The sequence below is a fragment of the Panthera leo genome, chromosome C1 (genome assembly GCF_018350215.1).
Source record: "Panthera leo isolate Ple1 chromosome C1, P.leo_Ple1_pat1.1, whole genome shotgun sequence".
Classification (NCBI taxonomy): Eukaryota; Metazoa; Chordata; class Mammalia; order Carnivora; family Felidae; genus Panthera; species Panthera leo.
The window spans coordinates 74,943,377-75,007,204 of NC_056686.1; the positions used below are offsets into that span (position 1 = coordinate 74,943,377).

Sequence of the window (63,828 nt, forward strand, 5' to 3'; positions counted from 1 at the left end):
CATAGAGACCTCATCACAGTGCTGTTGAACACCTGCTAAGTGACATCTCTATCACCTACACACAGAAACTTCCTGTTTGATTCTCCTCTCCTCCAGTTTTCTGGTGCTCCTCCTCTGCTGAGTAGTGATTCCTATACCTAACTCTCTAGGCAGATTTCTTCTGTGAGGCAATTTTCTTGCTGTAAACCTGTCAAGGCATTGCCCTTATGGAGATGATAGATAGATAGATAGATAGATGATACAGATAGATAGCTCTATCTAGGTAATCTGTCTATCTATCTATCCATCTACAGATGATGCAAGGGGAGGGCATTTAACCCAAGTTGGGTTAATCACAGATCACTCAGCTTTCTTAGAAGAACAGAGACTGATTCAGGAGGAGAAATAAACATATGACCCAAATCAGAGTTATCAGAATTCATCCTCTGATCAGAGAGCCTTCTTTTTTGTCCTCTTTAATCATGAGGATGCAAGCATGTGAATCTTGAAATGAAACAGAAGAAGAAAAAAAATAAATCAAGAAACTTTCTTCCAGCTCCCATGATGTGTCATTGCATGGAATGTAATGTTTTTAAGTACAACATTCAATAAGTCTTATTACAGAAGAGTCCATTGGTAAGAGAAGAGTTACAATCAAAATGTCTTCCTAGACTGACAGCACAAACTCCACAACTAAAGGGAGAGAAGAGACCACAATGAAGAATGTAGGAAGTGTGGAGACGTGGTTTAGGGGAGAAATGGATTGCAGGTGCTGCAGAAGGGAAGGAGCTGTGATTATGGAGAAGTGCAAGAAAGAGACAGAAGCACACAGGGGAACTCACAATTTCCCCAAAGCCATTGGCCTGGAAAATGAAAAGGGCTGAATTATGTGAGTTCTTGTAACCAGTGGGGATTAAAGTCTACAGTTTTAAAGGTCAGAGAGCATGGCTGGGATGGAGCCCAGAGGGCATTGTGCTGCTCCTGGAGAAAAGACAGGCAAACAACCCAAGGGCAGACAGTATGGAAGTGGCTATTTGGGGAATGCCTTGGGCTCACAGTGGTGAGACTGTTCACTCTTCTCTGAGTATGTCCCTGAAAGGCAGAGTTTGCAGAGATGTGTCTTTAGAACAAAGGAACTGACTGGTATCATTTACCTCCCCCATCTCTCAGCATAAACACAGAAGCAGTGCACTGACACTGGCTGCCTAACTTGCTTACACCAAGCCCCACCCCCATATATTATGGTAGGATGGCCCTTCTCAGTCAAGCTTGCTTCAGTTCCCAATGCGGTCAGGCCCCTCCCCCAGAAGGCCAGCACAAACCCCTGTCCACACCATGTCTTCCAACCAGAGAGTTCTGCAGGGCATCAGTTCTGGTGGAGTTGGTGTTAGGTTTCATTTTCACAAGCAGACCAGAGTACATCTAGTTAAAAATTGGAACATTCAGAAAGGGACCAAACACTGCTCACAGCAGGCAAGGAGAACTTCTGCATGTGACTGGCCTAATCAATACAGCAGCCAAAACGCAACAGCACAGTGCACGTAGCACACACCAGAGATACACCCAGGTCCTGGGCACTACTTGATCTCTTAACTGACATTTCTAACATAGAGAAGAAGTCAGAGACTTAGATAAAATCCCAAGATGAAGGGATTTGTCCCAAATGAAAGAACAAGATAATGCTATGGCCAGATATCTAAGAAAAATAGATACAAGTAACATACCTGAGGGAGAATTTAAAGCAACAATCATAAGGATACTCACTGGGTTTGAGAAAAGAATAGAAGACATCCGTGAGACCTTTACCACAAAGAAAAAAGAATTTAAAAGAATCAATCAAAGATAAAGAGTGCAATAACGGAGATTGAAAATAGGCTTGATGCAATGAACGGCAGGCTGAAAAAAGCAGAGGAACAAATCAGTGGCCTAGAAGACAAAATAATAGAAAATAATGAAGCTGAACAAAAGAGAGAAAAAAGAATTATTCAATACAAGAATGGACTTGGGGAACTCAGTGACTCCATCAAAAGTAATAACATTCATATTATAGAGTCCTAGAAGAAGAGAGAAAAAAGGGGGAAGAAAATTTATTTCAAGAAATTATAGCAGGAAGTTTCCCTGATCCGAGGAAGAAAAGAGATATCCAGATCCAGGAGGCACAGAGAACTCCCATCAAAATCAACAAATGCAGGGGTGCCTGGGTGGCTCAGTTGCTTAAGCGTCTGACTTTGGCTCAGGTCATGATCTCACTGCTCATGAGTTCAAGCCCCACATCAGGCTCTGTGCTGACAGCTGACAGCTTGCAGCTCAGAGCCTGGAGCCTGCTTCAGATTCTGTCTCTGTCTCTCTGCCCCTCCCCAACTAGTGCTCTGTCTCTCTCTGTCCCTCAAATATGAATAAACATTAAAAAAAATTTAAAAAATCAACAAAAGCAGACCAACAGCAAGACACATTGAAATTAAATTTGCAAAATATAGTGATAAAGAAAAAAAATCTTAAAAGGAGCAAGACAAAAGAAGTCCTGGGAACTTATAAGGGAAAACCCATAAGGCTAGCAGGAGATTTCTCAACAGAAACTTGGCAAGCCAGAAGGGAGAGGCATGATATATTCAAAGTGCTAACTGGGAAAAATCTGTAGCCAAGAGTACTCTATCCAGTAAGGCTATCATTCAGATAGAAGGGGAGATAAAGAGTTTCCCAGACAAACAAAAACTAAAAGAGTTTGTGACCATTAAACCAGCCCTGTAAGAAATATTAAAGGGGATTCTTTGTATGCAAAGGAGAGACCAAAAGTGTCAAAGATAAGAAATGATCAGAGAAAATCTCCAGAAACAATGACAAAACAATTACTTAAATGACAATACATATCTATCAATAATTACTTTGAATTAAATGGACTAAATGTTCCAATCAAAAGACATAGGGTGTTTGAATGGATAAAAAAACAATACCCATCTATGTGTTGCTTACTAGAGACTTATTTTAGACTCAAAGACACCTGCAGGTCAGAAGTGAGGGGGTGGAGAAACATTTATCACACAAATGGATGTCGAAAGAAAGCCACAGTAGCAATACTTATATAAAACAAACTAGACTTTAAAACAAAGTCTGTAACCGGAGACAAAGGTCATTATATAATCATAAAGGGGACAATACAACAAGAAGATATAACAATTGTAAATATTTATGCACCCAACATGAAAGAACCCAAATATATAAAGCAACTAATAACAAACATAAATGAACTAATTGATAATAACACAATAATAACAGGGGACCCCACTTACATCAATGGACAGAGCATCTAAGCAGAAAATCCACAAGGAAACAATGGCTTTGAATGACATACTGGAACAGACTGATTTAACAGATATATACAAAATATTCCATCCTAAAACAGCAGCATACACATTCTTTCTAAGAGCACATGGAACATTCTCTAGAATAGATCACATATTAGGTCAAAAAACAGGCCTCAACAATACAAAAAGATTAAAATCATACCATGTACCTTTTGTGACCACAACGCTATGAAACTAGATGTCAACCACAAGAGGAAATACAGAAAGACCACAAATACATGGAGGTTAAACAATATGCTACTAAAGAATGAATGCATCAACCAGGAAATCAAAGAAGAAATAAAAAAAACACATGGAAACAAATGAAAATGAAAACACAATGGTCCAAAACCCTTGGGATGCAGCAAAAGAGGTCATAAGAAGGAAGTATATAGCAATACAGGCCGACTTCAAGAAGCAAGAAAAATCTAAAACAATCTAACCTTATGCTTAATGGAGCTAGAAAAAGAACAACAAATGAAGCCTAAAGTCAGCAGAAGGAAGGAAATAATAAAGATTAGAGCAGAAATAAATGACAGAGACACTAAAAAAAAAAAAAAAAAAAAACCCAATAGAACAGATCAATGAAACCAGGAGCTGGATCTTTGAAAAAATTATTAAAATTGATAATTCTCTAGTTAGACTTACCAAGACAGGGAGAGAGAGAGAACCCAAATAAATTCACAAATGTGAGAGGGGAGATAACAAGGTATACCACAGAAATATACACAATTACAAGAGAATATTTTGAAAAACTATATGCCAACCTGGAAGAAATTATTAAATTCCTAGAAACATAAAAGCCACCAAAATTGAAATAGGAAGAAATAGAAACTTTGAACAGACTGATAATAGGAAAGAAACTGAATCAGTAATCAAAAAACTCCCAACAAACAAAAGCCCAGGACCAAATGGCTTCATAGGTGAATTCTACCAAACATTTAAAGAAGAGTTAAAGGGCGCCTGGGTGGCTCAGTTGGTTAAGTGGACGGCTTTGGCTCAGGTCATGATCTCGCGGTCTGTGGGTTCGAGCCCTGCGTCGGGCTCTGTGCTGACAGCTCAGAGCCTGAAGCCTGTTTCGGATTCTGTGTCTCCCTCTCTCTGACCCTCCCCTGTTCATGCTCTGTCTGTCCCTGTCTCAAAAATAAATAAAACGTTAAAAAAAAAAAAAAAAAAAGAAGAGTTAATACGTATTCTTTTCAAACTACTCCAGAAAATTGAAAAGGAAAACTTCCAAACTCATTTTATGAGGTCAGGATTACCTTCATTCATTCCAAAAGCAGACAAAGCCTCTGCTAAAAAAGAAAACTACAGGCCAATATTCCTGATTAACATGGATGCAAAAATTCTCAATAAAATACTAGCAAACCGAATCCAACAATACATTTAAACAATCATTCACCACAATCAAGTGGGGTTTATTCCTGGGTTGCAAGGGTGGTTCAATATTTGCAAATCAATCAACATGATGCACCATATTAATAAAAGAAGGGATAAGAGCCACTAGATAATTTGAGTAGATGCAGAAGAAGCATTTGACAAAGTTCAACATACATTCATGATAAAAACTCTAACAAAGTAGGTTTAGAGGGAACATACCTCAATGTAATAAAGGCTATATACGAAAAACAGCTAATATCATACCTCAACATAATAAAGGCCATATATGAAAAACAGTGAATATCATCCTCAATGGCCAAAAACTGAGAGCTTTTCCTCTACAGTCAGGGACAAGACAGGGATGTCCACTCTCACCACTGTTATTTAACCTAGTACTGGAAGTCCTAGCCTCAGCAATTAGACAATAAAAAGAAATAAAAGGCACCCAAAATCAGCAAGAAAGAAGTAAGATGTTTGCAGATGACATGATACTTTATATAGAAAACCTGAAAGACTCCATCAAAAATCTGCTAAAACTGACGCCCAAATTCAGGAAAGTAGCAGGATAGAAAATCAATGTACAGAAATCTGTTGCATTTCTATACACCAATAATGAAGCAGCAAAAAGAGAAATTAAGGAATCTATCCCATTTACAACTACACTGAAAACAATAAGATACCTAGGAATAAACCTAACCAAAGAGGTGAAAGACCTATACTGTGAAAACTAAAAAACACTGATGAAAGAAACTGAAGATGACATGATAATATGGAAAGACATTCCATGCTCACAGATTGGAAGAGCATATATTGTTAAAATGTCTATGCTACCCAAAGCAATTTATACATTTTATAAAATCCCTACTGAAATACCAACAGCATTTTTCGCTGAACTAGAACAAAGAATCCTAAAATTTGTATGGAACCACAAAAGACTCAGAATACCAAAGCAACCTTGAAAAGTAAAAGCAAAGTTGGAGGCATCACAATTCTGGACTTCAAGTTACATTACAAACCTGTAGTAATCAAAACTGCCACAAAACAGACACACAGATCAATAGAACAGAATAGAAAATCCGAAAATGAACCTACAACTATATTGTCAGTTAATATTCAACAAAGCAGAAGGAATATCCAATGGGAAAAAGACCATCTCTTCAACAAATGGTGCTGGGAAAACTGGAAACCTACATGCAAAAGAAGGAAACTGGACCACTTTCTTAGGCCAATCAGAAAAATAAGTTCAAAATAGATTAAAGACTTAAATGTGAGACTTGAAACCTTAAAAATCCTAGTAGAGAACACAAGCGGCAACCTTTCTGACATCAGTTGTAGCACCTTCTTTCTAGGTATGTATACTAAGGCAAGGAAAACAAACACAAAAATAAACTATTGGGACTTCATCAAAATAAGAAGCTTCTGCACAGTGAAGGAAACAGTCAACAAAATTAAAAGGTAGCCTATGGAATGGGAGAAGATATTTGCAAAAGACATATCTGATAAACTATCCAAAATATATAAAGAACTTATCAAACTGAACACCTAAAAAACAAATTATCCAGTTAAGAAGTGGACAGAAGATATGAATAGACATTTTCCAAAGAAGACATCCTGATGACTAACAGACAAATGAAAAGATGCTCAACATCACTCATCAGGGAAATTCAAATAAAAACTAAAATGAGATATCACCTCACACCTGTCAGAATGGCTAAAATCAACAACACATGAAACAAGTGTTGGCAAGGATGTGGAGAAAGGGGAATTCTCTTGCACTGCTGGTATGAATGCAAACTGGTACAGCCACTGTGCAAAACAGTATGGAGTTTCTTTGAAAAGTTAAAAATAGAACAACCCTACAACTGAGCAATTGCACTACTAGGTATTTACCCAAAGGATATAAAAATACTAACTCAAAGAGATACATAGCAGCATTTATACAATATTTATAGTTTCTATAGCAGCATTACCTACAATAGCCAAACTATGGAAATAGCCCAAGTGTCCATCAACTGATGAATGGATAAAGAAGATATGGGATGTATGTATGTCTACACACACACACACTGGAATATTACTCAGCCATAAAAAAGAATGAAATATTGAGAGAGAGAGAAACCATAAGAGACTCTTTACAACAGAGAACAAACTGAGGGTTGATGGAGGGAAGTGGTTAAATGGGGGACGGGTTAAATGGGTGATGGGTATTAAGAAGGGCACTTGTCATGTTGAGCACTAGGTGATATATATAAGTGATAAATCACTAAATTCTACTCCTGAAAACAAACAAAATACAATGAAATCTTGCCATTTAAAATGATATGGATGGAACTAAGTGAATGCTAAGTGAAATAAGTTAGATAAAGACATATAGTGTATGATTTCACTCATATGTGGAATTTAAGAAACAAATGAGCAAAGGGATTAAAAGAGAAAGAGAGAGAGAGAGAGAGAGAGACAAACCAAGAAACAGACCCTTAACCATAGAGAACAAACTGATGGTTACCAGAGAGGAGGTGGGTGTGGGGATGGGTTAAATAGATGACAGGGATTAAGGAGTGCAATTGCTGTGATGAGCACAGGGTGATACATGGAAGTGTTATATTACTATATTTTACACTTGAAACAAATACAATACTGTATGTTAATTAGCTGGAATTAAAATAAAACTTAAAAAATTCTTACCTAATGTAATATAGTGTCAAATTGATTGAATTGAAACTACATTGTTTGTTTTTTAAGATTATGCATTTATTTTGAGAGAGAGAGAGAGAAAGAGAGAGAGAGACAGAGAGACAGAGAGAATGCATGAGCAGGGGAGAAGCAGAGAGGAAGAAAGAGAATCCCAAGCAGGCTCCATGCTGTCAGTGCAGCACCCAACGTGGGGCTGGATCTCACAAACTGTGAGATCATGACCTGAGCCAAGATCAAGGGTTGGATGTTTAACCGATTGAGCCACCCAGATGCCTGAAATTACATTCTTTGATGCCCTATGCATTATGTTAAATTAAGACTTTATTTTGTTTAGATCAGTTTTAGGTTTACATAAATAAAGCAAAAAGTAAGAGTTTCCATATATCCCTTAGCCCACTCCACCCCCCAGTTTTCCCCAGTTATTTCCATCTTACATTAGCATGTACATTTGTTATGAATGCTGAATCAATGTTGAAAGATTATTAACTAAATTCCATATTAGAGTTCACTTAGTGTGGTACATTTTGTATGTTTTATATGTATGTACATACAGAATAGTTTCATTTCCCAAAAGACCTCCAGCTATTCATACCACGCTTCCTCCCTTTGAGCCTCTAGCAACCACTGGTATTTTTACTGTTTTACCTTTTCAGAATGTCATATAGTTGGATGACAATATGTAGCCTCTCAGATGGGCTTCTGAAATTTTCACTTAGCAAATCGTACTGAAGTCTGCTTACGTCTTTTCATGCCTTGAGAGCCCATTTCTTTTTAGGATTGAATTAACATTCCATTGACCAGATATATCACAATTTGTTTATCTATTCACCTGCTGAAGCATATGTTGGTTGCTTCTAAGTTTTGGCAATTATATATAAAGCTACTTTCAACATCTGTATGCAGGTTTTTTGTAAATTAAGTTTTCAACTCATTTTGGTAAATACTGGAGCACAATCCCTGGATCGGATGGTAAGTGTTAAGCACTGGGAGAAACTACAAAAATGTCTTCCAAAATGGCCAAACCATTTCGCAGTCCCACAGCAATGAATGGGAGTTATTATCACTTCATATCTTCTACTAGTATTTGGTGTCATCAGCATTCTAGGTTTTAGCCATTTTGGTTTGTGTTTAGTGGTATCTTTTGTGGTTTTATTTTTGTAAAATTATTTTTACAATTTTTCTTTTTTTTGACATATGTAAATATCTATTTTTTTATTTTTTAATTTTTATTTATTTTTTAATATATGAAATTTATTGTCAAATTGGTTTCCATACAACACCCAGTGCACATCCCAAAAGATAGAATTTTTCCTTTTTAATGTTTATTTATTTTTGAAAGAGAGCAGGGGAGGGGCAGAGAGATGGGGGGACATAGAATCCAAAGCAGTCTCCAGGCTCTGAGCTGTCACCACAGAGCCCAAAGCGGGTCTTGAACTCACGAACTGCCAAGATCATGATCTGAGCCAAATTCGGAAGCTTAACTGACTATGCCACCCAGGTGCCCCTCTTATTGTGGTTTTAATGTAGGGTTCTCTAAAGACATATGATGTGGGGCATCCTTTCAGATGCTTGCTTGACATCTGTGAATCTTTGTGAGGTGTCTGTTCAGATCTTTTGCCCATTTTTAAATTGGGTTGTTTTCTTATTCTTGAGTCTTAAGAGTTGTTTGTGTATTTTGGACATCAGTTCTTTATCAGACATGTTTTCTGTAAATATTTTCTCTTAATGTGTACGTTGTCATTTCACTCTTTGAATACTGTGTTTTGAACATCAAAAGTTTTCAATTTCAATGAAGTACAACTTACCAATTTTCTTTTCATTGATTGTGATTTTTGGTAGTGTATCTAAAAAGTTATCAATAAACCAAAGGTCGCCTAGGTTTTTCCTCTATCTTATCTTCTAGGAGTTTTATGTTTTACATTTAGATCTATGATCCAACTTGAATTCATTTTTATCAAAATTGTAGGATCTGTGTCTAGATTCTTTTTCTTTTCCTTCCTTTTTTTTTTGTATATGAATGTGCAGTTGTTCCAGCAGCATTTATTGAAAAGATTATGCTTTATCCACTGATTTGCTCTTCTTCCTTTGTCAGAGATCAGTTAACTATAGTTGTGTGAGTCTATTCCTGGACCCTCTATTCTGTTCCATTGATCTACTTGTCTATTCTTTTTCCAGTGCCACACAGTCTTGATTACTATAATTTTATAGTAAGTCTTAAAGCTGGGTAGTTTCAGTTTCTGACATTTTCTTCTCCGTCAGTATTTGCTGTATATTCTGGGTCTTTTGCGTCTCCATATGAACTTCAGAATTAGTTTGTCAATATCCACAAAATAACTTGCTGGCATTTTTACTGGGATTATATTGAATCTATAGAACTGACATCTTGACAATACTGAGTGTTCCCATTTATTTAGATTTTTCTTTGTTTTCTTTCAACAGAGTTGTTATTTTCTTCATTAGACCTTACACATATTTTTTTTCAGATGTATAACCTAAGTATTTCTTTCTCAGGAGTGCTAACATAAATGATACTGTGTTATTAATTTCAAATTCCACGTGTTCATTGCCGATGTATAAGCAAGCAATTGATTTTTGTATGTAAACCTTGTATCCTGCAACCTTGCTATAATCACTTATTAGTGCCAGGAATTTTTTGTTGTTGTTGATGATGTTTTGAGACTTTCTACATAAAAAAATCTATATATCTTTTCTTTTCTTTGTCTTATTTCATTAGGACTTCCATGATGTTCAATAGAAGTGAAAGCAGACATCACTGCCTTGTTCCTAATCTTACGGGAAAGCATCTAGCTTTTCACCATTAAGTATGCTTGTAGGTTTTTTTCAGCTATTCTTTATCAAGTTGAGGAAATACCCCACTATTCCTAATTTGTGAAAGGTTTCATCACGAGTGAGTGTTAGACTTTTGTCAAATGCTTTTTCTTCATTAATTGATATAATCATATTATTTTTCTTCTACTGTCTTGAGTTTAACCTAACTGTAAAAGCTGATGTGGCACCTTGCTTGGGAATTAGTTATTTGGCACCTAGTGTTCTCAGTCCAGGACACTTAGTGGACCCCTAACAGAAGAGTCCCATTTAGCATCCTGAAGCATAAGAAGAAGGAGCCCCAAACTGATGATATCCTAAACCACATCGAGTTCCTGGAAATGCAGACTTTAAGCAGTTTCAGGCCATCAATCTATTTGATGCAATTCTTCAGCTGATAAAAATCTGGGGATAAAAGAATAAATAGTTTTAGAGTCAAGATCTATAGCCTTGCAATATTCTTGAATGAGAGCAAGAGGCACTAGCTACTGTGACAGAAAGCTAAACACCACAAAACAAATACTCTGATATTGGTGGGACTGAGGAAATCTATATATATAAAAAAAAAGAAATAAGAAGAAACTGTTACTGCACAAATCTGAGTCAGTGAATCAGCTTAGTGAGATAGCTGTAATAAATATGTCATCTTGTTCATAATCACAGTGTGGGCTGAGCCAGTGGAAACAAGAGCTGCCCTTAGTTCAGCAGTTAGTATTTTTGAGCGTGGGGAAAAAGAATGTAAAATTTAGGAGGTTTTTATATTTGTCTGATGGATATCAGAAGGAGAAGCTTCCTCTGTGACCTGGGTTCTAGATGCTAGCATTAAATATTTGCGAATGTGGAAAAGACAAAAGGCTTGCTAATGCCACTCTCTGAGAGGTCAGGGTGTCCCTCTGTTCATTTCCCTCAGCCCAGGTTCAGGTGACTGTGACTTTTCCTTCACTCCACCCTGAATTTAGTATAATTTGTTTCATGATACATCTTTGATGGTGACTATAGGTACTATCGGCATCTCCCATCCTAGTTTCTTGGCCACACCTCAGTTTGCTCTGACCCTATTACTCCAGGAACAGATTCGATGTCTTGCAGTGAGGCTAACTGGAAAGACCATATTCACCCTTGACCCAAAGATCCAATCTGTGAAATGAAAATAATAGATAGCCAGTTTGGTCTACCTTTATTGTTTGTGATACCTGGTTCAAGATAGTGAACAAGTAAATTTTTTTAATCTCCACTCTATTTTTATTTTTTAGAGAGAAAGAGAGAGCACAAGCAGGGAAGAGGGGGAGGGGGAGGGAGGGAAGGGGAGAGAGAGAGAGAGAGAGAAAGAGGGAGAGGGAGGGAGAGAGAGAGGAAAAGGGAGAGGGAGAGAGAGAGGGAGAGGGAGAGGGAGAGGGAGAGGGAGAGAGGGAGAGAGAGAGAGAGAGAGAGAGAGAGAGAGAGAGAGAGAGAATTCCAAGCAGGTGTGGAGTCTGATGCGGAGCTCCATCCCATGATCCTGGGATCATGACCTGAGCTGAAATCAAGAATCAGATGCTTAACTGACCGAGCCACGCAGGCGCCCTTTAATCTCCACTTTTAAAGTATCTTTAGACATGTCATCAAACCTTGCCAGGATAGTTTATTTAAAGTTAAGGAATTTTCAAAATTGAGACTTTGTCATCAGCCCAACTAAAGGCTGCTGATAAAAGCTATTACTTTACGTTTTGCCTATTTGTCATCATTATATACCTCTCAGGCCTTCAAAACTAGCATTTCCACGGTTTTTGTGTATTTAAAAACAAAGAAAAGTTCTTTGGCTAACCTGTATCTTGATGAACATGAATATTTTACCATTAAATGAGAAGTAATAACTGCTAACATAATGTTAAAAATAAAGTGCTTGGTTGTCTAAAAAAGCAACAATTAATTATATTCAGGATTTTAGATGGCTACAAGAAGAGGTGCCATTACTGCTGGATCTCAAAAGATAACTCAGATTGCATCAAAGAAAAATGAGAGGAAATGTATTTTAGACCAAAAGAATGAAATGAGCAAATAAACAATGGTAGTGAGCAAATGCTAGGAATCCACTGGAGTTCACCATAGCCACAGGCTCATTAAGGATGAGGCTGAAAGATCAGGTGGGACCTGAGTAATGGGATTTATTCCAAAGGCGTATAGAGTTCCACATTCTGATGGCAGGAGGAGAAAGAGTACAGGGAGGACACTGGAGATAGAGATCCCTTTAGAGGGTGCTGTCACAGCACCTCTGCTTCTACCACTCCAGGCTTGTGTGGAAGCATTCCTCCACAGGGTTCTGCAGGGATTCAGGTTCCTTCCATCTAGTTGTTCTGTACCCACTAAGAAAGCCTATTTATCTGCAAGGTCAAAGCTCCACTGCTGTCAAAGTTGAACCAGTGGGAGGGAAAAGATGGAACTGGTGGAGTACAGGAGCAAATTTCTGTGGCCTAGACTCTCAAGTGACATACACATACTTCTGTTTCTATCTCCTGAGCAAACATAATCACATTGACCACTGCTAGCTTTAAGAGCAGCTAGAAAAATCTAACATCTAGCAAGGTTGTCAGGAGCTCATTTTGATAACAGAACTTTATAATAATTAGAGCTGACATTTCTTTTATTATTGTAAAAAGATACGCAACAATATCTGAGACAGATAATTTTAATAGTCCTGAAATTAAACTTGGACATTTTAAGGGATGGACCCAAGCTGCACTAAGTACAGAGGTCCTGTCCTTTCTGAGACACAGATATTGATGTAGGAGAGGGTGGGCACATGACTATCATCCAAATAAAAAGAGTCCTTCCTCACCAACTGGATCAAGGAATCCCCCTCTGTCTCTCTCATTTTTTGTTGCTATTATTTTTCACTTTATTTATGAAGCTAAAAAGATATGATTCTAGAGATGATGAATCTAAGGCTAGTTATATTTGGATGTATAGCAGGATGTTTTTACTATTTAGCAATGAAAAAAAATAAATTTGGCGTCTCTCTTCCAGATTCCATTATTTGGAAGAAAATTTGCTGGCAAGGAAAATAACTTTTTTAAAGGTTTATTTATTTTGAAAGAGAGTGTGCATGTGTGAGCAGGGGAGGAGCAGAGAGAAAGAGAGAGAGTGAGAGAGAGAGAGAGAGGATATCCCAAGCAGGTTCTGTGCTGTCAGCATGGAGCCCAACATTGGGCTTGATCTCACACAACATGAGATCATGACCCAAGCCCAAATCAAGAGTCACATGTTTAACCAACTGGGCCACCCAGGTACCCCAGGAGAAATAACTTTTTATATTTTGCAAGTCTAAGTACCAAGAGTATACTCCTGGTAAAAGAAGAATTGTTAAAATATTCTTAAACTGATGGAAGCTAATGAGATTTAATTTAATAGAAATGACTTTTTTCATGTTTTATCAATTTAACTCCTCCCAAATGCGGTAGCATGTTGTTTTAGAAATTGTGGTTCTAAAATTGGCACCTCGTGCACTCATCTTTAGAGAATGGTGGAAATTCTCAGACAGGAAGAGTCTCGTTTAACATCCTGTTACACAAAGTTTGGTGAAAAACCACAAAGCTGCAAATGTACCAGCCCTTCCAGAAAAGCACAGACATGAGACAATTTCAGTTCAGAAATGTGGTGAGTGCAACTGACCAGTTAAAAAATTAAATGTCTTAAAAAATAATAGCCTTTTAGGGACATAATTCACATGCTTAGGGAATTTTAGAACTGGAGAGTTTAGCAACTGTGATGTAAGAGTAAAAACAATCCAAAACCAAAATCACCTTGCATTTGCTGGATTTTGAAAAACACAGACTAAGCGAAGAGAAATCCAGAACTACATAAAATGTAAGGCAATGGAACTTGCCTAGTGGTTTGGCTGTGATAAATATGGCAACTTGCCTACATGTTGGATTGAAAAATGCATCAGTTCACTTAACTGAACTTAAGTTCAATCTTATTGCACCGAAAATATAGGTCTTAAAGGGAAAACTGAAATCACAGAGGATTTTAATTTGCAGGATGGATATTCAGGAAAGAGTCTCTAATAAGACTTGGACAGTAAAGTGCTAGTATAACATATTTATGAGTTCACAAAAGCGTCTTTCAAGCTACTCTCTGTGTCTTTTTTTAAAAAAATTTTTTAATATTTGTTTATTTTTGAGAGACAGACAGAGACAGAGCACGAGTGGGGAAGGAGCAGAGACAGGGAAACACAGAATCTGAAGCAGGCTCCAGGCTCCGAGCTGTCAGCACAGAGCCCAACGTGGGGCTCGAACCCACGAACCATGAGATCATGACCTGAGCCGAAGTCAGTGTTTAACCGATGGAGTCACCCAGGCACCCCTCTAAGTGTGTCTTTGTGCCCATTCTCCAAAGAGGTTGAGGCCATGTGCCCCGTTTCTTTCATCCACCCTTACACATGCAAGACAGCTTGTGCCATATCTCCTATGGTGACCATAGGTGGAGTCTTACACTTTGCTCATTCTTTTTTCAGGAGGACCCTTCACAGATGCAGATTGCTCTGATTCCCCTATAAAAGGTTAAACTAAATGTACTAATGTACTAATATGAAAACCCCCCCACCCTTCTTCCAGAAACCGAATCAGAAGAACATCTTAACAAAAGTCAACTGGTGTGACCCCTCTGCAGCCTATGGTTTCCGCTGTGGTATACTGAAGGCATACGTAAGTGCACCCTACCTCAAGTATAGTCCTTTTACACATTTCCAACACTTGTCAGGAATGATCCATTTTAAGTCTAGGAATTGTTAAATTTGTGACTTAAATGTGTGGTCTCATTATTAAGGAGTACACATTCAAAGCCTCTTCAAGTCTGATTTATAAAGGGGAAATCATTATTTTTCTGGCTTAATATTTCCTTTTTACCATTTTTGGGGGGCATCAGAAAGCTCACACAATTAAAGAGGACAGATTTTAATATTTGGGGGCATTAATTATCCATATAAGCTACCCTACAGAAGAAAGGAAGACCTAACATAATATGTGAATTTCTAAGTGTCTCTGCTTTGGTCAGTACACATACACCTTAAACCTATAGCCTTTATATAGTGTTGTGCCCCAAAAGGTTAAAACATAGGTTTTAGGAACAAAAGCTGGAAGGATGAGTGGACTTACTCACCATCACACACAATGATATCCTCAGGGAATCTGTGCTTTTTGTCGCTGGAAACCGGAAGCTTCTAGTATCTATTAAAGAAATTGAAATCAGTGTGAATTCTTTACAATAAACCTCAAGACTCAGATGATTTAACTGTGATTTCTACAAACAAACATTTAACAATATTTTCTATATAAATTCTTGCCAGAGGTCGCCTGGGTGGCTCAGTCGGTTAAGCGTCCAACTTCAGCTCCGGTCCTGATTTAATAGTTCATGGGTTCAAGCCTCGTGACGGGTTCTGTGCTGACAGCTCAGAGCTTGGAGCCTGCTTCAGATTCTGTGTCTCCCTCTCTCTCCCTGCCCCTTTCCTGCTCATGCTCTCTTTCTGCCTCTCCCCTGGTCACACTCTATCTCTGTCTCAAGAATAAACATATATAAAAAATTTTTTTTTAATAAAAAACAAAAAAAAGAAATTCTTGTTGGGCATCAAAAATAAGGCATGTTGGGGTGCCTGGGTGGCTCAATCAGTTAGGTGTGTGACTCTTAGTTTCAAGTCAAGTCATGATCTCATGGTTTGTGAGTTCAAGCTCTACAGTGGGCTCTAGGCTGTCAGTGCAGAGCCTGCTTGGGATTCTCTGTCTCCCTCTCTGTCTGCCCTTCCTGCACTCTCTCTCAAAAATAATATAAATAAACAAAAAAATAAGGTATGCTATCTAACTCATTATTCAAGAATGTCCTTAATACCAAATATGACCACAGTTGTATAGAAAAAGTTTATGACAACTATAAGGAGGCAAAAATTCTAAATCAGATATTAGCAAACAATACAATCCCCATCAAAATTCCAATGATATTTTTCACAGAAATAGAAAAAATAATCCTAAAATTTATATGGAATCACAAAAGATCCCAAATAAAAAAAGTCATCCTAAGAAAGCAGAACAAAACTAGAGGTATCACATTTCCTGATTTCAAACTTTATCATGAAACTACAGTAATCAAAACAGTTATCAAAAAATTAATAATAGAATTACCATATGAGCCAGCAATCCCACTGTGGGTATACTTCTGAATGAAATGGAAGCACTATCTCGAAGAGATATATGAACCCCATGTTCACTGCAGCATGATTCACAGTAGCCCAAATGTGGAAACAACCTAATTTTTATCAATGGATTAATAGACAAAGACGATGCGTGCGTGTGTGCGTGTGTGTGTGTACACTATTGTATAGACAATGGAATGGAATATTACTGAGTCATGAAAAAGAAGGGAATCCTGTCATTTGCAACCACATGGATGAACACTGAGGGCATTTTGTTAAGTGAAATAAGTCAGACAGAGAAAGATGAATAGTGTATGTTCCCACTTGCATATGGAATCTTAAAAAGGTAAGGTCATAGAAATAGAGTATAATGGTGGTTGCCAGGGACTAAGGGGTAGGGGAAATGGAGAGATGTTGGTCAAAGAGTACAAATTCTCAGATATAAGATAAGTAAGATATGGGATCTAATTAATGCACAACATGGTGACTATAATTAAAATGCTGTATTACATACTTTAAGTTGTTAAGAGAATAGATCTTAAGTGTTATCACCACACACACAAAAGTAATCACAATTATGTAAAAGGATGGAGGTGTTAACTAATCTTATTGTGGAAATAATTTTACAAAGTATACATGTATCTAGTCATCACATTGCACACATTAAACTTACATATGTTATATGTCAAAAAGATTTCAATAAATCTGGAGAAAAAAAGATAATGTTATCTGCAAAGAGAGATAATTTTACTTCTTCCTTTCTAGTTTGGATGACTTCTATTTCTTTTTCTTGCTAATTGCTCTGGCTAGGACTTCCAGTACAATGCTGAACAGAATTGGTGAAGGAGTGCATCCTTGTCTTGTTCCCAATCTTAGCAGAAAAGCTTTCAACCTTTCACCATTGAGTGTGAAATTAGCTGTGAGTTTTTATTTATGGCCTTTGTTTCGTGGAGGTAGTTTCCTTCTACTTCTACTTTGTCGAGGGTTGTTAACATGAAAAGGTGTTGAATTTTGTCAGATGTTTCTTCCTTAGAATTGAGACTATCATTTTTCTCCCCTCCATTTTGTTAATGTCATGAATTACATTGGTCGATGATCATCCCTTAATCTAGGGGAGCAGGCAATGTGGCTTTTTCTTGATTGGGGTTCACTTGACTGTTGTGTTTACTTTGTTTTCTAGAGGTTCTAGAAGATTATTTTAGTCATATTATTATTATTATTATTATTATTATTATTATTATTATTTTAATGTCTCTATGAGGGAACAAGGGCTTGGAGCTTCTAGTCTGCCATTTTGTGGGCATTATCTTCATAGTGAATTCTGTTTTGATCACACATATTATTTGTATTGGGGTCAAGCAAAATGTAATATAATTTTCCTGTGCTGGTATGTTCCCCCTGCTGTTGGCCATGCAGATACTAGGTAGGCCAAAGGAGACCACTGGCATGGTCATATCAGCTTTCCTAAGCTTCCTTAACCTATTTCCTATATTCCTGGAGAGAGGACTGCTCTATTTTTTCTTTGAATTTCTATACAGCAGCCAACACTGAAGAGTCTTCTTAATAAATACATTTCCAAGGGCTATTCAACTCCAGCTTAAGAGGTGAGAAGGTAGCAATAAATAAGGCAGGCTGTAGACTAAGTTTGAGGAAATAGAGATGGTAATGTAAAAATGGCCAAGCAACTTACATCTTACTTCATCCAAATACCACGTACACAAATGGCTTGAACTTGTCTTCTTACAAGATTGTCCAAGATGTGTTTGAAATCATTCTTTGATTACTTCAATGATTCAACAATTATTTCCTATTCACTATTATGTAAGACACCTTTTACTGGGAGGCTTATCTTTGGGTGTTTACAAAATTTATTACAAAAGGAAGTTTATGACTAAACATGGAAGTGGTGAAGATCCCTTTTACTCTGCCCTATTGTCCTTTACTTCACTCTTAATCTTTTCCAGTTATCATTTCTTGTAAACACTGCTTTGTTGACTGTTCCTCATTCTTTTTCCCTCTATGGTTATCATTCACTGCAGCTAGTATGTTTCCTAAGGCTTAAGGTGTTACTTGATAAAAAGTATGTCCTGAAAAGAGGCAGCTCATTCAGACAGAAGATAATGTATATGATGTGTGTTGGCCATATGCATTAGGGAGATTTCATGGGGAAGTAGGGCTTATCCCTGCTTCTTTCCTTTACCAAAACATGCATATGGACAGTATGAGATGCAGTCCTCTGAGTGATATCAATGGGTCACTAGGGACTGATTCAGCTACTGGACTTTCACTCCAATGGCTTTGGTTGGGGAAAGTAGAAGGTGGCTAAACTTTGACTCACAACCGTTAAGAAAATAGAACTGTGCCCTAAAGGCTTTAGAGAGAATGAAATCCAGAATCATGATACCTCCAGTTTTGTTTTTCTTTTTCACGACTGCTTTGGCTATCTGGGGTATTTTGTGGTTCCATACAAATTTTAGGGTTGTTTGTTCTAGCTTTGTGAAAAACGTTGGTGGTATTTTGATAGGGATTGCATTAAAATGTGTAGACTGCTTTGGTAGTATAAACATTTTAAGTATGTTTGTTCTTCTAATCCATGAGCATCGAATGCTTTTCCATTAAGAGCCATATTACAAAGCTGAGTCATCAAGATACTACGGTGCTGGCATAAAAACAGACACACTGATCAGTGCAACAGAATAGAAAACCCAGAAATGAACCCCAACTATACGGTCAGCTAATCTTTGATAAAGCAGGAAAGAATATCCAATGAAAAAAGAGTCTCTTCAACAAATGGGGCTGGGAAAACTGGACAGCAACATGCAGAAGAATAAAAGTGGACCACTTTCCTACACCAAACACACACAAATAAATTCAAAATTGATTAAAGACCTAAATGTGAGACAGGAAACCATCAAAATCTTAGAGGAGAACACAAGCAGCAACCTCTTTGACCCTGGAGCCGTTTCTTACTAGACACATCACTGAAGGAAAGGGAAACAAAAGCAAACATGAACTATTGGGACTTCAAGATACAAAGCTTCTGCACAGTGAAGGAAACAATCAACAAAACTAAAATGCAGCGTATGGAATGGGGGAAGATATTTGCAAACGACATATCTGATAAACGGTTAGTATCCAAAATATATAAACAACTTATCTAACTCAACACCCAAAAACCAAATAACCCAGTTAAGAAATGGGCAGAAGACATGACATTTTTCCTAAGAAGACATCCAGATGGCTAATAGACACATAAAAAGATACTCAACATCACTCATCATCAGGGAAATACAAATTAAAACCATAATCAGATACCACCTCACACCTGTCAGAATAGCTAAAATTAACAACTAAGGCAACAACAGGTATTGGTGAGGATGCAAAGAAAGGGGAACCCTCCTGCACTGCTGGTGGGAATGCAACTGGTATAGCCACACTGGAGAACAGTTTGGAGGTTCCTCAAAAAGCTAAAAATAGAACTACCTTTGAAGATCTGGGGTTTATGTGGTGGGAGTTAGATTCACAATGATGAAAAAGTCTGAGCACCTGAGATCAAGAGAGGAGGAGAGGTGCCTATAAACAGGCTATTTCAATGTCACAAGTAGTAAAAAGTGCTCTGACAGGGGTGACGATAAGGAACACAGAGGAGGAACAGATCAACTGCCTCCTGGGGAAGTCAGGACAGAGAGGGGCTAGCAAATAATGAGAATGTAGTATGGTGGCAGGATGTCTGTATACAATATACAAAGACACAGAATCCAAAGATAACATGTGCAGCTTGCAGAATCACAAGTAGTTCATTCTAGCTATATCACATTCTACAGCACAAGGCAGCCGGAAAAGGAATTCCGGAAAAATCTAGTTGATACTGAAGAACAATTTTTCTAATTCACTCCCTTTATAAGCATGGCGCTGGAACATAGAGGCATTCTAGCAAACTTCCCAAGTGACTATATAGCAAAAGAAATTAGATTTCACGTACAGCATGGTGATTATCATTAATAATAGTGTTGTATGTATTTGAAAGTTGCCAGGACAGTAAATCTTAAAAAGTTCTCATCACAAGAAAAAAAGTGCAACTGTGCATGGTGATGGGCGGCAACTAGACTGGGGGTGACCATTTCCCAGTGTATATAAATGCTGAATCAGTATGTTGTATACCCGAAACTAATATAATGTTATACGCCAATTATACCTCAGTAAAAAAAGAAATTAGAGACTGGAACATCGAAAGGTCATAATTAAAGCAAGATTAGGATGCATATCTTATGGTTTTCAGCTCCCTGTTGTAATCAGCAGACTCTTCCTACTGTTTCAAGGTATGCTTGAGGTATGCTGTTTCAAGGAGCGTAACTCCTTCCACCCTATTACTAAATGTTCCCTTTCCATGTGTTTTTATTTTAGTTTTAATTTTAGCAGTTTTAAGTCTTTATTTCTGAATATGTAACAGTAATACCATACAAAATGTAAGAGGCATGGAGAAGAATATATGACATAAAGTTAGCTACCCTCTCAAGCCTCACATCAACTACACAGGTCCATCCTCAGTCACAACCATAGTTACTAGTTTATTTCATATTTTTCCTGAGACATGTAAAATACATGTGCATATTCATTATATTTAAATTTACTAGTAGCAACTATGCATACTTTCCGGATGTTTTTTTACTTTATGCTAAATCTAGAGATCTTCTCATATTAGTACAGAGTTTTCCCTTTCATTGTAGTGACCATAGAATACTCTTGTACAAATGCCCCATGATTTCTATTACCAGCACCTGACAGTTGTTTTCTGATTTTGTGCCATACACATGTGCTGTAACATATATCCTAGCACGTATGACATTTGGCACACGTACATTAAATCTATAAGGTTCAAATCCTAAATTTGAACCTGCTGGATCAAAGGTATGCGCATTTAATACCTTGATATAGAATTGTTCCAATTTGTACTTTCTCGAAAATATGGGAAATTTCCGATTTCTCCAAATCCTTGGCAACTTAGTATCCCATCAAATGTGTTTTTCTTTGCTAACCTTAGGGATGAAACAGGAGCCTCAAAACTTTATTTTGCGTATCTCATATTATTAGCAAAGTTGAATATATTTCATTTCTTCTAATATATTTGCCCATTTTGGGGGGACAGGGGTGTTCTTTTTCCCACCGCTTTAAAGGGATCATTATGGCTTAAAGAAATTATATATTTTTTTTCTGATACATATTAAAATGAATTCCTCATTTTGCCATCTTTGCTCATGTTTTTCTATGAAGAACTTTTTTTTCTTAGACAAATGAATTCATCAGTATTTTCTTTTATCTACCTCAGTATGACTTATTTCACTTAGCATAATACCCTCTAGTTCCATCCAGGTTGTCCCAAATGACACAATCTCATCCTTTTTTATGGCCATGTAATACTCCATTGTGTGTGTGTGTGTGTGTGTGTGTGTGTGTGTACATATATATATACATATATATATATATGTATATATATATATATATGCACCACATCTTATCTGTTTATCGATGGACACTTAAATTGCTTTCATATCTTGGCTACTGTAAATAATGCTAGAAGAAACGTGGGGGAGCACTTTTTGAATTAGTGTTTTTGTTTTCTTTGGGCATATACTCTGTAGTGTAATTACTGGATCATATGGTATTTCTATTCTTAATTTTTTGAGGAACCTCCATACTGTTTTCATAGTGGTTATTATCAATTTACATTCCCATCAACAGTGAATGAGGGTTCCTTTTTCTCCACAACCTTGCCAACACTTGTTATTTCTTGTCTTTTTGATTTTAGTCATTCTGGTGTGAGGTGGTATCTCACTGTAGTTTTTTTTTTTAACTTTTTTTTCAACGTTTATTTATTTTTGAGAGAAAAAGACAGAGCATGAGTGGGAAAGGGGCAGAGAGAGAGGGAGACACAGAATCCGAAGCAGACTCCAGGCTCTGAGCTGTCAGCATAGAGCCTGACGTGGGGCTCAAACTCACAAGCTGTGAGATCATGATCTGAAGTCAGATGCTTAAGTGACTGAGCAACCCAGGCACCCCTATCTCACTGTAGTTTTGATTTGATTTCACTCATAAGTGGAATCTAAGAAAAACCACAAATGAATAAACAAAAAAAAAGTAGTACCAGACAGAGAACAAACTGATGGTTTCCAGAGGGGAAGGAGGTGTGGGGAATGGGCAAAATAGATGAAGGGAGTGGGAAAGGCTTCCAGTTATGGAATGAATAAGTCACAGGAATAAAAATCACAGCATAGGGAATACAGTCAACGATACTGCAACAGCAATGTACAGTGCCAGATGCTGGCTAAACTTGTGGTGAGCATAGCATAATGTATAAACTTGTCAAATCACTATGTTGCACACCTGAAACTAATGTAATATTGTGTGTCAACGACATTCAAAAAAATTTTAAATATATCTTTTTTTATCTATTTCCATTATGTCATACTTAGAAAGGTCCTACTGGGGCACCTGGGTGGCTCAGTCGGTTAAGCTTCCAACTTTGGCTCAGGTTATGATCTCACCGTTCGTGAGTTCAAGCCCTGCATTGGACTCTGTGCTGACAGGTCAGAGCCTGGAGCCTGCTTCAGACTCTGTCTTCCTCTCTCTTGGCCCCTCCCCCACCCACAGTCTGTCTGTCTGTCTGCCTCTCTCTCTCTCTCAAAAATAAACATTAAAAATTTTTTTTAAAAAAAGAAGGTCCTACCTACTCCCATATTATTTTTTTAACTCCCCCCCTATTATTTAATTTTATGCTGTAATTTTTCATGTTTGTATCTTTGAACCATCCGAAATTTACTTGGACCATCTTGAAATTCACATGTAAAGGAGAACCCAACTTTTCTTTTTCAGATGGCTGCCTATAGTTCAAACACCATTGGCTGAATATCCCATATTCTTTCACACAAGAAAATGCCCAAATTATCATCTGCTGAATTTCTGCATGACTTTGCACAAATTTCTTTTCTTTTCTTTTTTAAATTTTTGAGAGAAAGAGAGAGTGCGAGTAGAGGGGGAGAGACAGAGAATGAAAAAGAATCTCAAGCAGGCTCCATGCTCAATGTGGATGGAGTCCCAGATGGGGCTTGATCCCACAACCATGGGATCATGACCTGAGCTGAAATCAAGAGTCAGATGCTCAACCAACTGAACCACCCAGGAGCTTCATGCACCAATTTCTAAACTTCCAAGTCTGTTTTGTCATTGTTTCAATATTCAGATGTTAGTACCACAATGCTAATTCTTGGGATGTTTTAACATGTGGCTAAAGCTAGTTCCCTTTCATTTGTCTTTTTTCAGGATTGCACTGGATATTTTTGTTTGTGGCTTTTCCATAAAACTTTCAGAATTAATTTATCTACTTCTTGAAAAATTATGTTTGATATATTTTTGGATCACATTAAATGTCCATATTAACTTAAATAATATTGAAATTTTAATTTCTGTCCATTTTTATAAATTGTGTCTTACATACCATTTAAAAAATTTTGTTCATGTAAATTTTACGTACTTCATGATTTTATTCTGTAGTATCATATTGCTTTTGATGTTACTGGAAATTTGATCTTTTTTTCCACTGTATCTTTTAATTTGCTTCTCATTTCTCCAAATTAATTTTGTCAATATGAAGTTTATCTTTTCTGGGTAAGACCTTCATATATTTAGATAATTACTTTTTAAACTTTTGTTAAATGAAACTAACATGACACATATACCTCAAAAATGAGTCACAGCATAACAAGTCTCATTCTATAATTTCCTAACAGGAATTATGAGCTTATTTCATTTGTGATCCCAGAACTTTAAATCCTTCAAAAGCAGTTTTTCTTGGGTTTCTAAAAGGGAGAGTTCACTTTTGAAAGTCCCCAATTATCAAGTTGGGTTTCACTTTTAACACTAGCAGCTAAGCTAAGCATACCCATCTTCATATCTTCTTCTCTATCTTCATAGTGTTCCTTGATGGGGTTTTTCAATATATCCATGTATTTGAAACTGATGGTAAGAGTATCTATGGCATGTAACTTCCTAATTTTCTCAGGATCATCTCACTGAGGGTGGGGAGATGCTGAGTCAAGACTGAGAACTATTACAGAAATGTGTTCCAGTTCTAACGATGCCCTTTGGGAGAGAATGTAGGTTTGGTTCTAACTAATTCTCAGTTCTGCTTGAGGTATGATGGCCAAAACCATCTACAAAAAATGAGAATTGCTAACACTGTGCAGAAAACAGGCTATCAAGCTGCATACTGGAATAAGGAAGACTATTCCCTTGGGCTTTATAGAGTAACACACAGATCTGGAAACAAATACAGCAAGTTATAGGGCTTTCAGAATTCTATATTTCATATCAGGAATAATCTGATACTTTCAGAACCCAGTAGATCTATTTTAGATGTATCTGATGGTTACACTAATATCCTAAAGACTATAGTACTGAGGTCCTACCCAATCCAAGCATTAAGAGAACATGCTGTAGTCACTACAGACAGCAACCTACCAATCTGCGGATGTTATTTGTTCATTTCAAAGACGAACACTAGAGGGGCACCTGGGTGGCTCAGTCGGTTAAGCATCCACCTTTGGCTCAGGTCATGATCTTGTGGTTCATGAGTTCGAGCCCCGCGTTGCACTCTGGGCTGACAGCTCAGAGACTGGAGCCTGCTTCAGATTCTGTGTGTGTGTGTCTCTCTCTGCCTCCCCTCCCTTCCCCACCCTACTGGAGTTCTGTCTCTTAAAAATAAATAAATATTAAAAAAAAAAAAGACTACCACTACAGAAATGTTGGAGTTGTGTGGATTTAAGGACCTCAGCAGGATCCAGAAGGATTTGAGGTTCTAATGAATTATATACTTTTTATGATTCTCCCTGGGATCTTGATTTCTATTAGTATTGGCTCTCCCCTTCCTCAGGAACCAGGGCACTGTCCATGGAGCACTGCCCAGCTCTGTGCCAAGGCTTACCTTCAGCTTGTGCATCAGCACTTTTTCCTGCTCTCTCAGAAGGCTTTCTATTTCCTTCTCCAACTTCTCTCTCATTTGGGGTATGTTTTCCCTGAAGCCTCTCTCTTGAGCCTCCATTTTTTGCAGCTGCTCCTTGTGTTTCTGAGTTAGCAGCTCCTGCTCCTTCTCAGTTGCCTGCTTCTTAGCCCGCTCAGCTGCTCCACGAATGGTTTAGAGAGAGAAGAAAGCAATGGTCAGGTCTGATGATTTTGTTCTGCAGTATCTCATCTGTTTTGCTGCAATTGCAAATTCAGCTTTTCCTTACATTTATCTTTTATTAAAATTATTATTTTTTTAATATTTATTTTCAACAGAGAGAGAGAGAGAGGGAGGGAGGGAGGGAGGGAGAGAGGGAGGATGAGTGGGGGAGGAGCAGAGAGAGGGAGACACAGAATCCAAAGCGGGCTCCAGTATCCGAGCTGTCAGCACAGAGCCCGATGCGGGGCTCGAATTCACGGACCACAAGTTCATGACCTGAGCCAAAGTCGGACTCTCAACCCACTGAGCCACCCAGGCCCCCTACGTTTATCTTTTAACAATCTTGTTTACCATTTCTTTTATTTGATCAAAATGAAGTATGTCTTTTGTATGTCAGGCCTTAGTAATCATTAATCACTGTTGATCTTTAAACTTTTGTTAAAAGAAACTAATATGACACGTGCTTCCAAAATAAGTCACAGCATCACAAAAACCCTCATTTTATGAATCCCTAAAAGGAATTCTGAGCCTATGTCATTATGAGCTGAGAATCTTCATCCCCAAACCAGGTAACTCACTATGATCCGGCGTTTCTTTACTGAATACTCCATCAGTCATATCAATAATCCATTGATCCAACAAATATTTATCTTTATTTGCCACAATCTCTTTTTTTAGTAGCTGTATCTCTCTACGCAACTTCTCAGATTTCTTTTCAAATCCCTCATTACGAAGTTCTTCTTGGACCTATAAAAAAGAAGGAGTTCACTTCTGAAAATCCTCTATTATCAAAAGCAAGGGTTTTGAGTCTAACAGTTTCAGCACGGAAGAACCATGTCTACTGCACTATCACCCGAGAGTGCTCTTTGATGAGTGGATCCTGGAGAGTGGGAGTATCCATGGTTTACACCTTCCCACAATTCCCTCAGCACCATCTCACCAAGAGTGGGGTGGGGTCAGGCTAGATCAGACCTAAGAACTATCCTCTTAGTTCCAGCAGTGAGGATGTCCTTCAGGGGGATGTAGGATTAATTCTATTTCTCAGTTCCACCAAGGTAGCATGAACACACACGTCTAACAAAAATGGGAAGTACTGATCCCCTCCAGAACACTGGCTGTCAAGCATCAGACTGAGTTGAAGAATTACTTTTCCTCTGTGCTCTGTCGGACGACTCACACAGATCTGGAAACAAATGCAGCAAATTTTAGAGCTTTCAGAATCCTGTATTTCAAGTCTTTCTGATACTTTTAAGATAAGCTGGAGTTCTTTTAGGTCTGTTTGATGGCTGAACCAAGAATCCTAAGGACGAGCAGACTAGGGCCTTATTTAATTTGGGTCCAATGAAACCATCCTAACAATCACCACAAACAGCAGCCCAGCACCCTTAGGGATGTTAATTGCATACTACAAATTCTCTAACTACATAAGCCTTTGGAATTTGTGGATTTAAGAGCCCCAGCAGGGTCCAGAAAGATCTGAGGTTTTAATGAATCGTATGTCTTTTATGATTCTCCCTGGGATCATGATTTTTAATAGTTTGGCTCTCCCCTTCCTCAGGAACCAGGGCACTGTCCATGGAGCACTGCCCAGCTCTGTGCCAAGGCTTACCTTCAGCTTGTGCATCAGCATATTTTCCTGTTCTCTCTGAAGGCTTTCTCTTTCCTTCTCCAACTTCTCTCTCAGTTGGGCTATGTTTTCCCTGAAGCCTCTCTCTTGAGCCTCCATTTTTTGCAGCTGCTCCTTGTGTTTCTGAGTTAGCAGCTCCTGCTCCTTCTCAGCTGCCTCCTTCTTAGCCCGCTCAGCTGTTCCACGAATGTTTTAGAGAAGAAAGCAACAGTCAGGTCTGATTCTACTCTCCTTAGCACAGATACCAAACTGACTTTGAAAAGGAAGCTGAGAAGCCCCCAAATTATGTGGGTCACCAAGAGCACATTTCAGAATATGATGGAGATGGCCCTCCTTGTCTGCCTGATATAAAAAGACAACTCTGACTGTTATATGTGTATTTAGCAGTGTCATTCCACAGTAGGAGAGGAAGCTCTTTGTTTCATGCAGGTTTTGCCCTCATTTCTGTCTAGTACAGCAACCCACCCACTCTGCTATGAGCTCAGCCCTGCACCTGTACCTGCGAGTGCCTTCTCTTGACAGGTGAGGGCTTTGTCTCCCTGCAGGATGGATTTCTCTATTGCCACTTGGGACTGTAAGAAGTGCTGGAGAACTTCATTTGCCTGAGGAAACAAGGAGAAGAGACATGACATGCAGCACACATCGTGTCTTTTGGGGGAAATTATTGTTCTACAAAGTCACAAATCTGGCCTTGTAAATTTTTCACTTGCTTAGATATCCCTCACTAACTTTCCTTCTATGCCTCCAATATAAATTCTGAGTTCTTCTGTGATACCTGAAACCTTCCACTGCAGCCTCCTTTGCAGCCTTCCATCCTTCTTTCCAGTGAAGCTTTCCACTATCCACCCCAGGTGCCGCCCAGCAGACTTCAGTGTGTATATAAACAGGGACTCCTGTTTTCTCAAACATTTGCTCAATCTATTTTCTGCCAGGATGCTCATCTACCCTTTCTTAACTAGGATAACATTTATGGATACTTCATTCTGTAACTCCTATTGCTCTTTCAGAGTGCTTTGCTAAGCTACCTTTCCAGTTTGGAGGATGGCCAATTACTCTGAGCGGCCCTACCAGCTCTCCCCTTGCTGGTAGTATGACTCTGGGCAACTTTTTTACTTCTTTGTGTATTGCATTTCTCAACTGCATAACTATAGTATCTAAGTTATAATAATATTCTGAGCATTAAATTGACAATCCAACCAAAATACCTGATTATAGGTTATTTATGCATGGCATAGTAAGGGGGTGCTGAACATGTCTACTAGTTTTTTTTGAGAGAGAGAGAGAGAGAGAGAATGCAAATGAGCAGGGGAGGGACAGATGGACAGGGAGAGAGAGAGAATCTTATGCAGGCTCCATGCCCAGCATGGAGCCCAATTCAGGGCTCAATTTTATGACCATGAGATCATGACCTGAGCTGAAATCAAGAATCGGACACTCACCTACTGAGCCACACAGGGGCCCCATCAGCCAATATCATAATGATTGTTATCATCAATAATCATTACCATTATTTTACTATCTGCTCATCAAAGTATGATAATTATATATTTGCCCAATTTTTCGTCTTCATTTCAGGTAATATCATCATCTTGAGAACAAAGGTTGTGTTTACTCTTTGTATCCTCTATACTTAGCAAAGAAATGGCCACATTGTTTGATAAAGAAAAGTTGTTCTGTTTAACCCAGAATTCCCGAAATATTGCAAATATATTTCCAGTTCCTTCAACAACATATAACTAACTATGGATAAAAGCTAAAAATGTGGAGATATTGCCCTGCTCTGCTTTCTCCATAAAAATGGTGCTACGACCTTAGATTTTCAGAAAAAGCAACACCCTTTGACTCTACGGTTCTGACAGCTATCCCTCCCTCTTTATTCCTTACCTTAACCCCTTTCCTGGGCACTAGGTTATAGTCCCATTCAACCTTGTTCTTTGCTTCTAAGTAGAGACTGTGTCCTCCAGGAACACAGAAAGTTCCTGTTGAGATGCTTTTCATCAGGGGCTCTGTAAGTTGCTGAAGCTTTGCCTGGGAATATTTAACAGATGTGTATTCATTCTGCAGCAAGAAATCTTTCTTCTTTTTTTCTATCATGTCCTGCCAGAGAAATGGGGGAGAAATCCAATAGAAAGAAGCTGTTAGAAGGGGAAGTCCAATGTCATCCTCTTAGAAAAAGCATTCTGATCACCTACAAGTAGACCGAAACATGGAATGGACCAGAAGTCAAAAGACTTTTAGTCCTAGTTCTTATCAATTCTGTGTTACTTGGGGAAAGCCCCTTAACTCCCTTGGATTCAAGCTTATCATCTACAAAATGATGGTGTTGGAAGACATAAACTCCAATTTTCCTTCTACTGTAGTATGATTAACAGTGACCCAACCATCAATAATAAACAATAGAAAGTTGATTTGTGGCCAGAAGTAGCACTTCCTCAGAGGATTTGGGTTGCTACAAATGGATTTTGTGTACAAAGAAAATCAACCCCCCAGTGCTGACTGAAGAATACTCTGAAGAGAGTTTGGAATCGTTAATGAGTTCTTCCAACAGGATTCTAGTATGTGAAGATATAAAAACAGAACTTTTTTCTTTGAACTTGTAAATTGCAATCCAAGGGATTGGATACACCAACAACCTTAATGAACTGGAGGCTCCTCAGAGGCCTGCAGATGAGAACTCAGTCCTGTTGACACCTTGTTCTTAGCCTGTGATACCATGAACAGAGCACAGGACCATTCCACACCAGACTTCTGACCTACAGATTGGTGAGCTTATTCATATTTGTTGTTTTAAACTGGTGAATTCATGGCAATTTTTAGTGCAGCAATAGAAAATTAATGAACTGTCTACATTACAGTAAAAGGGTGAACTGTAGCCCTGTAAAGCCCTGTCTCACAACAATCCAGGCTCCTTCTATCATTGTAGAGATGAGCTATTTAATAAAAAATATAGGCTCTAAGCATCATTTCAGAAGGGGAGAAATCAGGAGTGATAAATTACCATGAGGTTTTTACTATAAGACAATTACCATGAGATTTTTCTGGAACTCCTGCTTGTCATCCTTAAAGGAATGCTCCATGAAGACTGCAATGGCTTCCCTCTCGCAGTCTGTATGCACATCCAGCAGCTCCTGGAGCGTGTCTGTGGGGAAGCTCACTCGTTGGGCCATCTGCTCGCTGTAGTGGTCGGCTGCCTTCTGCACGGCCACTGAGTTCTCACGCTGGGCAAGAGCTGTCACCACGTTCTCCAAGCAAGGAACTTCTCCCGTCTTGATGGCAACCACATAGGCTTTCAACAGAGTCTCCAGCCCTGAATAGGCCAGGAAATTTGAGGATAAATAGTGAGGTCTTAATCACTGGCTTCCAGTTTTTATGGAGCATCATCCTGAGATCACAAAAAAAAAAAACCCCACCTTATTTAGAAGGAAACTTTATTTTCTTCTTTGGGAATCTATTCCTTTCTAACAACATTACTGTTTTCCTGTTCTTTCTTTTATTGTTCTCCATTTCTTCATATTATAATTTAAATTACCAGTTACAACAAATATGCTCATGGGTCACTGGAAAAATAGTTTCCCATTCAATGAGAATAAAAAGGAATAGGTTATATAGGTGAAGTAGTGTATACAAACAAGACCAGATACATAATTTGTGTGGCCCAGTACAAAATAAAAATGTGGGCTCCTAGTTGAAAATGATCAAGAATTCAAAACAGCGATAGACAGATGTCTGGGTGGTATAGCTGGTTAAGCAACTGACTCTTGATTTCCACTCAGATCATGATCTCATGGTTTAAGCTGAAGCCCCACATCAGATTCTGCACTGACAGCCTGGAATACTCTCTCTCAAAATAAATAAATAAACTTAAACAAAACAAAATAAAACAGAGTCAGAGTATGAGCCCATCTCCACATGGGACTACATAAGTCACATACCCATGAAGCATGCATGCCCTGCATGTAAGATTATACATAATCTTCTATCTCAACAGGCTTAAAGGAATTTATAGCTTCCTATTTATGATATGACTCATGTAAGTTTACAAAGTATCTACTATATCCTTAAAGACCAGAAGATATCCCATAGGATTTCTCAATCTACAGATGTCCTCTCTTTAAATCCATCTTGCCTTTTTATAACTAGTGAATTAAGGTTCTGAGATATATTAAGTCTCAGCAAACCCTCACATAGGGAGACTAATTAAGGAACATGTATGGATACTTTTCATGGCATGAATATCTGCTTCTCCATAGTCAGTTGACATCTGACAAACAGATGTCAACAAAATTACTGCCAAAGTCAGAGTATACTCAAAGCTCCACCACGCACACTGATACAGAGACATGCTGTAGGACAAAGGTGACTCACGGTTCCCAGTGACAATGATTCCCTCTCGTAGGGTCTTGGTCTTTGTATGAGTGAAAACATAGGTACGGAATTTGTTTGATTGCTCCCGGAAACTACTGTCCAGCTGGTCTTCTGGCACGTTCTCAATATGGGCTAAGAGATTTTTGTCATTTGTAGGCCGGTCAAAGATGAAGCACTTCCGTTTTGGAAAGAACTGTCTGATACACTCTCTGGACATGTTGGAATTTTGGATTTTGGGATTTGTGCCTACAAAGGTGGAAAAAAATTGATCACTGAAAGGCAGTCTCCAGGTAAGGGGGTGAGGACTTCATTTCCAGGAATCTTTGCATCACTGCAGCTCTTATGACTGTAAATCTCCTTTATTCTAATCATGTGTTTTACAAATCAATCTTGGGCTAACATACCAAAGTTAAGGAAAATTCCTTGAACAGAGTTAAGAGTCAAGGAAGTACTTCAGGAGAGGAAAGAGAGGCATTCAGCCCAAGAGAAGAACCTTAGGATAGTTTCCTTAGCATTTTTATGGAGTCCCATGGATTAAATACTGAATACATGTTTAGTGATTAAGAAAAGAAGAGTCCGAGGCCCGTAAATATAGAGAACAAACTGGTGGTTGCAGAAAGGATGGGGGTGGGGGAATGAGCAAAATGGGTGAAGGGGAGTAGGAGGTACAGGCTTCATGTTATGGAATGAAGAAGTCATGGGGATGAAAGACGCAGCAGAGGGAATATAATTAATGGCACTGTAATAGTATTGTATGGTGATAGATGGTAGCTACTCTTGTCATGAGCATAGCATAATGTATAGAGTTGTCACATCACTATGTTCTACACCTGTAACAGTATGTGTCAACTATACTTCAATTAAAAAAAAGGAAAAAGAAAAAAAAAGGTCAGTGGTACTTTTCTGATCTTATTATTTCCATGGCAAAAATGAAATAATAGGCCTTGGGACACCTGGGTGGCTTGGTTGGTTGAGCATCTGACTTCAGTTCAGGTCATGATCTCACAGTTCATGAGCTCAAACCCCGCAGGAGGCTCTCTTCTGTCAGTGCGGAGTCCAGTTCAGATTCTCTGTCCTCCTCTCTCTCCGCCCCTCCCCTGCTCGCTCACTCTCAAAAATAAATAAACACCAAAAAAACAAACAAAAAAAAAAACAAAAAAGAAAAAAGAAAAGAAAAGAAAAAAGAAAAGAAAAGAAATATGGGCCTTGAAGTGATGCCAGAACAAACGGATAACATTTTGCTGGGGAAATGTGAGGAAGGAAACAGATGATACCCATGTCAGTAAAGAAAACTTTTATAAGCATAAGCCAAAATCAGATCATACCGCAAATATGTTTAGAGAGTCCTGTAACTGAAATCTCTAAAGTATACATTAATCTAAATGTAATTTGAGACCTCATCATTTCCCTATATCAGATTAATTTAGACTTCATAGAACAATTAAGAGCAACTCTATGGCACATATCAGCTGTTTAATAAAGAATAAAGTAATGAAAAAATAAAAATAGATATTCCCTATAGATGCCTTCTATTATCCACTCTGCTAAATATAATGTGACAAATTCATAATATTAAAATAGCATATTGTGTAAGGCTACAAAATGAAAAGGATGATGTTATAAGAAAGGTGACATGAAGGACTCACAGTTTTACTGGAAAGGTACGTCAACATTTTTTTCTGGACCTGTTAGTGTGGAAAATACCCTTTCTGTGAAGAATATAACTCTCTAGGTACTAGTAAAATATACTTTACTATTAAAATATACTTACTAGTTTACTATTCCAATTACCATATTACTATTACTATTATAATAAATTTCAAAAATAAGGTAATTAATTTCATTGTGATTTTGTCTAGCAACTTCCAATCTGATTTTTTTTTTTAAAGAAAGAACAGGAAGAACACTTAACAAGCTACAGAAATATGTGGGCCTCAAGAAGTTATAGCACTGATTGCAATCTGGGGATCTTTTTTCCTGGCATTAATTAGCATTAAGTTATCTGATCCAAAATGGGGCCCTAAATTTCTTTAGTGACCTTAAGCTTCAATTGCTGGAGATTTTAAAGTAATAATAACCCACAAAACCCAATCACCATTAGCACTGGCTACAATCCAAATTCAAATAAACATATATGTGAAATGCTGATTGACAGGACTCAGCTGATCCCACCCAGTAAAAAAACCTTCTACCATTTAAGCCATACTCTGAGACCTGGAAGCAGCTTCAAGGCATCCTCCAGGTACTCATCTTCAGTTACGGAGTATCCATTTATCTTCATCTCCAATGTGAAATCTCGTAAAGCCCAAATAAAGTCTGGAAAGAAACTCACAAACTTGGCAGAGTCCTCTACCCCAGTGTAGTCTGAGGAGGACTTTGCCCTGACCAGCTGCGTTAGTTCAGTCATATAGCTGTGGGAACTCAGCTAAGGAAAAAGTACTTTACACCACAATTTCCAGATCTCAGATAGAAATACATTCTATAAACACTAATTTTTGTTCTCGGTGTCCCCTCACCCCCTTCTTCAACCATGACAATTAAGTCACAGGAAAGAGGACAGTCTCAGTTGCCATTCCTGTAAACTCAATAAAACGTGGTGGTTTGGTCCCTGGAAGGATACTGCAGCTGCTCCAGGGCCTGGCTGTTGATGGTGCCCATGCTGTTGTAGATCAAGGTGCTGCTCAGAAGCACAGTCAGGGCAAAGATCCATGAGTCATTCTTAGGGTCTTCCTGAAAAGCACATTGGACAAGGGACTTAGAAGGCTGCTCTTTATTCATTAATTCATTTTTCATTCATTCAGCTTTTCATTCATTATTTTGTCACTATATATTGCCGAACAGTATGGCAAAGAGTACAAGTTTTGAAGATCATCATAAATTCAACCTCATTTTTAGTATTAATACAATCCCCTCTCAGAGCCTCAGTATCCTAAGCTATTAAAAGAAGTGAATGACATGGTCAATATGTGTAGAATGTTTAATGCAGTGCCTAGAAGATAGTAGGTATACAATGTGAGCAATTATTCCTGTAACAAATTTTTCTTCATGTTGTCTGTATTTGCAACACAAATGTTGTTCAACAACTACTCTTTAGGCACCTACAAATGCCAGACACTGCATTTGGCTGTATGGATGAAAAGATCCACATGAGATTCCCTGAACTCAAGATGACTTTATGAAGGGACAGATAAACATGTCAACATATAAATGTAACCGAGATTATAATCTCTCACATGGAAACAAGTATTGTGCAACTTCAGAGCAAGAAGTGACTATATCTGCCAGGGATATGATGGATATATGATGAAAACTGGTGCACTTCAAAGAGTTGATAGAATGTGGACATGTAGATTTGAAGGGATCATGCAGCTTGCCAAGGCAGAATTATTAGAAAGTGCAGATCCTGAAAAATTGTTACAAAGTTACTTCTGTTTGACTGAAACAATGAGTAGGGGTGCAGATATGGAAGACAAAGCTAAAATTAAGATTCAGGGCAAGACCTGAAGTTCTCTGAAGACCAAGAAAACAGGGTCAGATATCTCAAATCACTCCACAATTCTAGCATTAGCCATTGGTTCTGCTGCCATCAGGAATTTACAGTATGGTATAGTTTGTTGCCTTGTACAAATGCAGTATCTGCATTCTATGCTTACCAGACTTGATCTTGAAGACTAGAACACTTTTTCATATTTTTGAGAAAAATTCTTTCTTCAAGTCCTTATTTTATTATCCCTAAAACTAATCAAATTTATTTATTTATTTTTTTAAAAGCAGGAGTTGAGCCAAAAAACAATCTATTTAAATCTCAGGAAAATCATTTTGGCTTTTTTATTTGTTTGCATTTTCTTTTTTCTTTTTAAAATATATTTTAGTTAGTTAACATACAGTAGAATTTTGGTTTCAGAAGTAAAATTCAGTGATTCATCACTTACATACAACACCCAGTGCTCATCCCAACAAGTGCCCTTCTTAATGCACATCACCCATTTAGCTCATCCCATCCACCTCTTTCCATCAACCCTCAATTTGTTCTCTATTATTAAGAGTCTCTTGTGGATTGTGGGGCACCTGGGAGGCTCAGTTGGTTAAGCACCTGACTTTGGTTCAGGTCATGATCTCATAGTTTGTGGGTTGAGCCCAGTGTTGGGATCTGTCTAGATCCTGGACTCTGCTTCAGATTCTGTCTCTTTCTCTCTCTCTCTCTCTGTCTCTCCACAGCTCCCACTCTGTTGCTCTCTCTTTCAAAAATAAATAAACATTAAAAAAAAAAGACTTCTGGTTTGTTAACCTTTCTTCTTTTCCCCCACCCTTCCCTTCATCCGTTTTATTTCTTAAATTCCACATGAGTGAAATCATATATTTGTCTTTCTTGGACTAACTTATTTCCCTTAGCATAATACATTCTAGCTCCATTCACATCATTGCAAATGGGAAGATTTCCCTTTTTATGGCCAAGTAATATTCTGTTGTATATACACACCACATCTTCTTTATCCATTCATCTTTCAGCAGACATGTGGGCTTTCCCCTTTGTTTGGCTATTGTTGATAATGCTGCAATAAACACTGGGGTGCATGTACCCCTTTGAATCTGTATTTCTTTATCCTTTCAGTAAATATATAATAGTGCAATTGCTAGATTGTGAGGTAGTTCTATTTTTAGTTTTTTCAGGAACCTCCAAACTGTTCTCCAGAATGGCTGCACCAGTTTGCATTCCCACTAACAGTGCAAGAGGGTTCCCCTTTCTCTGCATCCTCACCAACACCTGGCATTGTTTCTTGTGTTGTTAATTTTAGTCATTCAGTCAGGTGTGAGGTGGCATCTCACTGTGTTTTTGATTTGTATTTCCCTAATGATGAGTGTTGTTGCGTATCTTTTCATGTGTCTGTTAGCCATCTGGATGTTTTCTTTGGAGAAGTGTCTATTCATGTCTTCTGCCCAATTCTTAACTGGGGTGTTTGTTTCTTGGGTGTTGAGTTTGATAAGTTCTTCATATATTTTGGATACTGTTTATCAGATATGTCATGTGCAAATATTTTCTCCCATTCCGTAGGCTGCATTTTAGTTTTGCTGATTGTTTCCTTTGCTGTGTAGAAGCTTTTGTATTTGATGAAGTCCCAAGAGTTCATGTTTGCTTTTGTTTCCCTTGCCTTCAGTAATGTGTCTAGTAAGAAGTTGCTCCAGCCAAGGTCAAAGAAGTTGCTTCCTGTTCTCTCCTCTAGGATTTTGAAGGTTTCCCGTCTCACATTTAGATCTTTCATCTATTTTGAACTTATTTTTGTGTACGGTGTAGGAAAGTGGTCCAATTTCATTCTTCTGCATGTTGTCATCCAGTTTCCCCAACACCATTTGTTGAAGAGGCTGTCTTTTTTTCCATTGGATATTCTTTTCTGCTTTGTCAAAGATGAGTTGACTATATAGCTGTGGGTCCATTTCTGGATTTTCTATTCTGTTCCATTGATCTATGTGTCTGTTTTTGTGCCAGTATTGTACTGTCTTGCTGACTACAGTTTTGTAATATAGCTTGAAATCCAGAAATGTGATGCCTCCAGTTTTTTAATTTTTCAGGATTACTTTGGCTATTCAGGATCTTGGTGGTTCCATACAAATTTGAGGATTGTTTGATCTAGCTCTGCAAAGAAAGCTGGTGTTATTTTGATAGGAATTGCATTAAATCTGTAGATTGCTTTGAGAAGTGTAGACTTTTTTTTTTTTTTGAGTTGTGTAGACATTTTAACAATGTTTTTTCTTCTAATCCATGAGCATGGAATTGTTTTTCCATTTCTTTGTGTCCTCTTCAATATCTTTCATAAGTCTTCTACACTTTTCAAAGTACAGAACTTTTACCTCCTTAGTTAGGTTTATTCCTAGGTTTTTTATTGCTTTTGGTACAATTGTAAATGGGACTGATTCCTTGATTTGTCTGTGTTTCATTATTCGTGCTTCATTATTTTTGTTCTCTGACTGCTGAGGTTAAGACTTACAGAACTATGTTAAATAGTAATGGTGAGAGTGGACATCTTTGTCTTGTTCCTGACTATAGGTAAAAGGCTCTCAATTTTCCCCCATTGATGATCATTCTTTCATATATGGCCTTTATGATGTTGAGGTTCCCTCTAAACCTACTTTATTGAGTTTTTGTTTTATCAAGAATTGATGCTTTATTTTATCAAATGCTTCTTATACATTTATTGATAGGTTCATATGGTTCTTATCCTTTATTAATGTGGTGTATCACATTGATTGATTTACAAATATTGAACCAGCCCTTCAACCCAGGAATAAATCCCACTTGACTGTGGTGAATAATTCTTTTAATGTACTGTTAAATTCAATTTGCTAGTATCTTATTGAGAATTTTTGCATCCATATTCATCAGGGATATTGGCCTGTAATTCTTCCAATTCTCTTTGTCTGGTTTTGGAATTAAGGTAATGCTGCTTCACAGAATGAGTCTGGAAGTTTCTGTTCCAGTTCTACTTTTAGGAACAGTTTGAGAAGAATAGGTATTAACTCTTCTCCCTCTTTCCCTCCCTTCCTCCCTCCCTTCATTACATCCTTTTATATTAACTCTTCTTTAAATGTCTTATAGAATACCCCTGGGAAGCCATCTGGCCCAGGACTCTTGTTTTTTCGGAGCTTTTTTTTAAAAAAAATTTTTTTAAATGTTTATTTATTTTTGAGACAGAGAGAGACAGAGCATGAACAGGGGAGGGTCAGACAGAGAGGGAGACACAGAATCCGAAACAGGCTCCAGGCTCCGAGCTGTCAGTACAGAGCCCGATGCAGGGCTCGAACCCACGGACCGTGAGATCATGACCTGGGCCGAAGTCAGACGCTCAACCGACTGAGCCATCCAAGAGCCCCTGGAAGCTTTTTGATAACTGATTCAATTTCTTTTCTGGTTATGGGTCTGTTCAAATTTCCTATTCCTTCCTATTTTAGTTTTGGTAATTTGTGAGTTTCTAGGAATGTCCATTCCTTCTAGATTGCCCAGTTTGTTGACATATAATTTTTCAAAGTATTCTCTTATAATTGTATTTCTGTGGTGTTGGTTGTGATCTCTCCTCTTTCATTTGTGATTTTATCTATTTGGATCCTCTCTCTTTTCTTGTTGAGAAATCTGGTTAGAGGTTTATCAATTTTGTTTATTCTTTCAAAGAACCAGCTCTTAGTTTCATTGATCTGTTATACTGCATTCTTTTGTTTCTGTATCATTTATTTCTGTTCTAATCTTTAATATTTCCCTTTTTCTGCTGGATTTAGGCTTTATTTGCTGTTTCTTTTCTAACTTCTTTAGGTTTAAGTTAAAATTGTGTATTTGGTACCTTTCTTGCTTGTTGGGATAGGCCTGAATTGCAGTATACTTTCTTTATAGGACTGCCTTTGCTGCATCCCAAAGGGTTTGGACTGTAATGTTCTCATTCATTCTCTAGTAGGATGTTTTTTACCTTCCATGTATTTAAGGGCTTTCCAGATTTTTACTTGTGGTTGACTTCAAGCTTCCTAGCATTGTGATCTGAAAATATGCATGGTATGATTTTGATCTTTTTGTACCTATTGAGGGCTGATTTGTGACCCAGTATGTGATCTATTTTGGAGAATGTTCCATGTGCACTTGAGAAGAATGTGTATTCTGCTGCTTTAGGATGGAATGTTCTGAATATATCCAGTCATCCAGTCCAATCCAGTGTGTCATTCAAAGCCACTGTTTTCTTGTTGATTTTCTGCTTAGGTATCTGTCCATTGTTTAAGTGGGGTATTAAATTCCCCTACTATTATTGTATTATTATCAACGAGTTTCCTTTATGTTTGTAATTAATTGATTTACATATAATGGGTGCTTAAGTTTGGGGGCATAAATATTTACAATTGTGAGATGTTCTTGATGGATACACTCCTTAATTATGATATAATGCCCTTCATCTCTTGTTATAGTCTCTGTTTTAAAATCTAGTTTGTTTGATATAAGGATGGCTATTCCAGCTTCCTTTTGACACCTAGTAGTATGATAGATGGCTCTCCATCCCCTCACTTTCAGTCTGCAGGTGTCTTTAGGTCTAAAAATGAGTCTCTTATTGGCAGCATATAGATGGATCTTGTTTGTTTGTTTTTTAATCTATTCTGATACCGTGTATCTTTTTATTGGAGTATTTAGTCCATTTACATTCAGAGTGATTACTGAAAGATATGAATTTAGTGTCATTGTGTTACACCTATAGAGTTGGTGTTTCTGGTGATGTCCTTTGGTCCTTTGTAGTCTTTATTGCTTTGGTCTTCTTTTCTTTTTTTTTTTTTTTCTCCCCTCAAAGAGTCCCCCTTAAAATTTCTTGCAGGGTTGGTTTAGTGGTCACAAAATCCTTTTTTAGTTTTTGTTTGTCTGGGAAACCCTTTATCTCTCCTTCTATTCTGAATGACAGCTTTGCTGGATAAAGAATTCTTGGCTGCATATTTCATTTTGGTTTTATACTGAAGTTATCGAGAACTTTAAAGCTGAGCACAAAAACTCTGAATACTTTCTCCCCACAATTATGGAAAACAGGTATTTACCATTGCTACTTGAATACAGACTCAGAATAATGTAAAATAAGATGGAGAAACAATTTGTTTCACTTAATATTTAAAAACAAAATACTAAGATTATCTCAGGGAAAATAATTTCAGTGGGTCAAGGTCATTCTTTTATAGAAGTTAGAGAAGAGGTAATCTCCAAAACCAGAGACTTTAACTAAAACCCTTCATCAATGCTTCTGGTGTAGCTGAAGCTTTGTCTGAAGAGGATTTAAATAAATTATTTTACCAAAACCCTATTTAACAGCTCCTACTTCTAACTCCATCATTCCCACACACTTGAACTGGTAGTTTCCACTGGTCTCACGGGTTACAGTTTAGACATTACTTCTTCTAGGAATCTTTCTCCAAGCCATATGACTGGACTACTGCCTACATCTATGCATAGCACCCTGTACTGGTCACATTGTGTACATGTTGTCTCCCCAGCTAGGCTCTAGCCATTTGCCTTATTTACTGTAGTGTCTGTTGTACTTAGCACAGAGTCCTGAAATTCAGCTGTTTGGTTACGTATTTATTAAACTGTATGTTTATCCAACTGTTACAGTAAGAAGATGTTGTTCTAATATACCCAAATATTTGAGCTGACTAATAATTTAGTCTCGTATTCATAATTGGATTTATAGCTTGTAGGAATAGGTAACACAATTTGAATTGAGGTAGCAAATGAATTACAGTCAAGAGCAGATTCCCTCATGACTTTTCCTTACCTTTTCCAAGTTACTTAGACCCTCAGTGTCCAGAAGGACCAGGGTGTGGTTCAGCTTAGAGGGGTGGGGTACACACCACATCCAAATACCCTTGGTTGTAGACCTCACTGTGGAACCCAGGGGGAAGCCTAAAAGAGAAGAGGGGAAAGCAACATGGATGTATGGGGATCCTTAGAGTTTAGTGGACTGAGGCTCAACACCTAGTGAAGCTGAGCAAAAAAGAAGGTAAGATATTTGGAATGTACTGGCTGCATAGAAAGAAATGACTAATGACTAATGGGACCAGAGGAAGATTCTCCTAAAAATCAGTAAGAACTAAAAAAGACAACTCAATTACAATTTTTAAAAAGACTTGAGTAGGCATTTAATAAAATAGGAAATACAAATGGCAAATAATATGCGAAAGGGTGCTCAACCTTATTTATAGTGAGGCACATGCCATACAATCAAATAGTTACCACAACAGTAAAAGTTAAACATTTTTCTTAGGATGTGGGAATTCTTAATTGCTGCTAATAAATATGTAGCTTGAATAGAGAGTTGAAAATGCCATTGATATTATCTGGAAATCCTGAAGAAACACATACTCTTTGATACAGAGATTCCACTTCAGGATATATTATTTAAAAGAAATCTGTGTACATGTGTATCAGGATAAAATTATAAGAAATCTAAGACAACTCTGTTCGTAAAGATAAAAAATACTATAATGCAGTGAGATAAGGAAATACAGCTACATGCTAAAAAATGGATAAATCTTATGAAATTCTTGTTGAGCAAAAGAAGCCATCAAAGAATACATAAAATTTAATTCTATTTATATCAACTTTAAAAGCAAGCCAAGATAAAGTGTGCTTTAGAAATGCAAACATAGACTAGAGCGCCTGGGTGGCTCAGTCAGTTAAGCGTCTGACTTTGGCTCAGATCATCATCTTGTGGTTTGTGAACTCGAGCCCTGTGTCAGGCTCTGTGCTGATAGTTCAGAGCCTGGAGCCTGCCTCGAGTTCTGTGTCTTCCTCTCTGTCTGCCCTTTTCCTACTCATGCTTTGTCTCTCCCTCAAAAATAAATAAAAACGTTAAAAAAATTTTTTAAATGAAAACATAGACTACAAAACCATTTTTTAAAAGTAAAGAAAGAAGTATCATGAAAATAAAAATATTGTTTAGTGCTAGTGAGAATGTGAGAGCGTATAACTTGTGCCTTTGACAATGATTTATTTTTTTACTCAAGTCACGATTACACAGGTGTTCACTTTATTTACTTTATTGTACATTGTATTTTAGGCACTCTTTTGTATGTGTTATAGTTTACATATTTGTAAAAACTAAAAAAAGACAGAGAGAGAAGGGGTTATAACATATGAAAATCTGTTATGACATGGAGCAGAAAAATAAAATGGTAGCTCTATGGAGATACAGAATAAAAAAGATTTTTCCCTTTTTCCCTTCTTTCCTTTCCTCTACTTTAAAAAGCAGGAAATATTAAACTACATTTGAAGCTTCTTGGAATGACATTATAGTTTTGGCAGAAGTGATGCAGGGGAAAGAAATAAAGTAGTAGCAGAGGCTGAACTTCTGAGCAAAAGAGTGGATGGAATCCAGGGGACTAGTGAGGTTGGTCTTTGATAGGGTGTGGAAAATAGTTCTTCATTATTGGAGAAGAGAGGTTTTATGGGCAGATGGGGTCAAGGTTGTTAATTAGATGGTAAATATTACAAATTTTCTTCACTGGGCAGAGTCAGCCTTTTCCTTAAGATGATATCAAAAGAGGCCAACCTGCACTATCACTGGTTCCGAGCAAATGGGCCCCATCCCAAGACAACACTCACCATGGTTCTGTCCTGCCAGGCAGTTCATCAGGTAGGATTTTCCGGTCCGATACAGCCCTACAATGCCCACCACCACCACAGGCTGAGAAATCTTATTAAGAATCTGTAATGCTTCTGGATTCAGGTTCAGCTGCTCTTCCTGGTTTTCCACTAGACAAATGGGTGACATCATGATGGGTTCAGCTGCCATGGTAACCTGCAACCCAGAAGAGCCTCTCAGTGGAATGGAAGATTCCAAAGTCATCTTTAGTGGTTATTCAAGGAACATGCATATTTACTTCATACTTTTTGTACATTTCGAAGGGAAAAGTATACAGCCTGGAATTGGCAAATCACAGACCTCTTCCTCCGGCATACCCATAATCCCTAGTGAAATCAATGATGGCACAAACATACTATTTGTCTCCAATGACTCAGTTCTCTAAAAATAATATTCTTGTTCATGAATCCCTCCTCAAGAAAAGCCTTGGTAAAAAAACAAAATCCCTGAAATTTAAAGAATTTTATCTTTTCTTATGAGATGAAGTAATGACACTACAGATACTTAAGCTAAAAGATTGGTAGAGGCTTTATGGTCAGTCAGTAGCAAAAGTAGGAGGTAAATAGTAATCTCACTGTACTACCTACTCCAAAAACTTCCCTGTCAGAATTAACTTCCTCAAATATACATTTAAAAAATATGTAAGTTTCTTGATGGAGAAAGAGTAAGGGTTCTGAACAGATAGCATGATCTAAACAGATGCTGTTTTTCCTGCGTCATCATCAAGCCACTGATCTATTTCCAGACCAACTCATCTATTTACAGGGTGTGTGTCTCATACGAAACTTCAGTTCATCTCATATCCAGTCTAATTTATTACCTAATTCATTACCTAAACATCTAATCCATTATATATTTGATAAACCTGATGCCATGCTCAATGCTGGGGATATAAAAATGAGTAAGATAGAGTCCCAACCTTCAAAGTGTCTTAGAATCTTATCAGCTAGCCTTTCATTCACCTGTGAGCGATAGAAAAGTCCTAGAAAACCATTGCTTAAAAAGCTAAAAGTGTACTACTCTTTCTCACAAGTGTACAAAGATTAAGATTATACTTCACAAAGTCATCAGGGGCACTGGTTCCTTGTATTTCTTGCTTAACCATCTTTACATCTTTCTTTTTTTTTTTTTAGAGGTGGGGAGGGGCAAAGAGAGAGGAAGAGAAAGAATCTCAAGCAGGCTCCATGCCCATCATGGAACCCAACAGGGGGCTCGATCTCGCAACCAGGAGATCATGACCTGAGCCGAAATCAAGAGTCAGGTGCTCAACCGACTGAGTCACCCAGGCACCCCTGCTTAGCTGCCTTTTAACAATGCCACCTCATGGTATAAGCTGACTCACCATCACATGTGCCTTCTATCCAGCAGAAGAAGAAAAGAGGAAGGACTCTGGGTCACCTTCCTTCAAGGATATCTCCTGGATAATTGATCATGCACACATCACTTTAGCTCAGATTCCAGTTCCTGTAATTATATCTCAAGAGCTTATGGTATTTTGGAAAAGATAGGCAATAATCACTTATTGCAGCATAAGTAGAAAAGTGCCATAATAGACATCTGCACAGGATGGTGTCCAAGTGAAGGAGGAGTGACATGAGAGAACAGTAAAGAATGGAGCTCTCTCTTAAAGCAGAACAGAAATACCTTTATAGTGACTAGAGAAAGATATAGTTCCAGGATTTATTTAACTGGAAGAAAAGGACATTTCTAGGCTTTATAATGTTTTATTTTTGTTTATAGGCTTACAGAGAAATGAGCCAGTAGTGTGGATGTTTGAGGTTGTGTCCAGATCTGACAGAGTCCCACATGTGGGAAAGTTTGAATATTTCCCTCTCAGTGAGTAGAGTGTTTCATGAGACAAAGAGACAGAGATTAGTCATGGAGCTTTGACTGTCCCTTTATTTTTGTTATGACAGTGTTGAACAATAGTGTTCCATACTGTTTCCAGCTCTCTGTCCAAGGTGGGGTTTCTCTGACAGTCATTCAGGCTGTCCTGGAGCGCATGAAGAAGACACTCTAATGCTCAGGAGAGAGGTATGCATACCACTCCTGTACCATCATTGTGAGTACGTGTAATGCTTAAACACAATCCTGTCTCATCTGGGACAGACTAATGCCAACACATAACAACAACTCTTACCTCATTTGAGACACTAAATGAAATATTAAAGAGCAACTAAGCATAATTTCAGGATAAGGAATACTTTTTTGTATACTTCTCAACATTCTATTTTGCCTCTATATTCTGTGAAATTAGACATTGTCCATTTATTTCTTGCAGTAAACAAAAAAATTATTAATTGCACAACAAATAATCATGGACTTTTAGCTTATAAAACAAAGCTGCCTAAAGGCATTGGTGACAGAGAAGTACAACTAATATTAGCTCTAGTACAACTAATATTAGAGCAGGAACAAGAGTGACAACTGAAGAGAGGCACCATGATATATTGTGTTTAGAGCCTGAGTGCCTGGGTTCAAATATTGGATCCATTCTTTATGAGCTGTTGGACCACCAAAAAAATACTTACTCTCTTTGTGCCTATTTCTTTTTTACTAGTATTCTCCTAAGATTGGACTACTAATGGTGACTACATCACAGGCCATTGGGAGTATTAAATAATTCATGACATTTATGGCAACCTAAATCCATAGCTGGTATATTGTAACTCCTATGTAAGTAAACTAAGTATCTGAGAAGACAGGAAAGGTAGAATTCCAAATTCATGTGAAGGACCATTTTGGACAGACACAGTGACACTTCTCTCATCCAGGAGTTAATGTGAATGTGAAGCGGACACCGACAGAAAGCAGGACTGAGATGTCGAAGCTAACATGATTTTAAATCCAAATTAAATAAATAGAACGAGATAGTTCTATCAGAAGGAGTTAGATGGTCAATAGTTCCCGAAAGTTACTGTCTATAAGAATCATCTGAAATAATGGTAAAAATGTCCAAAATCTACATTTTCAACAAATACCATAAGATATTCTGATGCAGTTTGTGCATAGAACACACATTTATAAACAGTGCACAATAAACAGTGTTAAACCTTAGAATTATTTTTAACTATTGATTAGCGTAAGTGAGACTGATTTACTCCATACATCTCTGCTGTAGGTATGTATTAAATATGACTAGCACAAACATGCGCAAGAGACAAACTTCTGGGATAGAAGCTGTAGGGGAGATAAGGACCAGCCTGCCTGTTTTCACCGGCGCCCAGCAGGGGGCAGGCAGGACACAGCGGAGGAGGGAGGGGCTGCCCGGAGGGAGCGACCTCACCCGGCATCCCTGCGAGGAGGGGTCGGGGGTCTATCCGCCAGCCAGCCGGAGGAAGGCTACGGCCCCCCCTTCCGCAGCCACGGCGGCCCGCACGGGTCCTTTTCCCGCGCCGGGCTCCCCGGGACGCCCGAGGGGGAGCGGCGCCTCCCGCGACGGCGGCGCGCGCGCGCCGTCGCCCCCCCAGGCGCCCGCGTGGACGCGCACTCGCCGAGTGGCGGGAGCAAAGCGCCCCGCGCCGGCCTCCCGCTGCCTTCCCGCGGGCGGCGCGGAGCCTGCGCGTGGGCCTGTGTTGTTAGTCTGGTAGCCGAAGCGCGCGCGGAAAGCCGGGTTTAGGAGCGAACTTACGTGGCGCTGGCGCTGCGGTCAGGGGACAAGTTCTCAGCAGCTCTCGCTCGCCCCTCGCGCGCTCCACCAGCGTCTGGTTCCTCAGGAAACTGTTCCCTTTGGAAGCAGGAGAGCCGCCGGATATTACAGCCATGCAGGCATGGGTGGGGATGGGGAGGACAGAAATCGAAAGCATTTTTCCTCCGGTTCTGACTGCGGGGGTCTTCGCTTGTTTTGCCGAGGCGGGAGAGCGCGCGTGTGAGGAGAGGCGCGGCAGGTGCGTGCGGTTCCTGCGCCGGCGTTTGGAAGTCTGTAGGCGCCGCCTGCGCAGTGGGCTCCCCGGCCTCCGCGGGAGGAATGTGGGCGCAGTGGCGGCCCCGCGGCAGCTTTTCTCCGTGCGGAGCCTTGTCAGGGGACAGCTTTGTTTGTTGTTTTGTTCTTTAATTTTTACGTGCTCTTTTCTTCCTCCCCCACTTTAAAAGAACTACTCTTGTTAGTATTATAAGTATTCTTAAAAAAAATAGTATTCTTTTCATAACAAAAATACGCGTATGGTGAGCGTGTGTGTGTGTGTGTGTGTGTGTGTGTGTGTGTGTCCCCCAATACTATCATCCCCAAATAATCACAAGTATTTTGTTCCAATTCTTGCAGTTAGTTTTTTCTCTGTTTTTCTACCATATGGGTAGAGTGGGGGTGGGGGCCTTTTGCTTATATAATTTGGGGTTTGTTCTAAATAAAATAGTAGAAAAATACGAAGTCAACAATGAATTCTCATTAAAAGTAAAGCAAAGAAGTCATAACCAACATCACATTTTAAAAATATGGCGAATGAATGCTACAAACATTTTCAGAAATTTCAGGATGGCTTAAAAACACATTAATAGTGTCAATTCTATCTTCACCGTTGTATTTGTGTGAAATTGGCTCTTCGACAAAAACAGTGGTAAAAGCTAAGTACGGCCCTGATGGTTGTGCATTCACTTTTTATACAATATCAAAAATCTTGTTAAACTAACAAAAGTTAAAATGGTGTTAAATTATCAAAATATAGCACTGATATGGCAATCAAAACTGGTAAATATCAGAAAATAAAATTTCATATTGAAAATTTTAAACCCCCCTTTTTCCTTTCGTGTGTAATGTAATGCTAACATATTCTTTTTAACCAATCATATATTTATGGGAAATTTATCTTTCAGTATAAACTTATATATTGTCCTTCCTATTATTGTACAAAAATTTACCCATATTTATATGACCTTGGTGAAATTGGATGTGCTTTTAAAATTTTCCTTCCTTGATATTATTAAAATTGGATGATAATATTTTTTTTCCTCACTTGAGGTACATTTTACTGGTACGTATAATTCAAATGTAGGACCCATTGCTATTGCATATTTAAAGAGCAAATCAAACTTCTCACTCTTGGTGGATCTTGGGGGCAAATATAACATAAAGTAAGATGTGGTGGGTGTTAAGTAGTGTTACAAATGAACTGGTTGGTTGTCTACAACAGCAACAATTCATTATATTCAGAAGGATTTTAGATGGGCTTAGGAGGTGGCATTACTTTTAGATCTTGAGGAATGACTCAGATTTCATCAAAGAAAGACTGGACAAAATGCTTTTGTTGTTGTTGTTGAGAGAGACCATGCATGAGCAGTGGGGAGAGGTAGAGGAAGAGGGAGAAAGAGAGAATCTTAAGCAGGCTCCACACTCAGCGTGAAACCAGTCTTGGGATTTGATCTAATGACCCTGAGACCGTGAACTGAGCCAAAATCAAAAGTTGGACACTTAAACTGACTGAGCCACCCAAGCAACCCAAAATGCATTTGAAAACAAAGGAAGGAAATGAACTAATATACAATGGTTATGAGCAATGCTAGGAATGATCCAAGGTTTATTATAGCCAGAGATTGAAAAGTCACTTGGGATCTGGGTCATGATCTTTAATCCAGAGGCAGGTAAAATCTTGAGTGTTATCAGACATGCTTTAGAGTTGTATGTAAATTCCATCATCCATCCCTCTGAGAGAAGGAAAAAGACAATGAAGTGGGAGTACTGGAGATAGAGATCATTTTGGAGGCTGTTGGACTATTTAAAGACATGTTACAGCCCTTCCACTGTAAGTTTGTATGGAAACATTGTTCCACAGGATCATTCAGGGATATAGACTCCTTCCTCTACCACTAAGGCGTTGTAGTCATTTGTAAGGTCAAACATTGATGGCTAACATATCTGTGATCCTACAATAGGAGGGAAAAGAGACTGGTGGATTATAAACTCAAAGTTCTCTGGCCCAGACTCTCAAATGACAGACATATACTTCTGCACCTATTTCAGATACAAACATAATGTAATTATAGCTGAAAGAACAGTCAGAAAAGTGTAATCTCTAGCTGTACTGTTATGAGATCATCTTATACCATAGAATCTTACAATATTTAAAGCTGTGAAGTCTGTTATAATGCCAAAAGTATATGCAACAATATCAGAAACAGATTTTTTTTAAGTCCTAAAATTAAAGTTGGCCATTTTGAGAGTGGAACCCAAGCTGAGCTAAGAACATCATTCTTTTTATACCATCCATGTATGGCGTAATTTCCTCAATGGCACACTGAAACATCCCCACATCCTCCCACTCTCAATCTTACAATATTACGTTTTTTACAGCAAAATGTTTTTATTAGTATTTAGCAATGAAAGAAAAAAATAAATTTAGAGTTTTTCTTCCATTTTTTCTTGCTTATAATTGTTTCAAGGCAAAAAATCTTTTATAATTGTATTTTGGAGCGTAATACTGGCAAAGGAAGAGTTGTTAAAATTTTCCTGAACTGATGGAGTTTAAATGAGGCTTCGTTTAACGTAGATGAAGGGTTTTTTTTTTTTTTCATTTTGTATTCATTTGTATCCAAAACAATAGCTTATCATGTTATTTTAGCTTTTTTTTGGCACGTACTATACCAGCTTTTGAAGTTACTGGAAGTTCTTAGGAAAAGTTTCATTTTAACATCCTGCTACACATTGTGAAAGAACAAAGAGTTATGGATGTACCAGCCCTTCCGGAGAGCACAGATGTGAAGGCGTTTCAGTTCTGATATCTGCCTAGGGCAATTTTTAGGTGAAAAACACATGTGTGTTGATTGTTCTTACTCTTAAATTTTTATTTTAAAAAAATTTTTTTTAATGTTTATTTGTTTGTGAGACAGAGAGAGACAGAGCATGAAGGGGAGAGGGTCAGAGAGGGAGACACAGAATCCGAAACAGGCTCCAGGCTCTGAGTTATGAGCACAGAGCCCAACATGGGGTCGAACTCACAAACTGTGAGATCATGACCTGAGCCGAAGTCGGACGCTTAACCAACTGAGCCACCAAGGCGCCCCAACTCTTAAATTTTTTTAATGTTTATTTTTGAGACAGAGAGAGAGAGAGAGAATGTGAGCAGGGGAGGGGCAGAGAGAGAGAGAGACACAGAATCCAAAGCAGGCTCCAAGCTCTTAGGTGTCAGTGCAGAGCCCAACTTGGGGCTCGAACCCGGGAACTGTGAGATCATGACCTGAACCGAAGTCGGATACTTAACCAACTGAGCCACCCAGGCGCCTCGATTTTTCTTATTCTTAATTAACCTAACAGATAACAGTTTGTTCAAAATTACAGTGCCAACAATGTATTTGATTATGTATGCTAATGTATATATCTTGGTATGTATAACATATATATGGGTATAGATATATGCTTATGTATTCTTATATATAAGTGAAATGAGTGACAGCAACAACACAAAGAATGGGAGGGAGGAATTAGGCTTATTTTGTTATTTTAAGGGACTTACACTATCTGTGAGATGGTACAGTACAATATTATTTGAAAAGACATTTGGATTAGTTGTAAATATATATTGTAAACTCTAGAGCAACTGCTAAAAAATGAAAAAGAAAACCCAGCCAATATACTAAGAAGGGAGAGAAAAAGAGAAACATATAAAAAGCTCAGTTAAAATCACAAAAAGGCAGAAAAAGACTGGAAGACAAAAATAGGAACAAAAAAACAAGAGCAACAAGTAGAAAACAGTAATAAATATAGTAGATATTTACCCCACTATATCAATAATCACTCTGTCAATTGTCTACATGAGAGCAGAGAAGAAAGCTAATAGAAATATTATAATGTATGTGTCTCTATGTGTGTTGTATAATAGTACAATATAAACGATATATTAAGAAAAAAAGTATGCCTAGAGATGAAAAGTGATGCAGAAAAAGATGTAAATCCCAGTTTTCAGGGGGTGCCTGGGTGGCTCAGTCAGTTAAGCGTTTGACTTTGGCTCAGGTCATGATCTTGAGGTTCATGAGTTCAAGCCCTGTACTGGGCTCTGTGCTGAGAGCTCAGAGGTCCCTCTCTCTCTGCCCTTCTCCTGCTTGCACTCTGTCTCTCTCTCCCTCAAAACAAATAAACATGAAAAAATTTTTTTAAAAATTCCAGTTTTCAGGAGGATTTAATGTTGTTAAATTTTCTGTACCCAAAATATAACTTCAAAATAAGCAAAAATGGGAATGACTACAAGAATAGAAAAGACTACAATTATAAAGAAACATTTATAATACTTTAGTGACAATTTGTTGGATCAAAACTACAAAATCTGTGATAATATTGAAGACTTGAACGTCATAATTAAGAAAGCTGAACAAATGGTGATTTACTCTATACATAATGGTGCTAAAATATGGTAGAGAAAAATTTTCAGGTTTAAAGATTTTCAATGAAGCCAAGTGTGATTTACTTTGATACAATGTTAAGAAACAATAATGAAAGGATAAATGGAAATCCCTATAAGCATGTAAATTAAAAATTATACTTCTAAAAAAAACCTATGGGTCTAAGAAGACTTCATGATAAAAGCTAAAATATTTTAACCTGAAAAATATTGATAATCCTTATATCTTATTGTGAAATTCATCATGTTAATCCCATGTATTAGGGAAGAATTAGCTAAATACCAGGCCCAAGAAGTTAGAAAGTAGACAAACCATGGAAGGAAGAAAAGCAAAAAATAAAGTAGAACTCAATGAAATAGACAACAAATATAAAATAGAGTCAAAGTATCCAAAATATTGGTCTTTGGCAAAGTTTAATAGGTTGGTAAAGCTGTGGTGACAAATAAAGAGAACAAAAGGTACAAATTCTTTATTTTCTCCCATCTTTACAAAAAGGACATTCTATGAAATCATCATGTTTTAACCCATCTAAGAACGGAAGACAAAAGGCAAGCAGGTAAACTGATTTCCAAAGGTATCAATCTCTTTTGAAGAGACAGGCCCATAAACTTCATTCATTCATTCATCCATTCATTTATAAATTTACATCCAAGTTAGTTAGCGTATAGTGCAATAATGATTTCAGGAGTAAAATCCAGTGATTCATCCCCTATGTACAACACACAGTGCTCATCCCAACAAGTGTCTTCCTTAATGTCCCTTATCCATTTAGCCCATCCTCCCACCTACAACGCCCCAGCAACCCTCAGCTTGTTCTCTATATTTAAATCTCTTATGTTTTGTCCCCCTTCCTGTTTTTATATTATTTTTGGTTCTCTTCACTTATGTTCATCTGTTTTCTATCTTAAAGTCCTCATACGAGTGAAGTCATATCATATTTGTCTTTCTCTGACTAATTTCACTTAGCATAATACTGTCTAGTTCCATCCATGTTGTTGCAAATGGCAAGATTTCATTCTTTTCGATTGCCAAGTAATACTCCATTGTGTGTGTGTGTGTGTGTGTGTGTGTGTGTGTATATATATATATATATATACATATATGTATATATATATATATATATATGTATATATATATATATATACATATATATATATATACCACATCTTCTTTATCCATTCATCCATCATGGACACTTGGGCTCTTTCCATACTTTGGCTATTGTTGATAGCACTTCTATAAACATTGGGGTGCATGTGTCCCTTCGGAACAGCACATCGGTATCCGTTGGATTAATGCCTAGTAGTGCTATTGCTGGGTCATAGGGTAGTTCTATTTTTTTTTATAAGTTAATTATTTTTTTATTACCCCTAGCCCAGAGTTTATAATGTGACCATGAACATGAATCCTAGCCAATCTTGTCTTTCTTTAGGGAGTCTGCCAAGTACTTATACAGTGATTTGTGTCCACATTAGGTTTGGGGTTTTTCTGTCCTCCTTCTATTGATGTGAATACTCTCAGCATAACCTATTGAGGAGCAATTGAGCACTTGCCATGTCTGTTCCATCTGACTCCACCTCTCTGGCCTTGGCTGTCTGGACATTGAGTAAAGTGTTGGATCCAAGGGAAGTCCAACTATATACGAGTCAATGATCCAAGTGGCCTGATATGATAGCATCAATACAGCCAATCAGATTCCGTTTTGGGAAATATGGAGTTAGCCAAAAAAGACTGAGGTGGACAGTAGAAGGAGGAAAGAAGTGAGAAAATGCTGTCAAGCTGAAAAGGGACCGTGACAAGTCCCTGGCAAGGCAGTTAGGAGGGGGAGAAAAGGAGGAGTTAAAGGGGAACAATATAGTGTCATTCACCAACCAGAGCCAGTCTGTTTGATGAAAGTCGTGTGTGTATGTGTGTGTGTGTGTGTGTGTGTGTGTGAGAGAGAGAGAGAGAGAGAGAGAGAGAAAGAGAGAGGGAGGGAGGGAGAAAAAAATATCACAATTGGTAGCCCCACTTCTCCCTCAGTGGCAGACCAAATCAACCAAGTATACTGACTATGCTGAGAGATGTCTTCCAGCCTCTCTGGAGTGGGAAGAAGTCACTTTCTCTTTTGTTCTCCTCTGGCAAGTCAACCAGCACTTTCATGAAAAGAAGCCTCCCAAACATATTGGATGTGTTAAGTTTGAGCCATAACAGTATCCTTTTTTTTTCTTTTTAACTTATTTTATTTTTTATTTTTTTAAAAATTTACATCCAAATTAGCATATAGTGTAACAATGATTTCAGGAGTAGATTCCTTAGTGCCCCTTACCCATTTAGCCCATCCCCCCTCCCACAACCCCTCCGGCAACCCTCAGTTTGTTCTCCATATTTATGAGTCTCTTCTGTTTTGCCCCCCTCCCTGTTTTTATATTATTTTTGTTTCCCTTCCCTTATGTTCATCTGTTTTGTCTATTAAAGTCCTCATATGAGTGAAGTCATATGATGTTTGTCTTTCTCTGACTGACTAATTTCACTTAGCATAATAGCCTCCAGTTCCATCCACCTAGTTGCAAATGGCAAGATTTCATTCTTTTTGATTGTCGAGTAATACTCCATTGTATATATATACCACATCTTCTTTATCCATTCATTCATCGATGGACCTTTGGGCTCTTTCCATACTTTGGCTATTGTTGATAGTGCTGCTATAAACACGGGGTTGCATGTGTCCCTTCAAAACAGCACACCTGTATCCCTTGGATAAATACCTAGTAGTGCAATTGCTGGGTCTAGGGTAGTTCTATTTTTAGTTTTTTGGGAAACCTCCATACTGTTTTCCAGAGTGGCTGCACCAGCTTGCATTGCCACCAACAATGCAAAAGAGACCCTCTTTCTCCTCATCTTCACCAACATCTATTGTTGCCTGAGTTGTTAATTTTAGCCATTCTGACAGATGTCAGGTGGTATCTCATTGTAGTTCTGATTTGTATTTCCCTAATGAGCGATATTGAGCATTTTTTCATATGTCTGTTAGCCTTCTGCATGTCTTCTCTGGACAAGTGTCTATGCATGTCTTTTGCCCATTTCTTCACTGGATTATTTGTCCTTTGGGTGTTGAGTTTTACAGGCTCTTTATAGATTTTGGATACTAACCCTTTATCCTATATGTCATTTGCAAATATCTTCTCCCATTCTGTCATTAGCCTTTAGCTTTGCTGATTGTTTCCTTTGCTGTACAGAAGCTTTTTAACTTGATGAAGTCCCAGTAGTTCATTTTTGCTTGTGTTTCCTTTGCCTCCAGAGACGTGTTGAGTAAGAAGTTGCTGTGGCCAAAGTCAAAGAGGTTTTTGCCTACTTCCTCCTCTAGGATTTTATGGCTTCCTGTCTTACATTTAGGTCTTTCATCCATTTTGAGTTTATTTTTGTGTAAGGTGTAAGAAAGTGGTCCAAGTTCATTTTTCTGCATGTCGCTGTCCGGTTTTCCCAGCACCACTTGCTGAAGAGACTGTCTTTATTCCATTGGATATTCTTTCCTGCTTTGTCCAAGATTAGTTGGCCATACGTTTGTGGATCCATTTCTTGGTTCTCTATTCTGTTCCATTGATCTGAATGTCTGTTTTTGTGCCAGTGCCATACTGTCTTGATTACAACTCTGTAATACAGCTTGAAGTCCGGAATTGTGATGCCTCCAGCTTTGGTTTTCTTTTTCAGGATTGCTTTGGCTATTTGGATCTTTTCTGGTACCTTACAAATTTTATTTCTTTATTTTTATTTTTTAATATAACTTATTGGCACAGTGTGCTCTTGGTTTTGGGGGTAGATTCCTATGGTTCATTGCTCTCATACAACACCCAGTGCTCATCCCAACAAGTGCCCTCCTCAATGCCCATCACCCACTTTCCCCTTTCTCCCCTCCCGCCTATCAATCATCAGCTTGTTCTCTGCATTCAAGAGTCTCTTATAGTTTGCCTCCCTCCCTCTCTGTTTGTAACTATTTTTTTCTCCTTCCCTTCCCCCATGGTCTTCTGTTAAGTTTCTCAATTTCCACATATGAATGAAAACATGATATCTGTCTTTCTCTGACTGACTTATTTCATTTAGCGTAATACCTTCCAGTGCCGTCCACGTTGCTGCAATGGCATGATTTCATCCTTTCTCATTACCAAGTAGTATTCCATTGTATATATAAACATTCATCAGCTGATGTACATTTAGATTCTTTCCATAATTTGGGTATTATTCAAAGTGCTGCTATAAACAATGGGATACATGTGGCCCTATGAATCAGCACTCCTGTATCCTTTGGGTAAATTCCTGGTGCTGTTGCTGGGTCGTAGGGTAGTTCTATTTTTAATTTTTTTTAGGAACCTCCACACTGTCTTCCAGAGTGGATGCACCAGTTTGCATTCCCACCAGCAGTGCAAGAGGGTTCCTGTTTCTCCACATCCTCACCAGCATCTGTTGTTTCCTGAGTTATTAATTTTAACCACTGTGACTGGTGTGAGGTGGTATCTCAGTGTGGTTTTGATTTGTATTTTCCTGATGATGAGTGATGTTGAGCATCTTTTCATGTGTCTATTGGCCATGTGGATGTCTTCCTTGGAAAAGTGTCTATTCATGTCTTCTGCTCATTTCTTCACCAAATTATTTATTTTTTTGGATGGTGAGTTTGGTAAGTTCTTTATAGATTTTGGATACTAGCCCTTTATCCAATATGTCATTTGTAAATATCTTCTCCCATTCTTTTGGTTGTCTTTTAGTTTTGTTGATTGTTTCCTTTGCAGTGTGGAAGCTTTTTATCATGATGAGGTCCCAATAGTTCATTTTTGCTTTTAATTCCCTTGCCTTTGGAGATGTGTTGAGCAAGGAATTGCTGTGGCTGAGGTCAAAGAGGTTTGTTGCCTGCTTTCTCCTCTAGAGTTCTGATGGCTTCCTGTCTCACATTTAGGTCTTTTATCCATTTTGACTTTATTTTTGTGTATCGAGTAAGAAAGTGGTCCAGGTTCATTCTTCTGCATGTTGCTGTCCAGTTCTCCAGCACCATTTGCTAAAGAGACTACCTTTTTTCCATTGGATTCTCTTTCCTGATTTGTCAAAGATTAATTACCCATACATTTGTGGGTCCAATTCTGGGTTCTGTATTCTATTCCATTGGTCTCTGTGTCTGTTTTTGCGCCAGTACCATACTGTTTTGATGATTATAGCTTTGTAGTTGAGGCTAAAGTCTGGGATTGCGATGCCTCCCGCTTAGGTTTTCTTTTTCAATATTACTTTGGCTATTTGGGGTCTTTTGTAGTTACACACAAATTTTAGGATTATTTGTTCTAGCTTTGAGAAGAACACTGGTGCGATGTTGATTGGGATTGCATTGAAAGCAATTGTAGATTGCTTTGGATAGTATTGACATTTTAATAATATTTGTTCTTCCGATCCATGAGCATGGAATATTTTTCCACTTTTTTTTGTGTGTCTTCAATTTCTTTCATAAGCCTTATATAGTTTTCAGTGTATAGATATTTCACTTCTTTGGATAGGTTTGTTCCTAGGTAGTTTATGGTTCCTGGTGCAATTGTAAATGGGATCGAGTCCTTGTTTTCTCTTTCTGTTGTTTCATTATTGGTGTATAGAAATGCATCTAATTTCGGTGCATTGATTTTATATTCTGCGACTTTGCTGAATTTTCATGGATCAGTTCTAGCAGTTTTTTTTGTGGAATCTTTTGGGTTTTCCATATAAAATATCATGTATTCTATGGAGAGTGAAAGTTTGACTTCCTCCTTGCTGATTTGGCTGCCTTTTATTCCTTTGTGTTGTCTGATTGCTGAGGCTAAAACTTCCAATACTATGTTGAATAATAGTGGTGAAAATGGACATCCCTGTCATGCTCCTGACCATAAGGGGAAAGCTCTCAGTTTTTCCTCATTGAAGATATTAGCAGTGGGTCTTTCATCTTTTTATGATCTTGAGATATTATCCTTTATCCTTACTTTCCTGAAGGCTTTTATTAAGAAAGGATGCTGTATTTTGTCAAATGCTTTCTCCGCAACTATTGAGAGGATCATGTGGTTCGTGTCCTTTCTTTTATTGATATGATGTATCACACTGATTGTTTCGTGGATATTGAACCAGCTCTGCATCCCAGGTATAAATCCCACTTGGTTGTGGTGAATAATTCTTTTAATGTACTGTTGGATCCAGTGGGCTAATATCTGGTTGAAAAATTTTGCATCCAGCTCCATCAGGGAAATTGGTTTTTAGTTCTCCTTTTTAGTGGGGTCTTTGGTTTTGGAATCAGGGTAATTATGGCCTCATAGAATGTGTTTGGAAGTTTTCCTTCCATTTCTATTTTTTGTAACAGCTTCAAAGAATAGGTGTTAACTCTTCTTTAAATGTTTGGTAGAATTCCTCTGGAAAGTCAGCCGGCCTACTCTTGTTTTGGGGGAGATTTTTTATTACTAATTCGATATCTTTACTAGTATGGGTCTGTTCAAATTTTCCATTTCTTTTTGTTTCAGTTTTGGTACTTTATATGTTTCTAGAAAATTTTCCATTATTTGCAGATTGACCAATTTATTGGCATATAATTGTTCATAATATTCTCTTATTATTGTTTGTATTATTACAGTGTTGGTTGTGATCTCTCATCTTTCATTCTTGATTTTTTTTTTATTAATTTGAGTACTTTCCTTTTTATTTTTGATCAAACTGGCTAGGGGTTTATCAAGTTTTTAAAATTCTGTCAAAGAACCAGCTCCTGGTTTCTTTGATCTGTTCCACTGTTTTTGTTTGTTTTTTGTTTTTTGATAGTATTGATTTCTGCTCTAATCTTTATGATTTCCTGTCTTCTGCTGGCTTTGGGTTTTAGTGTTGTTATTTTTCCAGCTCTTTAAGGTGTAAGGTTAGGTTGTGTATCTGAGATCATTCTTCCTTTTTTAGGAAGGCCTGGATTGCCATATACTCCCCTCTTATGACCACCTTTGCTGCGTCCTAGAGGTTTGGGGCTGTGGTGTTATCATTTTCATTGACTTCCATGTGTTTTTTAATTTCCTCCTTAACTTCTTGGCTAGCGTATTCATTCTTTAGTAGGATGTTCTTTAGTCTCCAAGTATTTGTTGTTCTTGTGGTTGATTTCGAGCTTCATAGTGTTGTGGTCTGAAAATATTCATGGTACGATCTGGATCTCATTGTACTTATTGAGGGCAGATTTGTGTCCCAGTATGTGATCTATTCTGGAGAATGTTCCATGTGAACTTGAGAAGAATTTGTATTCTGTGGCTTTACGATGAAATTTTCTGAATATATCTGTAAGTCCATCTGGTCCAGTGTGTTATTCAAAGCCATTGTTTCCTTGTTGCTTTTCTGCTTAGATGATCTGTCCATTGTTGTAAGTGGGATGTTGAGGTCCCCTACTATTATGGTATTATTATCAATGATTTTCTTTATGTTTGTGATTAATTGATTTATATATTTGGTTGTTTCACGTTGGGGGCATAAATGTTTTCAATTACTAGGTGTTCTTGTTGGATGGAGCCCTTAATTATGATATAATGCCTTTCTTCATCTTTTGTTACAGTCTTTATTTTAACATCTAGTTTTTCTGATATAAGTATAGCTGCTCCAGCTTTCTTTTGGTGACCATTAGCATGATAGATGGTTCTCCATCCCCTTACTTTCAATCTGAAGGTGACTTTAGGTCTAAAATGGGTTTCCTGTAAACAACATATAGATGGATCTTATTTTCTTATCCATTCTGTTACCCTAAGTCTTTTGATTGGAGCATTTAATCCACTGACATTTAGAGTGAGTACTGAAGGATATGAATTTATTGCCATTGTGTTGTTGCCTATAGAGTTTGAGTTTCTGGTGGTGTTCTCTGGTCCTTTCTAATCTTTGTTGCTTTTGGTCTTTTTTGTTTTGTTTCATCTTTTCTCCCCTCAGAGAGCCCCCCTTAAAATTTCTTCAGGGCTGGTTTAGTGGTCACAAATTTCAGTTTTTGTTTGCCTGGGAAACTTTATTTTTCCTTCTATTTTGAATGACAGCCTTGCTGGATAAAGAATTCTTGGCTGCATATTTTTCCAATTCAGCACTTTGAATATATCCTGCCACTCCTTTCTGGCCTGCCAAGTTTCTGTCAATAGGTCTGCTGCAAACCTGATCTGTCTTTACTTGTAGGTTAAGGACTTTTTTTTTTCCCTTGCTGCTTTCATAATTCTTTCCTTTCCTGTGTATTTTGTGAATTTGACTATGATATACCTTGTTGATGGTCGGTTTTTGTTGAATCTAATGGGAGTTCTCTGTTTCCTGGATTTTATGTCTGTCTTTCCCCAGGTTAGGAAAAGTTTTCCACTATGATTTGCTCACATAAACCTTCTACCTTTTTTTCTCTCTCTTCATCTTCTGGGACCCTACATTTGGTATAGAGATTACTTAAAAATAAAATCTTTAAAAAAGAAAAAAAAAAAAAAGAAGAGAGGACCCAAATACCAAAAATTCCAAATGAGAGTTACAATTGACATCACAGATATAAGAATGTTATGAACAATTACATGCAAACAAAAACCTAAAAGAAGAAATGGATAAATTCTGAGAAATACACAAATTCCAAGGCTGAATCACAAAGAAATAGGAAATTTGAACAGACCAATCACAAGTAATAAAATTGAATCAGTTATTTTAAAACTCCCCCATGGGGTGCCTGGGTGGCTCAGTCGGTTGGGCTTCTGACTTCGGCTCAGGTCGTGATCTCACGGTTCGTGAGTTTGAGCCCCGCGTCGGGCTCTGTGCTGACAGCTCAGAGCCTGGAGCCTGTTTCAGATTCTGTGTCTCCCTCTCTCTCTCTGACCCTCCCCCATTCATGCTCTGTCTCTCTCTGTCTCAAAAGTAAATAAACGTTAAAAAAAATTAAAAAAAAAAAAAAAACAACTCCCCCAAAACAAAAGTCTAGAGCCAGACAGATTCACGGGTGAATTCTACCAAACATTCAAACAAGAGTTAGTATCTATTCCTCTCAAATTATTCCAAAAATCAAAAAGGAGGTAATGCTTCCAAACTCATTTTACAAGGATGGCATTACTCTGACACTGAAACAGAAATAGAAAACATCACAAAAAAAGAAAATTAAAGGCCAATATCCCTGATGAACATAGATGCAAAAAACCTTAAAATATTATTAAGCCAAGTTCAACAATACATTTAAAATATCATATACCACAATCAAGTGGGATTTATTCCAGGGAGTAAGGATGATTCAACATCTGCAATTTAATCAATGTGATATGCCATATTAACAAAACAAAAGAAAAAATCATGTTGTCATCTCAATAGACGTACAAAACACATCTTACACAATTAAACATCTATTTATGATTTAAAAATCTCTCAACAAAGTAGGTATAGAAGGAATATACCTCAATATGAAAAGCCATATATGACAATCATATTGTCACCTCTAACATCATACTAACCCATGAAAAACTAAAAGCTTTTTCTCTAAAATTAGGAAAAAGACAAGGATGCCCACTTGTGCACTTTTATTCAAAAAGGATTGGGAGTCTTAACTATAGCAGTTAGGTATGGAAAATGGGGAAAAAGGGCATTGGAATTGGAAAGGAAGAAGGAAACTGTTCTTATTTGTAGATGGCATGATACTATACAGAGAAAACCCTAAAGACTCCACCAAAAAGCTATTAGAATTAATAAATAAATTCAGTAAAATTTCAAAATACAAAATTAACATACACAAATCAGTTCTGTTTCTATACACTAATAATGAACTATCAGAAAGAGAAATTAGGGGGACAAATCCCATTTACAATTGGATTAAAAAGAGTACAATATCTAGGAAGAAATTTAACCAGGGAGGTGAAAGACCTTTATTCTGAAAACTATAGGACAGTGATGAAAGAAATTGAAAATGATGCAAATAAATAGAAAGTTATTCTTTGATCATGGATTTGAGGAATTAATATTGATAAAATGTCCATACCACCCAAAGCATCTATAGATTATTTGCATTCTCCTCAAAAAACCAATGGCATTTTTCACAAAACTAAAACAAAGAATCCTGAAATTTGTATGGAAGCACAAAAGACCTCAAAAGGTCAAAGCAATCTTGAGAAAGACGGACAAAGCTGGAGGTTTCTCACTCCCCCATTTCAAAGTATACTACAAAGTTATAGTAATTAAAACAGTGTGGTACTGGCATAAAACCAGACACATAGGTCAATGGAACAGAATAGAAAGTCTAGAGGTAAACCCACACATATGCAGTCAATGATAAAGGATGCAAGAGTATAGAGTGGGGAAAAATCAGTCTCTTCAATAAGTGGTATTAGGAAAAATGGATGGCTACATGCCAAAGAACGAAACTGGACCATTATCTTACACCATATATGAAGAATAATTTCAGAATGGATTAAAAATTTTTTTTTTTTTTTTTTATTTTTATTTTATTTTTTTTTTAATATATGAAATTTACTGTCAAATTGGTTTCCATACAACACCCAGTGCTCATCCCAAAAGGTGCCCTCCTCAATACCCATCACCCACCCTGCCCTCCCTCCCACCCTGCCCTCCCTCCCACCCCCCATCAACCCTCAGTTTGTTCTCAGTTTTTAACAGTCTCTTATGCTTTGGCTCTCTCCCACTCTAACCTCTTTTTTTTTTTTTTTCCTTCCCCTCCCCCATGGGTTTCTGTTATGTTTCTCAGGATCCACATAAGAGTGAAACCATATGGTATCTGTCTTTCTCTGTATGGCTTATTTCACTTAGCATCACACTCTCCAGTTCCATCCACGTTGCTACAAAAGGCCATATTTCATTTTTTCTCATTGCCACGTAGTATTCCATTGTGTATATAAACCACAATTTCTTTATCCATTCATCAGTTGATGGACATTTAGGCTCTTTCCATAATTTGGCTATTGTTGAGAGTGCCGCTATAAACATTGGGGTACAGGTGCCCCTATGCATCAGTACTCCTGTAGAATGGATTAAAAATTTAAACGTAAGACCTGAAATCATAAAACTCCTGTAAGAAAACACAGGAAGTAAGCTCTTTGACATCAAGTCTTAGCAATATTTGTTTTGAACCAGTGTCCTCAGGCAAAGGCAACAAAAGCTGAAATAAACAAATGGGATTACTTCAAACTAAAAAGCTTTTGCACGGTGATAGAAACCATCAGCAAAACAAAAAGGAAGCCTACTGAACGGGAGAAGATATTTGCAAATCATACATCTGATAAATGTTCAATTCCACTTGTGAGTATATACCCAAAATAATTGAATGCAGAATCCCAAAGAGGTATTTGTACACCTATGTTCATAGCAGCACTATTCACAATAATCCAAAGGTAGAAGTAACCTGAGTGTCCATCTATAGAAAAGAGGGTAAAGAAAATGTGGTATGTATACACATACAATATATTTTTCAAACTTAGAAAGGAAGGAAATTCTGACACCTGCTCTAACATGAATGAATCTTGAGGAAATGATACCAAGTGAAATAAGTCAGTAAAAAAAGACAAATAATGTATGATTCTTCTTATAAGAGGTATTAAAAGAGGCAGTCAAATTCACAAAGACAGAAAGTAGCCTGGTGGTTGCCAGGAGCTGCGGCATAGGAAAGAATGGAATTGTTGCAAGGTGAAAGTCCAGGCGATTGTTTGCATGATAATGTGAAAGACTTAACACTGCTGATTTGTACACTTTAAAATGGTTAAAATGGTGAATGTTATGTTGTGTGTAGTTCACCAAAATTAAAAATTAGAAAAAAAATTTCAGAAAAATGGGCATCATTGAACAGGAGAGGAGGGTATGATGGGAAAGGGGCACAGGTAAAACTTCTAGGGCTTTGTTAGTGCTCTTTTCCTTTTTTTTGACTTGGGTATTAATTACAGGAATGTTTTAATTTTGTGGCGTTTCACTGGTTGTACATCTTTTTTTTTTTTAATGTTTATTTATTTTTTGAGAGAAAAACAGAGCATGAGCAGGGGAGGGGCAGAGAGAGAGGGAGACACAGAATCCAAAGCAGACTCCTGCTTTGAGCTGTCAGCACAGAGCCCAATGTGGGGCTCAAATCCATGAACCATTAGATCATCACCAGAGCTGAAGTCGGATGTTTAACTAACTGAGCCACCCAGGCGCTCCTACTGGTTGTACATCTTGAAGCTGAACACTGTTTTGTTCCTATTTTATAGTTTAATTAAAATGCAAAAATAAAATTTCTGGTATAAGTCTTTATCGTAATAAAAAAACACTTGGGTCCTTTTTTTTTTTTAGAAATAACTTTAAAAAAATGTTTATTTATTTATTTTGAGAGAGAGAGAGAGAGAGAGTATGAGTGGGAGATGGGCAGAGAGAGAGGGAGAGAGAGAATCCCAAGCAAGCTCCGCACTATCAGCACAGAGCCTGATGTGGGGCTGGATCCCATGAAGTGTAAAATCATGACCTGAGCTGAAATGAAGAGTCGAGCACTTAACCGACTGAGACACCAAGGTGTCCCTTGGGTCCTTTAATTATAAATGCTTTGTGTCAAAACAAACAAACGTGTTCAGAACTTTTGCCTCTTTTATGTCACAGGCAGCTAATAGAATTTGGGCTCTTGCAGAATCACAGCACTGAAAAATAGTTCATGATACTTGTTAAAATGGTCCTAAAGACTTTTTTCAAGGAAGACTAGGTAGAGGGACCACTACAATGGGATTTTTCAGTAGGAAGAGAGATAGGGTTCAACGCCAAATGTAAGGAAAAGTGGGAATTTACAGCCAGGAAGTAGCATAGGGGGTGGT

The 63,828-nt window shown here is 37.8% G+C and overlaps 1 protein-coding gene across 2 annotated transcripts; it reads right to left on the minus strand.

Annotated features, from left to right (window-relative positions):
• Positions 1-10,046: 10,046 nt before the first annotated feature.
• Positions 10,047-46,467, minus strand: LOC122227907 (guanylate-binding protein 4-like). Of its 2 annotated transcripts, XM_042952677.1 has the most exons (15): positions 46,368-46,432; positions 44,079-44,153; positions 42,697-42,892; positions 40,868-40,995; positions 34,207-34,316; positions 33,801-33,997; positions 31,587-31,832; positions 30,248-30,528; positions 29,106-29,318; positions 27,721-27,823; positions 27,204-27,397; positions 26,173-26,341; positions 25,358-25,551; positions 15,357-15,424; positions 10,047-10,625 (listed from the first exon to the last, which is right to left on the minus strand). In XM_042952677.1, exons 2-14 carry the CDS (start codon positions 44,079-44,081, stop codon positions 15,377-15,379), a joined length of 2,082 nt encoding a protein of 693 aa, XP_042808611.1. In that variant the 5' UTR covers positions 44,082-44,153; positions 46,368-46,432; the 3' UTR covers positions 10,047-10,625; positions 15,357-15,376. The 2 variants fall into 2 exon arrangements, with proteins under 2 accessions (XP_042808611.1, XP_042808612.1); XM_042952678.1 differs by lacking the exon at positions 44,079-44,153 and having other exon boundaries at positions 46,368-46,467.
• Between the last annotated feature and the right edge of the window lie 17,361 nt (positions 46,468-63,828).

Coding starts and splice junctions, on each gene's coding strand:
- LOC122227907 (XM_042952677.1), bottom strand. Junction 40,996..42,696: donor CCTGGCAGGACAGAACCATG/GTGAGTGTTGTC, acceptor CTTCTCTTTTAG/GCTTCCCCCTGGGTTCCACA. Junction 27,398..27,720: donor TCAAGAGAAGGCACTCGCAG/GTACAGGTGCAG, acceptor TTCGTGGAACAG/CTGAGCGGGCTAAGAAGGAG.